The sequence below is a fragment of the Copadichromis virginalis genome, linkage group LG4 (genome assembly GCF_057382275.1).
Source record: "Copadichromis virginalis isolate Kocher_CV1m ecotype Utaka linkage group LG4, C_Virginalis_male_GT1.1, whole genome shotgun sequence".
In the NCBI taxonomy this organism is placed as follows: domain Eukaryota; kingdom Metazoa; phylum Chordata; class Actinopteri; order Cichliformes; family Cichlidae; genus Copadichromis; species Copadichromis virginalis.
Window position 1 is genome coordinate 18,944,292 of NC_140621.1, and position 72,089 is coordinate 19,016,380.

At 41.7% G+C, this 72,089-nt stretch overlaps 1 protein-coding gene across 2 annotated transcripts; it reads left to right on the forward strand.

Annotated features, from left to right (window-relative positions):
* The first annotated feature begins 18,364 nt into the window (after nucleotides 1-18,364).
* On the forward strand, nucleotides 18,365-57,512 carry LOC146711225 (Na(+)/H(+) exchange regulatory cofactor NHE-RF2). Of its 2 annotated transcripts, none has more exons than XM_085453979.1 (6): nucleotides 18,365-19,133; nucleotides 20,162-20,458; nucleotides 45,584-45,805; nucleotides 51,811-51,964; nucleotides 53,443-53,567; nucleotides 53,668-57,512. In XM_085453979.1, exons 1-6 carry the CDS (start codon nucleotides 18,687-18,689, stop codon nucleotides 53,830-53,832), a joined length of 1,410 nt encoding a protein of 469 aa, XP_085310105.1. In that variant the 5' UTR covers nucleotides 18,365-18,686; the 3' UTR covers nucleotides 53,833-57,512. The 2 variants fall into 2 exon arrangements, with proteins under 2 accessions (XP_085310105.1, XP_085310106.1); XM_085453980.1 differs by having other exon boundaries at nucleotides 18,367-19,133; nucleotides 53,443-53,561.
* Nucleotides 57,513-72,089: the final 14,577 nt, after the last annotated feature.

Here is a 72,089-nt window from a genome sequence, read left to right on the forward strand (position 1 = left end):
GGAAAGACACCATGCTCTTCTGATTTTCAAACGAACCTTCTGAGCCATTTTAACATTAGAGTCTATGGAAGAGTTGGAAGGAGGAGGCTGTGCATTGGTGACATTTATGAAAGAACCGTAACACCTAGGACAATAGTAAACACATTGGATGAAAGAGGACAGCCATGGCTACGTTTTGAGGGTAAAATCATACATGTAGAGCAAACGCTGCGGACACAGCAGCAGTTTTAAAAAAGATTTTAAGATTAATTTTTTTGCTCCTCTCACTCTAGCAGTTGAGCTGCCTCACTCTAGCCCCAACATTCCGTCCCATACACACCCATTATAAACTCTGAAACGGGTGAAAAAACATCATGAAACTTAAACTGGAACTGAAGAAAAAGTATAATAGATATTGAAAAGATAAATACAAGTTGAATAGTTGAATGTCTTGTCTTCGTTTTAAAGTTTGAATGGTGGCTCTATGTCAACGTATGTGGAAGTAGTAAGACTTTAAAAATGAGTAAGTTGAATGAGAATTTGAAGGGTCTCCCCATTGAAATACATGGGAAATTTTTGTTGAATAAAGTTGAATAAAATTAAAAATATAAATGTTAAAAATGAGAAAAATACAAGCAATCATGTCCAAAAGAATAGGAATCTAATGGTGTTTGAATGGTTTTTCTAAGTTGAACGGTTTTGAAGGAGTAGGCTTTCAAAAAACGTACGGAATAGATAAAATATAATAATAAAGATTAGAAGAACAATACTGTGAATGCTTTTCAAGCATTCACACTAACTAGAAAGTGCATTTTCTGAAGAAACTGCAGTGTGAATGCTTGAATCTGAATGTATGCACTGAAATGAATAAAATGCTGAATTTAATTTAAAATTTTTGAATTAGATAAAAAGAAGAAAATTTAATCTGAAAACAAAAGTGCTAAAAGCTGATGTTCACACAGAAGTTGGAAAAAAGCTGAAAATGTTTTAATTGTAAATTAGAAAAACCTAAGAAATGAGAAAAGAACATTTAGAGTCAGAAAACATCTGAAAGAATATTAAAAGGTCATATTCTTTGAATCACTGAATGACTCAAATGTGATCCCTCCACTTGGACCCACACAGTTTAAAAAGTTTACATCTCTGAGCTTTGAAAGACAAGATGTTGGAAAAAGAACAACGATGGCGACGTTTTGAGGGTAAAATGATGGCTTTAACACTGTGGACACAGCAGCAGTTGAAAGAGAAGTGTTTAAGATGAATCTTGGCAGAGTGAGAGAGAGAGCTCGTTAAGCAGGCAGGTGTGAGCCTGGTTGCTATAGTGACCGCACCCAATGGCTCCATACACACGGACACAGACATGCACCTCACTTTTGCTGCTTAAAATGAACAGAAAAGTCAGGCCGAAACAAATCGTTCCCAAATGAAAAGTAAAAGTCGTATTGACAAAATTCTTTCACTGTGAGCGACAGCAATGTCTAGTCTACCAAATTCTCAGTTTTCATGTCTGTGGAGTTTATTATATGGACGTGGTGACAGTGGAAAGACACCATGCTCTTCTGATTTTCAAACGAACCTTCTGAGCCATTTTAACATTAGAGTCTATGGAAGAGTTGGAGGGAGGAGGCTGTGCATTGGTGACATTTATGAAAGAACCATAACACCTAGTACAATAGTAAACACATTGGATGAAAGAGGACAGCCATGGCTACGTTTTGAGGGTAAAATCATACCTGTAGAGCAAACGCTGCGGACACAGCAGCAGTTTTAAAAAAGATTTTAAGATTATTTTTTTTGCTCCTCTCACTCTAGCAGTTGAGCTGCCTCACTCTAGCCCCGACATTCCGTCCCATACACACCCATTATAAACTCTGAAACGGGTGAAAAAACATCATGAAACTTAAACTGGAACTGAAGAAAAAGTATAATAGATATTGAAAAGATAAATACAAGTTGAATAGTTGAATGTCTTGTCTTCGTTTTAAAGTTTGAATGGTGGCTCTATGTGAACGTATGTTGAAGTAGTAAGAGTTTAAAAATGAGTAAGTTGAATGAGAATTTGAAGGGTCTCCCCATTGAAATACATGGGAAATTTTTGTTGAATAAAGTTGAATAAAATTAAAAATATAAATGTTAAAAATGAGAAAAATACAAGCAATCATGTCCAAAAGAATAGGAATCTAATGGTGTTTGAATGGTTTTTCTAAGTTGAACGGTTTTGAAGGAGTAGGCTTTCAAAAAACGTACGGAATAGATAATAATAAAATAGAATAATAATAAAGATTCGAATAACAATACTGTGAATGCTTTTCAAGCATTCACACTAATAAAGATTAGAAGAACAATACTGTGAATGCTTTTCAAGCATTCACACTAATAAAGATTAGAAGAACAATACTGTGAATGCTTTTCAAGCATTCACACTAATAAAGATTACAACAACAATACTGTGAATGCTTTTCAAGCATTCACACTAATTATCTGTCATGGTCCTGGGCCATGTTGGCCCAGTGTTCTTAGTTTCCTTGTATGTTTGTATTTTGTTCCTTGCTTAGGCCATGTTTTCTGAGTTGCCCTGTTGTGTTGTTCCCTAAGTGTTTTCCCTTCATGGCTTTTACCCCCTGTGTGCCCCTCTGTGTATCTGTGAGCCCTCGTCTCTCCTTATGTTTTATTCCATGCTTCCCCTGCCCATTATGTCTAAATTCTCCCCGTGCTCTCTCTTCCCCCTGTGTGCCCTCTATGTATTTATGAGCCCTCGTCTCCCTTTGTGGTTGTTTCATGTTTCCCCTGCCCGTTATGTCTGTGTTTTCCCCGTGCTCTCTCTCCTCCTGTCTGAACCTCTGTGCACTTCCTGTTTACCTTGTGACTCTCACGCCCGTACATGTCATGTTCAGTTCACCCCGCCCTGTCTCGTTATGATTATCAGTGTCACCTGTGTTCCCCGTGTGTTCCCCCTTTCCTCGTTAACCCTCTGTGTATTTCTGTCTGCGTCTCCCTCTGTTCAGCGTGACGTCGTCCCTCATGCTGTGTGTGATTCCCCCGTGTTTCCTGGTGAGCTTTATGTTAGTTTTTCCCAGTTTAGTTTTGTATCTCCTATTATCTTTGGTCAGCAATAAAGCTGCTTTTTGAGTTCATCCCCGTGTGTGTGAGTTTTGCATTTTGGGTCCTCCTCCTGCCTGCCACACAGCCGAGCCTTGACATTATCAGTGGAATTCAGCAGTCATGGTTGCTGAAAATGTGCCCATGTTGACAGGTGTACAGATGGTTCAAAACAAGGACACGTCCAAGCATTTAGTAGTAGTTTAATCTCAGCATACAAATGCTCAGTACGGCATGTGCTTTTGGCAGCACAGTTAAATGTTTTCCAGTCCATGAATTGCAAATATCAGTTTTGTGCTCTCTTTCAGTTTCTGGCATTGTCGATAAACCTTAAAATTATAATCAATACATATTTTACGCAGTTCTCTAGCCCAAAGCCAGTCCTGAGGCCAGAACATTTACAAACCAGGGTTTTGTGTTGCCTTATTAATTAAATTTCTAATCTGTTATTGTGTCTGCTTTTGTTTCCAGCTGAAGGATCTCAGCACCGCTGACAGTGAGCCTTTCAACACAAAACATGGGGTTGAATGGTCAATGATTGCTAAGCTTCCAGCTGTTCTTTGAGGGGTTTTTTATTATTATTATTACAATCGTAGCATTTTGTAGTCAAAAACAATGTGGTAAGAGTGAACATAGACCAAAATATTAAAGATGAAGGTGGCCAGAAGTGAGCCGAAACTCAATAAAAGAGATGTGAAAGATATTCCTCATAGGTTCGAAACTATAAATGACTACGTTTTCATCGTTACACTGTTTACATATCGCCTCTATAAAAGGGATCTGTTACAGCTATCTGTTCAGGTAGTTTCATTTCACGGAAAGAGGAGGTATAAATCCATAAACAAATTTTAATATACCTGGAATCATTAAAATTTCTTAGTAATCATAAGGTTTTAGATATTCTTTAGACGCATGTTGGTGTTTGAACAGCCGCAGTCCCAAACTGATGTAGTCCAAGTCCACGGTGTAAATCTTTCCCAAAAGATGTGTCGTTATGTTAAACAGAAAAAGCTCCCACAGAGTTTGGCAGACCTGGATGACTTGGGTGACCTATTTGCACTCTCAGTTCACTCTTGTTTTTCAAGAGAGGGTGCACAATCTTAGTGAGTGACCTCCCTCCAGACCAGTGTTGGTCAAGTTACTTGAAAAAAGTAATCAGTAACTAATTACTGATTACTTCCCCAAAAAAGTAATTCCGTTACTTTAATGATTACTTATTTTCAAAAGTAATTAATTACTTAGTTACTTAGTTACTTTTTTAAAACATGATTTACAACCTGAATAGGTGATAAAGTGATAGATCTTTCAGCCCAATTCTACTTTTTCTGCATAATCCATCATATAAAATGTAATCAAATGGAAAGGTCTCTTTTTTTTAAACTTGTTTAAAATCTTTTAACTTTATGCATCAAGCAAAAATTTAATTATATGCAACTCTCTCTGAAGAAATTAGTTTAACATTTAAAACTATTCCAGCACATAAAATAAAATATTCTTTTGTGTTTACACTCACTATTTCAAATAGATGCAAGTAAAAAACAGCAGAAAATAAATAAAATCAAAGACTCAGCGGTCCTGTTGCTCTATTTTCACCTGTAAAGCAGGAGTGGGGTAGGCGGAGGTGTGCTCTGGTGCAGGTGTGCCGCAGCGGTCAGTGGAAGAATCCGCGAGTTTCTCTGTGAATTTCCCATTACGTGGTAGCTTGCTTGGAAGTTTAGGGGGTTTCTTCCCACGCACAACGGACACTAATGTTTTTGTCACTTTTTATGGAATCAAAGTCAAAGTAAGGTCAGTACTTCCACGCTTTAAACGCTGCACGCTCATACTCTCTCCTGCACTCGATACAGTGGGGCAAAAAAGTATTTAGTCAGCCACCGATTGTGCAAGTTCCCCCACCTAAAATGATGACAGAGGTCAGTAATTTGCACCAGAGGTACACTTCAACTGTGAGAGACAGAATGTGAAAAAAAAAATCCATGAATCCACATGGTAGGATTTGTAAAGAATTTATTCGTAAATCAGGGTGGAAAATAAGTATTTGGTCACCTCAAACATGGAAAATCTCTGGCTCCCACAGACCTGTAACGTCTTCTGTAAGACGCTTTTCTGTCTGTCCCCACTCGTTACCTGTATGAATGGCACCTGTTTGAACTCATCATCTGTATAAAAGACACCTGTCCACAGCCTCAAACAGTCAGACTCCAAACTCCGCCATGGCCAAGACCAAAGAGCTTTCGAAGGACACCAGGAACAGGATTGTAGACCTGCACCAGACTGGGAAGAGTGAATCTACAATAGGCAAGCAGCTTGGTGTGAAAAAATCAACTGTGGGAGCAATCATCAGAAAATGGAAGACATACATGACCACTGATAATCTCCCTCGATCTGGGGCTCCACGCAAGATCTCATCCCGTGGGGTCAAAATGATCATGAGAACGGTGAGCAAAGATCCCAGAACCACACGGGGGGACCTGGTGAATGACCTGCAGAGAGCTGGGACCAAAGTAACAAAGGTCACCATCAGTAACACACTACAACGGCAGGGAATCAAATCCCGCAGTGCCAGACGTGTTCCGCTGCTGAAGCCAGTGCATGTCCAGGCCCGTCTGAAGTTTGCCAGAGAGCACATGGATGATACAGCAGAGGATTGGGAGAATGTCATGTGGTCAGATGAAACCAAAGTAGAACTTTTTGGTATAAACTCAACTCGTCGTGTTTGGAGGAAGAAGAATACCGAGTTGCATCCCAAGAACACCATACCTACTGTGAAGCATGGGGGTGGAAACATCATGCTATGGGGCTGTTTTTCTGCCAAGGGGACAGGACGACTGATCCGTGTTAAGGACTGAATGAATGGGGCCATGTATCGTGAGATTTTGAGCCAAAACCTCCTTCCATCAGTGAGAACTTTGAAGATGAAACGAGGCTGGGTCTTCCAACATGACAATGATCCAAAACATACCGCCCGGGCAACAAAGGAGTGGCTCCGTAAGAAGCATTTGAAAGTCCTGGAGTGGCCTAGCCAGTCTCCAGACCTCAACCCCATAGAAAATCTGTGGCGGGAGTTGAAAGTCCGTGTTGCTCGGCGACAGCCCCAAAACATCACTGCTCTCGAGAAGATCTGCATGGAGGAATGGGCCAAAATACCAGCTACTGTGTGTGCAAACCTGGTAAAGACCTATAGTAAACGTTTGACCTCTGTTATTGCCAACAAAGGTTATGTTACAAAGTATTGAGTTGTATTTTTGTTATTGACCAAATACTTATTTTCCACCCTGATTTACGAATAAATTCTTTACAAATCCTACCATGTGGATTCATGGATTTTTTTTTTTCACATTCTGTCTCTCACAGTTGAAGTGTACCTCTGGTGCAAATTACTGACCTCTGTCATCATTTTAGGTGGGGGAACTTGCACAATCGGTGGCTGACTAAATACTTTTTTGCCCCACTGTATATGATCCATTGTTGATCTGCACACAGCTGTTGCCACGAACGTCCCACTCGCTTACGTCACTGTCATGAGACATTCTCACAAAAAATCACGGTTTTAGTAACGCAGTAACGCAGCGTTCCTACGGTGAAGTAACGGTAATCTAATTACCGTTTTTGCAATAGTAATCCCTTACTTTACTCGTTACCTGAAGAAAGTAATCGGATTACAGTAACACGTTACAAGTAACGCGTTACTTACTGCCCATCTCTGCTCCCAACTGATCAGGGACCTGAATTACTGAGAATAATTAAAATAAAATAAAGAATAAAATCACTGACGGCCACAAGTGCTGCCCCTAAGCCCCCTAGTAGATGCACATACTGTCGTGCGAAGAAGTGTTTGCCCCCTTTCTGATCTCCTGTCGGAAAGGGGGCACCTGTTCTCAATAAGAAACCTAATAACTAGTTGGGCCATCGTTAGCAGCAAAAACTGCAATCAAGCAGCTAACTCTTTTAGAGCTCTGTGGAGGAATTTTGGTCCACTCATCTTTGTAGAATTGTTGTAATTCAGCCACATTAGAGGGTTTCCAACATGAACCACCTTTTTAAGGCCGTGCCACAGCATCGCGATCAGACTCAAGTCAGGACTTTGACTAGGCCACTCCAAACTCTTCATTTAGTTTTTCTTGGACTTGTTGGTGTTTTTTGGATCATTGTTGTATTGCAGAACCCAAGTGCGCTTCAGCTTGAGGTCACTAACGGATCCATTCTCCTTCAGGATGTTTTGGTAGACAGCAGAATTCATGATTTTCCAGGTCCTGAGGCAGCTAAACAGCCTCAGACCATCCCACTGCCACCACCATATTTGCTGTTCCTTTTCTGAAATGCTGTTTTACTTTTACGCCAGATATAACGAGACATACACCTTCCAAAAGTTCAGTTCTTCTCTTGTCAGCCTACAGACTGTTTTACCAAAAGTTATGTTCCTTTTGCTCAGCAGCGGTTTTCGTCTTGGAAATCTGTCACACAGGCCATTTTTCCCCAGTGTCTTTCTTTTGTTAGCGTCATGAACTCTGACCTTAACTGAGGGAAGTGAGGCCTGCAGTTCTTTGGATGTTGTTCTGGGCTCTGTTGTGACCTCCTGGATGAGTCATCACTGCACTCTTGGGGTAATTTTGGTCGGCCTGCCACTCCTGGGAAGGTTCACCACTGTTCCATGTTTTTGTCATTTGTGGATAATGGTTCTCACTGTGGTTCACTGGAGTCCCACAGCTTAAGAAATGGCTTTATAACCTTTTCCATACTGAGAGAGCTCATTTAATTTGTTTCTTATTTGTTCCTCAATTTCCTTGAATCACTGCATGACATCTGGCTTTTGACGATCTTTTAGTCTTCTCCACTTTGTCAGGCAGGTCGTAGTTAAGTAATTTGTTATAGAGAACAGGTGTGGCAGTAATTAGACCTGGGTGTGGCTAGAGAAACTGAACTTACCAACAAAGATGTGATACACCACAGTTCATTTATTTTTTTATTTTTTTATTTTATTTATTTATTTATTTATTTTTTGTGTCCCGTTTGGATCTTTAGCCATCAGAATTGTTGTCTTAAGGCCAAGAAAGATGCCAAGCGGATTTATTTTACCAAGTGGATCATCATGGCCTTGCCATATTGGTCCATTTGATTGACCTTTATTATAATTATGAATTTATTTTATTTTCAGTTGCTACAAACGGGACAGACATGACTGGGGGATAGGACAGGGAGAAAGAATGAAAGAAAGAGAGGGAGAGAAAGAAAACCAAAGGGGAGAAGAGACGGTGAGAAGCAGGGGAAGAAAGAAAGAAAAACAGACAAACAAACAAAACACCTGGGTCACCTGTATGGAGAAAAAAAACAGAAGAGAAAGCAAACAACAAAGAGCAACATAATAAAAAAAACGGCACCATCACAATAAACTAGCTAGCAGTAGCTATCAGTAGATACTAAGTAATAAACGATATTGTGCAGCACGCAAGATAGACAGCGCACAATGTGCTTTGAGGCAGCAGCCAAGAAAGCTGTAGTCCACGTCTGTGAATACCCGTGTGTACACCTGTGTGCATACCTGTGTGGATCAGCATGCTTGCATTCCAAAGGTTTCTCCATGTAACGATCTGCTAGGGAGTGTGGGGAGCCACAGCCCTGTCCTCTATGGTATGAAGCAGGTATGGAGGAGATCAAAACTCCAGACATCCAGAGGCCCCCAGAACACAAGAGACCAAGGAAGACCAACAGAGGGGCAGCCGCGCCACTGTTCCAGTAAGAGCTGAGGAGAGAGTCCCAGATGAGGGTTCACTCAGCAGCCGCAGAGCAGAAGCCAGGGGGAGTTGCAGTGACGCGCCGGCAGCCAGCTGTGCCTGAGTGACCGAGCCCCAGGCCGAGAGGCCGGGGGCACCCCACCTCCGAAGTGGCCCGAGCGAGCCCCAGGCTCCAGGCCCCGATAAGCGGCCGCCAAGGAGTGAGCCGGTGTGTACCCGGACGCCCACCCCCACACACAAAGAACCACCAACACACCGACACCTGAGGGAGTCCGCCACTGGCAGGGGAAGTGGTGGTGGGTGGAGATAGGCCTCCAAACCTTGGAGGGCCTGAGATGTCCCCAGAGAGGTGGCGTCTGATACCCAACCTGACATATAGACACAGACATACAGGCACACACAGACACAAACATCCATTCCCATCCTCATGCTCTCATATGCACTTACTCCACACTCAACCAACGTGGAGACAGACATAAAGAGACGCTGTACACACGATCACACTCCCCAAGCGTACTCTACGAACCGGGTCTAGGTACCCTTGCCCCTGGAGGGGGGAACTGCACCCAGACCCAGGTGGTGTTACCCTTTTCCCTGTGGTGGGGAGAGGCAGACCGCCCCGACTCCGCAGCAGCAGGGAGGCCCCACACTCCAGACCGCAGTCGGACGACCAACTCCTCCTAGCCCCCCCGCTCCAGCAGGCCGCAGAGAACGGGGGTGAGAGAAGACTCCAAACCTCCCTCCACCCGCTCATTGTAGTGTTGATGCATGTGTGTTCTAAGGTGCATTTAAAACCCAGGAGGGCATGGAGCTACCTGCCAGAGAGCAGCAGGTAAGCGCATAGTCCCTCCTGCTAGCCCTCAATGTCTACGTGTATTTAAAATTGAATACACCACAGTTCATTTATATTATATATCAGATTTGTTATTGGCATTGATATACACCATTGTATATCAATTTGAAATCCTAGGTGACTTCCTGCTTGAGTTATTGCATTCAAAAGATTTTCAGAAAATTTGACCTCTGAGGTCACTGAGATTCAAACACATGTGGGGTTTTAGCAGATATACCTATGATATGGATTTCAAAATCTTACGTCACCTTGTTCTCGGGTTTTCACATTCACAAACTTGGGTGTCCATGCTGCCCGCCCGTCCCCCCACCTGCCCATCCAGCGGATGAGTTGGGTCTTCGTAATGTTATTGCATGGACATGTATGACTGCCTTTGGAACTGGGTCATTAGTGTCATTTGTGTTTATTGATGATGTGACTGCAGACAGAAGTAGTAGGATGAACAGTCGTGTTTACTCGTCTATACTCTGTCACATTCTGCCAAAAGCTGCAAAACTGATCAGACAGGGCTTAACAATGGAAACGGTTAATGGCCCAAAATATACTGCAAAAGAGTTTCTCGGGGCTAATAAATCAGATATTCTTCAGCAGCCAAGTCAGTGACCTGATCTCAACCCAAAAACATTTCAGTAATTATAAATGCAAAAGTGAATGAGGTTGTTATAAAGCCCAACGAGGTACCTCAAGGAGAAAATCAGCATTTTAGTGATGGGCTCTAAATGGACTGGGTAGCTTCAGCCTATCCCAGCTTTCACAGATTGAGAGACGGGGTACACCCGTGGACAGGTTAACAGTTCATCACAGGGATAACATACTCAAATCAGCAGCCAGTCACCAATTAATCTAAAAGCCATGCCTTCAGACTTTTTTCCCCCACACATGCAAAGAGAGATCATGCAAATTTCATGATCTTGCAAACCACTGCACCACAGAACACCTTTGTTATCCATAGTCTGTTTTACATTTAAAATATGAACTCATTATGGCAATGATCTAAGGATTTTAAAGTAACACATCTAATAAAAAAAATTGCTTGACCACTTCATAACCTCCTCTAAGATATACATATGAGTGTCTAACTCTTTTCTGCTCCACAGCCTCCACACTTGACACTTCTTTAAGAAACTTTTTACCTCACTGCTTAGCCCTTATTCTGCTGTGTTTTTACTGACAACTTGCTTTGTGGTAACTTGTGAGGGTGAACACACACAAAAAGTTTTGCAGTCATGCAGCTTTTGTTCTAGCTCCTTCAATGTCATATGCTAAACAGTATTGTTATTAAACAGAAAACAGTGCACAGTACACTAGAAGTGTTTTTTGCTCTCTGCTGATTCTAAGAAAAATCAGCCACGAACGACTAAGCACAAGTAAATGTGATCTTTCATACACACATAACTTCAACTATACTCAGAAACAGACAAATCCCAGAGGTCCTTCCAAACTTTGACAGGAATTACAGGAATGGTTTGTTCCGCTATTATTTTGCACCGCTAAAAGACACTGCAATACAGCAGAAATCACATGGGGTTCTCACTAAGTGAACACACCTGCAGGTCCACTGGTCGGGTTTTTGTGGGGGTATTTCATTTCGCCCAGTCAGAACCGAGTGAGGTGCACCATTAATTTCCATTAACAGCACGATTCTGGGGAAGACTCTGGCCTTGCGAGAAAGCACATCCTTCCGTGTAAAGCAAAAAACCCAGGATAGTTTGTTAACCAGCATGACGCATGTCTACTTTCTTTTCATGACATTTAGTGCCTTTTTTACAATGTTGGGTTTTAACAATGCAAAGTATGTGCATAAAAAGCAGTCATGAAATAAAAGCTAAAGATTAACACCGTAACATCTGAACGCACATAGATTAAAAAGAAAAACTCAAAAAGCAGCTTTGTGGAACTCGCAGCTATTGCGGTCATTTAGCAAATTCTGAGAAGCACATGAGACCAGCAAACTGGAAATCCAGTGATAAAGTTGAGGAAACTGTTGCCCCTGAGGCTTAAGGATGATACCTGAGAGTGAAACAGCTCATGGGAACAACACTGAGATTTTCCCACATTTCAAGTTACAGCAGACATTTTTGTCAGGAAAGCGAGCAGACTGTGATACGAGGTTTGTCACTATAACAGTGTGAACAAACCACGGCACTCAGTATAACTTTTTCAATCTAACTTTTGATTCAAAATATGAATTATTAATATATATTTTTTAAAAAGCTGATAGGTAAGCTCGTCTCCCTGCAGCCCTATTCACGTCATGCACTCAGCACTGTACCAGCGAACAAGCTGCAAGTTAATTATTGTGAAGGTCGTTAAAATTATTGATGGCTGGAGGGCAAAGCTGTAAAGGTACTGCAGGGGCCCTTCCGAGAACCTGTTTGCAATTAACTGACGCAGGACATATCACAGATCAAAATACATGCGCAATTATTGCTCCTAAATATGAACATTTAGCAAGTGCATAAAGTTTTTAACATGTTTGCAGAAGTTATGAACAGAGGTCCAAGTTGCAAGTGTTTTGTTGTTGAAAAGAACCATGCCTCGTGAGACAATATTAGCAACACCATTTTATTTGAGGCCAAAAACAGCCCAAAATACATAAGTAAATAAAAGATGCTGACTTCAAGCAGGTTTATTACATGTAAATTTTCCATGTTTTGTTGCATAAGTACAATGTAGAACATTAAATTTAATAGAATCTGGTTGAATGAAATGAACTTGATTGGTATAATTTCAGTTTATAGCAAGCATGCTTTCTGTAAGGATTAATAATAATATTAAATAAACATTTGATTTATATGAATATGTTTCATTTTACTCTAAATTATTGCTTCATGATTTTGAGTGTTTTTGGCAAACTACAGAAAATCTGCAGCTATGTTAACTCAGGTTTTACTTGGAAAATTTGAGATAAATGCTAACACGGAGCATATTACAAAGTTTTTCCCTGTGTGCTTTAGCAGTGCAACACATGACATTTATGTTGAGCGATGCTATTTAAATCAAAGCTTACTTCCTTTACTTACCTTAATGCTAACATGTTGATATTTAGCAAGTGTGTTAAATAACAAGTAAAGGTGTTTCAGTTGTGTTTTATCTAACGGTAATTTTTGTGCAATGGAGACAAAAGACAAAACACACAGCTGCTAACCACAAAATTCAACATGCCAATGGCTACCAGCTCGGTCGGCTGTCCAATTACTTTTCACTGTGTATAAAAATGTAATTCCTGAACAGTTAATGCAATAGTTTACTAAACCCTGCACTTTAGTCCCATCTTTGATTTAAGATCCCCTTGTTGGTCTGCAGAGGCAATTTTACAACAACTATGTCATCATGCAAACACTTTTGGATCTGGCTGAAACTTACAATATCTATCATACAAAGATATATAAAGGGAGTGCAAAATCTGAAGTATTTATATATATATATAAATACTGCGCGATCCCCAGTACCCCTAGGGGTCCTAGTAGACACACATATGGTATCCATTTCAAAATCCTACATCGCCTGCCTGGCGGGGTGACGTCATTAACCTGTCAGCCTTTTAACAGCTTAGGGGTAAAAATAATAATAATACAGCATGAAATATGATTTCAGACTTTGATGCATTTAAATGAATGCTTTAACAAAGGCATGCATTTTGGCTGAAAAACACCCAAAATCTCTCACACATCATTTGCAGCACTGTCTGTCAAGTCAGTCTTAACCACACCTAAAAGAAATCAGTGTATTGTTTTTGGAATTTGAATTGAAAGTCAGGAAACTTAACATTCTTTCCATGTGATTTGCACACATAGCGGAGAGAGGAGCACAGAGGGGATCAGCAAGAAGAAGAGGAGGAGGAGGAGGAGTGAGCTGCCCTGTGTGGTTAATTAAAGCTGAGAGCTGTGCCCTTCTCCACCCCACAGTGTTTTCTTTTCCTCCCTCTGCCAGGAGGGGGAAGGTAGGATGTCTCTGTCCATTTCAATAATGTATGACAGATGGATCCGAGAAAATAAACTCAAGATGCATGGATGCAGATTATTGAGTGTGCCATAATACACTGAAACCCAGATGTGATTGCTGTCTATCCGCACCTCTCGCCGCCTCAATTTCAAGTTTAAAGTCATATATAAGAGGCCTCCTGAACAAAAGAGCAGTCGGTGGAGTGTCACAGATGACCCAGAGGACTGGGACCGAGATGATGATGACTTTAAGATTAGAAAATGGCATATGTCATACTTATTAATGCAGCATTTCCTGGAGCAGTGCCATTTTCTTCACACCGGTTTATGTCTCAAAAAACCCCATTTGATATTTCAGAGACTCTCTGCAAAACCGACAGCGGAAGGAGCCTCGCAGCAGGAAGGGCTCCAGTGTGTCAGTAGCAATTAAACCAGGTCACACGGGTGTGACGGAGATCCAGGTCGCGCCTGTGTTTTCTAAGTTGTTTATATCAATTAGAAAAAGCATGATTTGAGGAGATGAGGGGGTAAAACTTGGGCACTAAATTAGGCACTTGAGACTACTTCGGTTGTGATTGCGTCATCGGAATAAAATACCTGAAGCTTGTCCTGCTGTGGACACTGTGTGTGTGTATGTGTTGCGTGCTTGTTGACTCATGGAGCCATTTAGGTGAGGCAGTGACAGCTGTGACACAGACTAAAAATGGACATTTTCCCCCAAGAATTCTCCCCCCGATGGCACCAGCTGTCTTCTTTAATATAAACAGGCAGCAGAAGACCTCGCTGGTGCTGGTAAAACACATCTTACAGTGTGTGTGTGTGGATGCTGACAATCCCCAGCTGTTTTTCTTTCTATGCGCAGACATTCACTAAAACCTTCTTTTCTCCTCCGGGAGGTGTCAGTCACTGAATCCAACCCACCCTCACCATCATCTCTCCACCTCACCTCCACCATCCGCCAGTATAAGAAGAAGAAGCGGTGATGTGATGATGACATGGAAACTGGAACAGAAAGAGAGCTAGAGAACGTGCAAAAGTTCATGTAGGAGGAGGGTGATTGTGTTGAGCGCTACATTACAATTTCATATCTCCCCTCTCGGTCCCTGTCAGCAGAAGAATGCAACATGAAACGCAGCTCTTGCAGCACAATCAGGGCCTGACAGGCAGAATAAATCTTCATCATTATGCAAGCTCATGAGCGCATGTGTTTTTTTGTTCTTTGCGGTGAAAGGTTTGAGTTTTAGCCCTTGGGGGGGGGCTATTTTTATGAAAATCAGCAACACGTTTTGGCCATTAATGCACAACTTTTTAATCACTCCAAATGATTAATCGCTATCAAAATTGTTCCCAGTCATTTTTTTCAGTCCGCTAATCCTTGGAGCTCCACTGCTGATGGTTCATCTAAGGACTATTTTATCCCCCAAAATAAAATTAAAAGTGAGAAATCAGCAGCAGGGTTTGTCACATTTTGAGAGAGATTTATATGTTCCTCGGGAAATGTTAACACCCATCTAAAAATAAAGTGAACCTCGGAGCAGGAACGATAACGACCCACTTTCTGCTGCTGTGTTGTCTCCGCTGAAAATTAAATTCCCTAAAGTGCCCCACCGTGAAAAGGATGATCCTTCCATGGCTGATTGACAGGAAACTAGTGTATTAAATGGAACAGTCATCAAGATTAGACAGTCCATCAGCGGGTAGGCGTACAGCTAAAATAACAGTGAGCCAGCCTGGACTCCAGGCCTGACAAACAGTGATTTCCTCGAGTTCCCAGAGGAGCTGAGAGAGGAAATGATGCTCCGACTCAGTGGAATCATCGCTGTGAAGTGAAGGATGTGCAGATGAGCAACAGCAGTTGTGCCACGGCAATACAAAGAGTAATAAACTGAGATTGACCATCTGTTTTTCATTACTCAAGGCCGCGGGCTCAGACTGGATCCAGCTGGATGAGTATTAGTCCATTAAAGGTGAAAGTTAATCACCTGCGTACTTTCTGATGAGAAAAAAAGTAAATAAACGGGATAAACTCTTTAGTTCTGGAAATCAGTCTAACCTGCTGGTGTTCATGTCAGCATCAGGTTAGAAATCACACTAAAGAAACATTTCCTGCTGAAATAAATACTTGTTATAGGCTAAAATTATTTTTTTTAAAAAGGTTCACAGTGAGTATTTTGTTTGCTCAGTATTTATCACAGACTGCTTTATTTATCCGTGTGATTCGTTTCAGTAACATACCGCCTTTTTTATATTTGTCTGCTTTTGTGTTTTTAAGCCTTTGAAAACATGCATTTATTTTTTAAAGGGTGACCGGAAGTGTAACTATGGTGTTGTTTCTACTTTGACAAGTGCTAAACGATTACTGAAATGTGAGTGTTTAGCGCCCTCGTTTTGTCATAGTATGAACTACAGCACCTGGTTAGTGGGAAGGTCGTTGGTATCAGTAACGGTTATGAGATTTTTATGTCACTGCATTCTGTTTTTATTTACATTTTCCCACCATCCCAACTATTTTGCAACTGGGGTTGTATATATACATTATTTATTAAAATCATTCATCCTAAAAATACAGATCTTCTTCTACTTCAGAATCAGAATATTTTATTGATCCCTAGGGGAAATTATTTAATACTTCTATCAGCTTTCAGTCTTTTTGTCATGCCACCATCTCTAAGGGGCTAGGCGCTGTCTCTGTGAAAGAGCCAAGAGCTTTAATTTCCACTTCCTCCATGCAAAGGTTGGCTACAATACGTGACACTGGGGAGCCCATGGTACAAGCTTTTGCCTGTAGAAGTGCTTGTTGTATTTAAAATATGTGGTGATAAGGCAGAGGTCTAACCATGTGCAAATCTGATGCTGTAGTTGTTTTCTGACTGCCTCAGTTGCATGTATACAAATGAAGAGTGAGACCACATCAAAGGACACGATGGTTTCATGTAGATCCAGGGTAGGTTTCTGGACCTCGTTCGTGAAGTCAGTGGAGTTTTTGATATGACAGGGTGTGTTCCCCACACACGTCGCCATTCAATTACAGTATTTACATTTACCAATCACTTTATTAGATACACTTTGTTAGTACTATGTTGTGCCAATTTTCCTTTTGTAGCTGCTTTAATTCTTCATTGCGTAGACTGACACAGTGCAGGAAACATTCTTTAGAGATTTTGATCCATATTCACATGATAGCACTGTAACATTGCTGCAGATGTGTCAGCTGCACATCCATGATGTGAACCTCCTGTTTCACCACATCCCGAGCTTGCTCTATTGGACTGAGACCCAACGACTCTGGTGGCCATGTGAGATCACCTGAGCTTCGTGACATAGCGTAATATTCTGCTGGAATCAGCCAACACAAGATGGGCACACTGTGGTAAAGGGATGGACATGGTTAGCGTCAATATTCAGGTTGGCTGTGGCATTTAAATGATGCTCAGTTAGTGCTAAGGGGCCCAATAGGGCCTACAAGGTAGGATGGATGGATGTTTTCATGTTGCTTATTCCAAATTCTGACACTACCCTCCAGAAATTGACACTCATTGGACCTGGCAAAATTTCATTGTCCAGTATTGTTGAGCTCATGCAAACTGTAGCCCAAGTTTTCTGTTCTTAACTGACAGGAGTGACAGTCAGTGTGGTCTTCTGCTTCTGTAGCCCATCTGTATCAAGGTACAAAGTGCTGTCTTCTGCATACCTTTGTTGTAACAAGTGCTATTTTATTTACTTAACTGTTTTACTTGCCTTCTTCAGAGAACTGCTGCTCACTGGATATTTTCTCTGTCTTTTTTTATTTTTTACTTAAATGACCTTTCTTCTTTTCTTGTATCCTTTTTGTTTTGCTTTTGTTCCAGCGTTCACTGGGTTGCTTTATTGTGAAGGTTTCAACAGGAAGTACAGTTGCGCCCTCCAACGCAACATAAATTCAATCAACGGCTGTAATTATGAATGTGTTAAGTTCATTTTTTTAGCAAAGATCTCAAACAGCAATACCATTGGCGTTTTTGATGGTCTGCATCAGGGGTGGCAAACATAAGGCCCGAGGTCAATTGTAGACTTTCAACTGTCTTTTTATAATTTTTATAGCGTTTCCTTCCAATAAAGATCTCCTCCGTGACTATTATACATCTCCACTGTTAAATTAATTAACAAATAAATAAATAGAAATTTATCTGTGTAATAACAAGAGCTGTTTTGTTTTACAGCTACAGGATAGTCTGGCCAATGAGTCACCAGTAATTTGTCTGTAAAGTCCAAAGAGTCGTGCTGACAGATGTATTTGATTTATAACATCAGAATCTCTTTAACATGTAGAAAAACTGAGGCATTCTGTTGAAATTCCACTTTATTATGTTTTATATTAAGTTAATGAATGTGCAGTTAGAGTCGTTAGACAAGACTCTCAATGTACAATGAGTTTGACATCCCTGGTCTGCATTAATGAGGATACTTAATTAAGGATAGTATAAGGATACTGTATTTGAAACGGCCTACTTACTAAAAGCTTTGGGCTCATCAGTTAGATTTTAGTGGGTATTTTAGTAGCACAGTTATGACATTTATTTGAATAATAATATGTTATGAAACGGCTCCGAAACTTTAGATGAACTGTTGTCTGGACCCATTATAATTAGGCTACCAGTTGGATGTATTGAGAGTGAGAATCCAAATAGCTGGGTGTTTTCATTATTTTTAGGACACCGTTCAAAACCATTTCCTGCCACCCAGGGGCAATGTTGTATCATTTTTAGTCCTCCTTCCCTGCCCAAAACAGTGAGAGCAGGTAAGCGGTCTGGGAAGAGGTGGTGCTATTGCGCACGCGGCTCTAACCCAGAGCAAACTGTACTCAGCGTATGCTCTCCGAACTGTTGTTATGGAGAAATTTCCAGTGAGAGGAGAGGACCCGGCAGTCTATTCGACGTCTGCAGTAACAGTAATGGTGCGCTGTCGGGGGCTCTGAAGTCTGTGCGCGCCCGTCGGGTTTTTGTTGGAGTCTTTGAGCCGTGCGCTTCAGCTTGGATACAAGACACAGGATCTGCTGCTGTTGCTTCGTTACCTGAAGTTTTACACTTTGCTGCTTCTTGCATGCACTATTTTTTTCTTTTTCTTCTTGTTCTGAAGCGCATCTGTGGCTGTTCCACTTTGTGTTTTTGTACTGGGAGAGCGCGCGTGTCAGCCAGATATGTTTTCTCCAAGAAGTTTAGCAGCCCTGCAGTCGCTCTCCTAAACTCCAATATTTCCATTTATTGTTATTATTATTGTTGTTGCTGTTGTTGCTATATTTTACTTGAACTCTTCAGAAGCTTTAAACTGACAAAGGGGGAAATGGCCAAAGTGGGGAAACCGCGGCTTTGTGTCATGACAAAAGGGGAGAACGGGTATGGATTTCACTTGCATGGCGAGAAAGGAAAGAGCGGCCAGTTCATCCGCAAAGTGGAGGCTGGCTCCCCCGCAGAAGCGTCAGGGCTGCGTGCCGGTGACAGGCTGGTCGCAGTGAACGGAGTAAACGTGGAGAAGGAGACGCACCATCAGGCAAGTAGATGTGTTTATTATTTAACTTGTGTCTTAGCTGGCTGAGCAGGGGCTACATCAACAGGTGACACTGGCTGATGCAGACATCCTGACACGGTGGCGCATAGCCTCCTCCTCCACTCGGCGTCACAGACCAGAGGTCTGCAGGTTATTGAATTACAAAACATTTTGTTTGGAAACAAGGGGCGCGCTGAGCAAGAACTTTACGCAGGCTGTATTCCTTCCCTTGCAGTTTTTTTTTCCTAGTGAAATTCAACAAATCAGCAATTCTCTAGTCAGTAGCCTGAGCTTAAATATAAACCGGTCCCTGTAAATAAGATCTTAACAAACTGTGTGCTCCTCTATTTGCAAGGCCTGGCTGGTGGTCAGATAGAGTCAGCAGGCTCAGATAATTATTTTCACAAGTTTGCATGCACACGGGGGAAGATCAGCACCAGCCTCCTCTCTGTGTGCTGTATATTAGGTTTGTTGCAGCTTGAAAGACGAAAACAAACCCTCTGACTATTGTGTTTGAAGTTCAGGGAACAAATCTGCCACCCAGGTGTTTCTAAGGAGCCTCATATTCCTGCTCATATGACAATGATCTATAACAACGACAATGATAATTGTCAGTTTTGAAAACATCGCTTCCCACTATATTCCCACTACAGATGTATGGGAATAAATGGTTAGAAAAACTGATGGATCAGTTGATACAGTTGCTTTGTCAAACAGTAAGAACCAAATAAATACAAAGTTATGTTAAGAAATTCAGTTAAAGGAACACACATACCCCAAAAACCTAGAGCCATCGCCTTTTTCAAAACGTTGCTTATACAGCATTTTTCCTAAAATAAAGATGCAAATCACAGGCCTGCATGTTAAAAGGTGTATACAGCCTAATATAATGGTCAGTAATTATATATTAAACAAGTCCTTGATGGATGGATTGGGACTAATCCTTCATAGGAGTAGCATTTAATTATCTGCTGCCAAACTGTAGAGAATTTAATGTATTCAAACCAAACGTTCGATGTTCCATTCCTCAGGTGGTACAGAGGATTAAGGCCATGGACAACAAGACCAGGTTGCTGGTGGTTGACTCTGAGACCTATGAAAGCCTACGCAGCCTGCGCCTCACAGCAACAGAGGATATGGCCGTCCTTAGAATTGGAAATCCTTCCTCCTCTTCCTCTCCACCTGTGTCTCCTTCTCCAGCACCATCGTCAACACCATCTTCCCCCTCCAAGAAGCGGGAGAACGGCTCTCTGTCTAAGCAGCCCGTCACAGTGAGCGACCAGGTGCAGAAGCCCACTAGGAGGTCACCGTCTAAGGCTGCAAAGAAGGTAAGGACGTGCTGGATCATCACAATGGTCACACTACACGCTTACTAAAGCACTAATATGTGTGTTTCCAGGCTTGTTAAGGAGATATCTGTCTAACAACAAAAGAATTTAAAACTTACAGAAAGAGTGTGTTTTCTTTTTTTCAGTGTGAACCAGCTCCCCAGTAAACCCACAAATAACTGTCATCATAGAAAATTCTTAGAGATTTGTCTGCTTGAACACACCCGAGAGTTAAAAATACGCACTTTGCATTAGAACAGATGGAAGGTAGTGACTGAGTCATCACTTTGAACAGACTCTCCTCAGCATGCTTTCACCCTAGACTTGTTTTCTTGTCGCTTTGCCAGTTTTTGATCAGATACGTAGATAACATTCAGGTTCCACAGTCTGCGTTGTTACGTGTGAATGCAATGAATGCGGGTGAAGCATTCCAGATGTTGTGTTAGAGGTCAAAGAGGATGTGAAAGGTCAGAGGTTAGGAATCTGGCACCAGGCAACGTAGTAACTCTGCAAAAAGAAAATCCACAGAAATCTTGAAAATAAAAAAGTTGCAATACATGAAAAATAATGACCTGCCTATATTTTGAAAGGTTGTAGATCGAGTGTTTTTACAGGACAGTTACAGGATCGCTGTCACAGTTGGTTGCCTAACCTGTAGTAAGCATTCGATACTTTTTATTTTCTCTTTTTTTTTGGATTCACTGCTTATTATTACTCCCCTTTGTCCTGAAAAACAGGAAGCGTTTCCGCCCGCTCTGTCTCTCCTGGAACGCTCTGAGATCTGATCGGATTTGGTTTCAAATGGTCTTTATTGGGGGGAGGCCGAGGCTCAACTTCTATTCTCTGCATTTACACAACATGTGTTTTCACTTAGGCTTGCCTTGCCAATATGTGAGCAGCACTCAGGCAGTCCTTCTACCAGAGCAGTGACAGGCCCAATCAGTTAAATCTTGGATGCGTGTGTTTGCGTGTGTGTGTCTTTTGTCCAGCTCTGGCTTTGACCTGTGGGGAGAAATCCTAGTACTCGGTTCAGGAATTGCTCAGCGGTCTCTCGTTTCTCTTTTCTGTCTTAATGAGTCTAATGAAAGAATTGAAGAAAAGCTCAGCAAGATGAGCCAAAAAAAGGCATCTGTGGTTCCGAATAAAAAACGAAGGAAACCTGTTGATGTATCAACAGTTCACATTTGCTCAGGCACCGTGACAGATAATCAGCTTCTTTCTATTTTTACTGGCGCAATGAAGAGTTCCTCTGTGGCCTGACTGATTCCTGTGAGCCTCCAAAGAATCGGACTTCTCAAAGGAAGCTGTTCCCTCACACATATGCAGACTATTGGCACAGCCTGCTGATGCAGCACGTCCCCTTGTTTGGTGTTTACAACAATGAAAGTGGAGGGGAAAAACACACAGACCACCGAAGAAACACAGAATAACCGAGACAAGAATAAACTATAAAAATACATAGTAAAATACTCCTCCCAATTCTTTGTTTTTGATTCTTGTAAAAGTTTCTTTTTGCTCATCAAAGCAGGAGAGCCAGACCTGAGCTAAGCAAATTTCCTCATAGGTTTCACTTTTTTAAGAGAAGGTAGGAGAGGGAACTAGAGACAGAGCAGATAGAAGGAACCACACCCAGTGCTAACCTTGAGCTTTGGAAGAAGAAGTTTCAGGAAGTGCTCTCTCCTCTTTGCAGTGCAAAGGAGTCACACAATGAGGGAGAAAGATGGGTTGTGCATGTACCAGTATAGCAGTGAGGGTGGTTGTGCATGTACACAGTGTGTTTCCAGGGTCTAGCCTCCTGCTGGGGATGTTTTTTTTTAATTGGATACCTGACCCCCAAGCTGTTTTATGTTACTGGTGTTTTTAATTTGCACTTTCAGTTCACTTTGTGCAGATTATGTTTGTATATTCAGTGAAAATCACAAATTTCAAGCTATAGCCGGTTTTGCACACGTACATTGTTCATTTTCGAGCTATTACCTGGTGAAGCTGGGTACGTACCAGATTTCAGGAATAATACCATGCTAGCTTCCCAATGAAAATTCAGTGTAATGTCCAAATGAGCACATGTAAGAAAAGAGTGCCCATGCGCTGCCCCTCACCAACAAACACACCTTCTAGTTTTCAGAACTCTGCCACAGACAGTTTCCTCCTGCTGTACGATGGGAGAAAGGGCAGATGAGGCGACGTCAGAGCTGCATTGTGACCTAAAATAGATAGACTTACCTCTGAATCCACGAAAAAAACACCTTTAAAATAACATATTAACATAAAAGGACTTGAGAAAGATCCTATGTTTTCTTCAATACGAAAATTATCCAAAAAGAACAGGAATTCACTTCATGCCTGTTCAATGGTGCCAGTTTTCCTAAACGTAGACAAGTATGGCTCAAAATGGGTTTCAAAGTTGGAACCTACTGCTAACTAACTCAGTGAGAGCACTGTACTTTTTATTTACAGCAACAAAAATCACAAAATTATTGTTAGGGGATGGGAGGGGAGGTGTAGGAGGTCCCAGTGTGTCAGCTGCAAAGGGAAAATCTGGGCCATGATCAGTTCAGTTTCAAACTATGTCCGTCAAATGCCAAACTTTTATTACAGCTTGTGTTTTTTTTAATATCCCCTTGTCTGCTGAACGAATAGAAGCTTCGACAGCCACAGATCATGCAGGTCTAATAGCCTAAAATCGCTACATGCATAAGAAACATGACATAAACTTTTTTCTGCAACTGTAATTACTTTCACATTTCCCCAATAAATATCCCCATGAGAGGGATTTGTGTGTTTGTGGATGTGTTCCCCAGGTTACATGACACTGTCTGTATTTTCCCTCTGTTTTATGGCCGCTCATCCCCCAGGTTGCTTTTTTCCTTTGCATTCCTCTCATGTTTACTTCTCTCTTGATTTGTGGTACAGCAGAAGGAGTCGAGAGGGCGACGGCTGAGCGATGGATGGACTGGCTGTGTGTGTGCATGCATTCTAAATCAATATCCTCTATATATATATATATATATATATATATATATATATATATATATATATATATATATATATATATATATATATATATATATATATATGACCAAAAACAAAAAAAAATGAAGAAGCAGACAATTTTTTTGTGTTCATCAAATCTCTCCTAACATAAGTAGATCATGACACCTTTGCCTGGTAACGGCTGTTTTGTTGCCCTTTTCAGCATTAGAGAGAAGTGTCACTATCACTGAGCACCGTTCTCAGCTTTCAGCTACTTTTGCCCACTTAAAGTGAGTAACTGAATTACAGAACCACATTAAAGGCATTTTGTTTTTCTACCTCTTTGATTGAAGATCAGAAGAAAGTAGCTTATTTTTGGTCTCTGAAACAATATTCGTTTCCATCTCTCCTAAAACCTTTGGCCTGTTGACACAATAGCAGCCACTAGACTGTGTAGAAAGCCTCTAGCAGAAACAGTGATCCTACTGCCTGTGCCTGCTCCTGGGAGAGCAGAATAAAGGCTTCAAGGACAGCAGCATCAGCAGTTTAGGTTAAGCTGCGTCGTCTTACCTCAGCACACACCTGAGGTGTCTGTGCTCCGTCCACGAGCTCCTCTTTCCCTCCTTTGCAGACACACACATGCGGTGAGGTGTGTTATGTGTGTGTCATTAACACTAAACCTTAAAGATGAAGCATTGGGTTTCACTTTCTCTCCAGAACCTGTTTTGAAACAAGCACACACACAGACATGCATGCTCACGTACACATTTACCTAGAACAGCCAGTGAAGGATATCACTTCCCAGTTCATTAGTTACACCTTGCTAGTACTGGGTTGGACTTTTGCCTTCAGTGCTGCCTTTAATTCTTCATGGCACAGATTCAACAAGGTGCTGGAAACCTTCCTCTGAGATTTTGGTCCATATTCAGATGAGAGCGTCACACAGTTGCTGCAGAGTTGTACATCGGCTGTACATCCATGACAGGAATCTCTAGCTCCATCATATCAAAGGTGCTCTATTGGACTGAGATCTGGTGACAGTGAAATCATTGTCGTGTTCAAGAAACCAGGTTTAGATGGTCTGAGCTTTGTAACATAGTGCATTTTGGAAGCAGCTAACAGAAGATGACTACACTGTGATCATAAAGAGTTGGTCATGTTATTCATCCCTAAATGCACTGAAATGTGGTTGACTGTTTAGATAATTACATTATTAAAAAGCAGCTAGATAAATGTATCTAATAAAGTGGCCAGGGACTGTATGGTTGCAGCAGCACCCTGCTACAAAGAAAAGTGACAGCAGACAAGACTTGAATGAGGAGCTGTGGTTGGAGGTGGGTTGCAAAAGAGCTTGCAGAGAAAGCAGCATGTATACATAGAGTAGAGCTAGCTGGTGTTTGTTGGCACTGAGATTAGGAATTAACCCGTGGTGTACTGGGATTGCATACTAAGTTGTTTGTTTGTTTTTTAAGTGTAATATAGAAAGTTTGGGGGGAGAGGACTGCTTGCATTACCTCATCTGTGGAAACTGCTGCATTTCAGAGTGGATATTGTTTCTGTTGTTCACCTTTCCCTGGCTGGAATTTTCCTCTTTTGTTCATGGTGAAGCCTCCGACACACATAAATATATTTCAGCCTTTTGTTGGTCTTTCCAGTCCCGCTGGACTCCGGGGTGGTTTGACACCAGGCTTGTTAGGAAACACAGAGAAAGTCATTGCTATGGTGACGGTCACAGTGACACCACTTAGCGTGCAGGAAACATACACACGGCTAAATTTGGCACAAAAAGTCTATATGTGGAAAACAAAGAAAAGGAGGAGAGAAGTTTTACAGCTTTCCCGGTACATGATGCAACATCTGAGCTGTAACTTTAATAGTTCTGTTTCCAGGTGATTTGATACTTAACAACATGTCCCATTCAGATACTGATCAGTATGAAACAGTGCAACAGCAGATGACTGATCCTGCTTCTAGCCCACTGAGAAGCTTGTTTTTAAATAAAAATGTAAAAGATTTGCAGACGTCTTGTAGAGATCACCTGTTCCCTGTGGAGATGCATCTGTCAAAACAGTTACAGAGAGGAGGGGCGTGGTATGTGAGGGTATTCTGCATCTGATCGTGAAACATTTGCATGATCAAGTTTGGCATATTAACGATTTGATGATGATGATGATGATGATGATGATGATGATGGTGCAAGGACAAACATGCACATGTGCATATTTGTTCAACAGGCAGTTGCATCGCCCTAAATTCTGACTTCCATCAAACCATTATGACCATTGTAAAGACTCTATATTATAGTGAGAAAACCACAACAACAACTTAGACTAAAAATCCTCTTAAACGAACTTAAACAGACCCATGTATCCAGGCTTGGGACCGGTCGCTAGAAATACACTAAACCGTTTTAGAAAATGCAGATTGTTGTAGTCGTTTGAGTGAAAACCATTTTGTGAGATAATTATGGACAGACATCACGATGTTTAAAAGTCAGGGCTTGAGGTCAGAGGGGTGAGGAGTGTAAAAGAAATCTGCCATCAGTGTTCTCTGTATGGATAAAACAGACGAAAACAGTAGAGGTGCTTTTAGCAGTAATGTACATCTCTGTGTATTTAACCTTAAACAGATCCGCAAAGGCAAGAAAAACATCTGCTTTTCCTCTGTCTCTCTGCAGATGTTGTAAACCGTCACGACAAGGCAGGCTTGTCTCTTTCCTTGTTTGACATGTTGTATTTTAAATGCCCCTTTTGCTTCTTGGTCTCTGCCTCCTAAAAATGATTATTTCTGGCCATTAGTTTAACAACAGAAAATGAGACCACGGCTCAGCTCTGACTCAGTGGGAGTCACATGTCCTGTTCTCTGGTTCAGCCTCTCATTTTGCCCGGGATAATAGGAAAAAGATGTTTCCTGTCAGCTCCAATGTAACAGCACAGAGCACAGGATTTGTCTGGGGGTCCTGCAGTCGCCACTTCAGCCCGTGTCATAACCTGCAGGATTGCCCTCCTCTAAGGTGTACTGTGAGGGGCAAACAGATGAGAAGTTGTTGCTCTGACAAGGCGAGCCATTTGGGGGTGTCTGTTACTGCAAAGGGCTGCACAGAGGCAGCAGTTTGTGTGAGGTACTCTGCAGAGTTTTCTTTTATGGCGTTTTTTTGTTTAATCTCCCTTAAACTGACGTCTTCTAAACAGATGTTTCATGCTTATGAAGAGTTTGAAACTAATTTACTTTTTACTGTAAGTTGGCGAGAGTGAGTGACTCTTACCAACATCTGGAGCTAGTGTACAAGACCCTCCACCCCCTGCTTTGAATACCAATGTTGTTACATCAAGGGTCCTGATTCTGTGTGTGTGAGAGAGAGAGTAAACTTAATTCCTGGAGTGGGATCACGTAGGATGTGGAAGGGTCACTAGTGGGGAACGATGGTATGTGTAGGCTATGTATTTTGGGGAATTGCAACACAGAAATTGAAGGTGGGTAATGCCAGAGAGACATGAACAACTGAGAGTACTGTGTTAAATGTGTGTGGGTGGGTATGTGAGAGTGAGCACAGCTGTGTGCTTCTTGTATTATCTCTCCCTATGCAGAGCTGATAATGTATTCAAATTGTTTCCCAGTTAAACCAGTGGATGTTGACCTGAACACTTCGCCAGATGGACAGTTTAAGCGATGTAGAGTTACCTAAAATGAATTAGATACAAAAATGTCTGGTTATGCATTTTATATAGTAGATGCTCTTTTCTGAATTTGTCACCTAGAAAACCTTAAAAGGTGTTTTGACACTGCTCTTTATTGTTAAGAACGCTTTGAATCAAAAGAAGATCGCAGTTATGTACATTTGGCAGTAAGACTGCTCTGGGCACTCCCTGCTTCTGCATACACAAAAGTAGAAAGCATATGCATGTGGTTCTCTGGTACAGAACAGCGCGGCCATAGCGGACAGCAGACTTGACACTGATTAACTTAAAGCAGGAAAAGCCTGGAAACGGCGACCTGGACTGGAGATGGGTTGCATAGTGGCTTGCAGCAACTGTAGAGAGGCTGAAGTAACTTAAATTTATATGGGGTTTTCCAGTTGGATACATAAATAATGTTCAGCTGAGGCTGACTAGAACTGAGATCAGCTGTATAAACTAATCCAGCAGGACATGCAGGTTGAATTTTACGGACTTTTCTCTTTTTTGGCATTTTATGTCTAAATCTGATGTTATTGGTGCAGTGCTGGTGTAGTGAAGTCCTACTATTTTGAGCACCATATTGCTAAACAAAGAGTAGTATTTCATAACATCTAGATTACTGAAATAGACTTTTTACTTGTCCATTTACTTGTTAGGTCCCCCTGTGACCTTTTAATACCATATGCACATACCAGTACCTTTAGATCCTTGGGCAGGGGGATTTTGTCTGGCTAAAAACTAAAGGGGGCAGAGCTTTTGGTCTCTGGCCTTCATGGCTCATAAAGTTAGTAATATATATCTTATGTGTTTTTTTTTTCTTTTTTTCATTGGTTTCAGTTTATTTTAGAACAATATTGAAACCACTTCATGGCCTGATTTCAGCACTATATTAAGGTCACTGATGGTGAGCTCTTGATGCGGTATGTGGCTAACTGAACTTCAGATCCTGCAGCAAATCTCTGCTTGTTGTCCCTTTTCTACAAGCTTAAATCTGTCCAACATCTGTTTTTCCTATTCAGCAACTTCCTTGAAGTCTCCACTAAAACAAAATATTGTTTATATAAAGTATCTGCATTAACTGATTCCCATGTGTTTTTTAATATATTGTGCCTTTTCTCTGTGGAGCACTTTGTAGCTCTTTTTAATGACTTAACAAATTACCAAAGCCATACGTGGATGGATTATGAAAGAACTGAACTCTTGCTATCTAAAAATCATATCTGTGGCAATTAAGATGCTTGACCCAAATCCTCAGCTTTATTTATAGATTGTACTACTTTTGTGTAGCCCTTACTGGCCTGAATGTTAAAAACAGACCTGTGATCCGATGCCATCTTTGAATCATCGGGGACTAGCATCCAAAAGCTTTTCCTGAAACCATTAACTCTGATATTTAATTTGCGATTTTGAGTTCTCTCACAGATAAATCTTTTCTGTTTGGGTAATGAACACTCTGTTCTGCTTCTCTGTCTCAGTTTTCTTAATGTCATCTTTTAAATGTCAGTTGTTGGATGTTGGAATGTACAGTAGGTCGGCCGCAGCCAGGGTGAGGATCGAACAGTGCACTGCCCACGCAAAGTGCTGGCAAAAAATATGAGAGAAAGAGACAGAAACATTGTAACATACAGAGAACTCAAAAAGCAAGAAGCAAGAAATTATTCTGTTGAGTGAGAAGTCCTTGAAAGTAGTAAAGAGAGCTTTTTGTTTGATGCAGACTTGCTGTCACATCTCTGCTGCTTCCCTGAAACACTCCTCTTTATATCTGCTACACTCACAGCTGCAGGCCAGCATCTATTCCCATACATCGATCCTCACAGAGGTCACACACACACACTTTGAAAAACACATCTGACGTCCCACTGGCCTTGCTCTGTTTTACTCAGCTTACACATCTCAGACCTGTTTAATTGAAGCCATCTTTTGCTCTGTCTGTGGGAGTCAAGTAATGGGAGAGAGGTTTTGCTTCCTTATGGATCAACTGGGAATTCTAAGGATGCTTGAGTAGTGACAAACAAGAGGAGGAGGCTTGACCTCACCTGCATGTGAGGTGAGGTCAAGCCTATGTTAATATCAGAATATCACAGGAGAAATTGAGATTCATCAGACCAAGCAATGTTTTTTCCAATCGTCTATTGTCCCCTTTTGGTGAGCCCATGTGAACTGTATCCTCTGTTTCCTGTTCTTAGCTGACAGGAGTGGCATCCGGTGTGGTCTTCTGCTACTCTACCCCATCTGCTTCAATTTGTTGTGTGTTCTCTGTAAACCCTAGAGATGGTTGTGGAGAAAAATCCCAGTAGGTCAGCAGTTTCTGAAACACCCAGATTAGCCCGTGCCATACCAACAACCACGCCATGTTCAAAGTCTGTGTTGAGGCATCCAGCACGGATCATGCTTGTATCTCCATGATATGACTGTTGTAATACATGCACATATATAGGTCGGTAACTTGTAGAACTTCTTTCTATTTTTGGATGACTGATAATTATCCAAAACCTGGTCGAATGTCTTGTGTTGTTTAAAAATAAAATACACATAAAATGTTAAATTAAATCACGAATTCAATTTCAAAGAATTTTTGTTACTTTTTTGCTTGAAAATGACTTAAACTGATAAACGTTCTATTTTGTAATCAATAGATAAACTACTTGTTTAAGCTCTGCTCATTCAAACGGTTTCTTGGACACTGTGAAAAACACACGCAAAACCACAACCGTCACCTCTGAGAGTTGAGGGATATCTGCCACGCACTGATAACAGGGGTGTGGACGCACTCATCCAAACGTTACATCACTCACGGCCGTCCCATCACACAGCAAAAACACAAAATGGAGAGAATTTTTTACATGAATTTGAAGGTGGGAAAACAACCAGAGGGTAGAGAAAATAACTGCCCCAACCTTTAAAACATCGCTGCCTCTTTCTAACACATACATCATCACATTACCACCAAATGCGTCAACATTGGCCCATAATTTGAAATGGCATTTAAATGTATGTAGAAGCAAGCTTTTTGTTTTTCTGCCAGTTTCTTCATGCTGGATGTGATACTTGAGCAGAAAGCTGGCATAAGTTATCATGGCATGGAGGGTGAAATGCAAAGCAAACAGGAGATTAAGGAAGAATGAGGTGAAGAAAGATAGTGAGAGATAGCGAAACTCTGTAAGGGGGGCTTAAACCACCTGTTGTGCTTTCTGGCTTTGCATAGTTTCACTAACCTCATGCATGACTGTGAAAATGAAACAACGACAGATCACTGTTAGGATTCAGGACGCTGAAATCACTGAGGCAAAGAGTCTGCTCTCTGGAAAATCCTTTTGGACAGTCAGTGTGTTTGATGTTTTTCCTTCTGTAGTGAAATCGGGCAGTGAGAATCCCATCAGCTACATACAGCGGCTCTCATGGATGATTTGCTCCGAAGGTCACATTTGTTTCCAATGAAATCACAACATCAGGAAACACAGCCGGCCCATCACATACAGTGCTGTGCAAAAGTCTTGAGCCACCACTCAGTTTGTTATCATTTCCTCAGGAAATGGGAAAAAGGTGCAGTGATTTATTGAAACATGTGCAAACGTACTTGGAAATACAACATTTAGGGCAAAAATGGAGTCTGTACAATTCTAACAAGCTTGAAAGTCAATATATGGTGTGAATACCTTTATTCAGCACAGTCTTTGTGCATTTTAGATTTGGATTCATGGCTCCATCAGACCTGTTGCCACTAATTTTCAGTCCAGCTCTTGTGTAATTTGACATACTTCAGCTTTCTCTCCCTGTTTCCCTTCCTTAAAAATGGTTTCTTGAGAGCCAACCTTCCACTGAGACAGTTTCTGATGAGGCTTTAGTGAACAGCAGATGGATCAGCTGACGGCTGAGATTTTTTCCTATTTTTAAAGAACATGACTTCCAGATACTGTTCATCTGCTGTAGGTAGCTCTGTAAACATTCCACTTGTTCTTTTCCCCAGTTTCTTTAAGCACACACTGCATGCCGTGCGGAGATATGCAGCAAATAAAATGCTATTTTATGCCCGTCAAAAGAGAAATTTACATCAATTTGATCTGATTTAGATCAGCATTACAAAAGAATAATATGCAACAGTCTGATATAATATATAATATAATAATGTTATTATTTCAGTAGCTTTCTAAAACTCTGTAAGGTTGTCAGAGAACTGTATTTCTTGTCAAATGTTTTGGTAGTTTGCCTTTTTTCCAGCCTGCAATGACATTTCAGAGGGTTGTTTAATTGCCTCTGCATCAAAGCTATTTCTGTGCTTATTAAGAAGAGTCAAGCTGAGTGCCTTCATATCCATCATGCTCTCGTCTGGGCTTGGTGACAGCAAAGGCCCCCAGCTACAAAATTACTGCACAATATGTTAGCACTCACAGGAGTTTTGCACCTAATTACAGCTTCAGTCTGACAGTTGAACTGCAGGCATCTTCAGCAGGTGTTAAATGACAACAGATATCAGCATCCATGCTTGCTTAATCACCTATTTAAGTCAGCATGACAAAAAAAATCACAGGAAGCTCATATGTAAGTGTTTTTTTCTGCATTGCGGTGTAATTCCAGGCTAATAAATGCTTTTCTATTCATCTGTTGTACTCATAGCTTGAATTCTAGGGAGTGAATACATTTTTTATGGAAAAAGTAATAAATCACTGCAGTACATATTTAAAGATCGTTAAATGAAAGCACTACTGTAACCTCTCAAGCCCTACAGATACTTAGAAGGAGCTGTTACCAGTGGAAACCAGACACAATCACAGAGTCTCAGTCAGATGGAAGTCGTGTGTGGGTGCATGCGAGTTCATGAATTTCAAATGGTCATTTAGAGCCTGAATTCATTTGTGCTAATGACTTACATTTGACATGAAATTCTGACTGTGCAGCCATGTGACAGCAGGCATGTGGAGTCATCAGCTGTGGCTTTTTAAAATTATAACTCGTGATTTTGTTTAGCATGTATGCTGTTGTTGTCCCTGAAATGAAGTTCTGTTTTTTAAATAGTTGTTGCTTTCTTGCTGAGGAGCTCGAGACCACTCTCATGCTAGTAAATGTGGAACCAGCAGCCAGCCAGCATAGCTTAGCATTGTTAGAACAGCAATAGCTTTAGCATCGCTCTGGGTTCTCGGCTAGCTTAGAGTTAGCATGTTATCTAAATTAGCATGCTGTCTGTGCAGGTGAATGCAAAGAGCTGAAGTTGTTTTAGCGGCATAATGCAGTTGTTTATGTTCTGGATGCAGTTTCCACTTTAGCATCACGCTGTCATCCTTTTGTGCAATAAAAATAAAAGTTATGTCCATATCCACTCTGCAGACCGGCCACTATCGTCCTCCTGCAACACGGGAGCTGAAATCAACTGAATATGTAGTGCAAGTGCAAGCAGAACTAATAGGTGAAATCAATAGTAAAACAGACTGACAATTTCAAGGAACTGGACTGCTGGGAACCAGTTCTCTACTGGAACTTCAAGGTTCTTGGTTCCCATCTCTACTTGCCTACCATCACCACTAATTAGCATGTTAACTTTTCTTTGTCTTTCTTGGCCAGCAGACAAACAACGAGGGGAAACTATTAATTTCTCAAAGCCAAGAAATAACGCAGAGCATAACCTCCAGAGAAATAGCAAACAAAGTTTTTTCCTGATTATTGGACACGGTGACAATAAATAATATAAAGTGTGTCCTTTTCCTAGCTTTAATTTGGTGGTATGCAGACTTACTGGCTTTCCTCATATCTGCTGTTCTGATAAGAGAGTGTTATTAATCTTCCCACTGTATTCTCAGGATGGTTTAAACAATTAGTGTTAAAAAATATGAACCTTTAACAGTTAGTATTCATCTCCCCAAAATCCCTCCAAAGAGTCCAAGCAGTCACCGATGATAAAGCCTGTGGAAAACTTCATCTATGACTGATGCAGTTTTTCCAGGTTACAATTTTCCAGTCTAATCACGCTGCTCGGGAGTCAGGAGTTATGTTCTCAGGAAACACTTAAAGAGCAGGTGCTGCACGTATTACTCACCTACACACACACACACACACACACACACACACACACACATGCAGTGAAGCTGAGCAAAGGATTTTGTAAACAGATCTAAGCAGCTCTGTCCTGGTAAAGCAGCACTGGACACACAAACCAAACACTTCCGCTGCTGTTACACAATAACAACACCAAAATCAGCAGGAAAACCCATCAGCTATTTAAATCTCTGGCCAGTCTTCACTCTTTCTCTTTTCTCTCTGTCTCTAGCGCTGCCTTTCTCCCTGCCCTCGATGTCCTGTGCATCATCTCTTTGACCAGTGCTCTCTTCTGTTGCTTATTTTTCTAACCCACTTTCCTCCAGTTTCATTTTTACAAGCCACAAACCCTGCCTCTGCTTCCCTTCAGTTGGCCTTCAATTCTCTTTTCTCTCATTCCCCTCCTCACTCCTGTCTTTCTCACCCACTGTAAACTGGCCTGAGTTGCTCTTTCCCTCTCTGCTTGAGCAACACTTGAAGCAGCTGCACGTAGGGCACACACACATATATATATACACACACACACAATTTGAAGGCAGAGTCGTTGTGGTCTGCAAGTCGGAGACACAGCAATTTTCTTAATTTGGTAAAGTCCCATTAAACTATCCTCAGATGGGTTTCTGAAGATTTCAAGTCTTTCCTTTACACTCTCAGATGTGAAGCCGTGTTTTCACATTATACATATATATATATATATATATATATTTATTTATTAGGGGTGCAACGATACTCATATCGATATTGAACCGTTCGATACAGTGCTTTCGGTTCGGTACGCATATGTATCGAACAATACAACATTTGTAATTTATTTTATCAATTTTCCTTCTGACGATGCTGTCTGTGTTGAGCGCTCAGTGAATCTGTGTTCGACTACTCCGCCTAGGCTGCACTGTCGAGCGCAGATCCACTGAGCGCTCAACACAGACAGCATAGTCAGAAGGAAGAGCGCAGGGCAAGCTAGCGAGACAGAAGTTAAGCTCTCCTTGCAACATGGACCTCCCCCACCCTCATTCAGATCTGGCGTTTGGAATTATTTTGGTTTTCATGTGACGTATGACCCTGAAGGTAAGCGAGTCATGCACTAAAGTAAAACAGTATGTTGGATGTGCCATGCAATGCTCAATTACATTGGTGTGAACTAGTGTGTTAGCGCAGTTAGCTCGTTAACGTGTTGGCCGTCTAGCCCCATGCACGGAGCGATCGGCGGTAGCTCATTAACGGAGATTTGCCGTGTTGTGGCGTTAAGGTCATTTCAACGAGATTAACCTGAAAGCACTAGTGGGAACACAACGAATATGACTGCACATTTACACCGACATCATCCTAGTGCAAAGACAAGTGGAAGCAGACAAAAAAACGCAAGCATGCTACTAACTTTAGCCGAGTCATTTAGACAGCTGTTAGCACATGATTCTCCTTATGCTGCTGAGAATATAGCCCAGAAGAAGCGGATAGTATAGCTTTTATTTTGGAAAGAGCCATTTCTCTGTAATAAACTCTCTTTTCCAAAGATGAGTGATTCCTCAATCAGATACAGGGCTTGCAATATCGCTAGCCTGACGTCCCGGGGCTAGCGATTTTTTTCAGTCGGGCTATAAAATCTATCTCTGCCCTGCCCGTCGGGCTATTGTAGGAAAAATATATGTCAATGCTTTTGCATTCTTTCAGAAATGTAGCTGGGTAATTATGTCATTGGCATCGGTGAGCCACTGTCAATATGTGACATATTGAAGTCGCGTTTGAATTTGCGCTTGTTTTTTTGCTTTCACTTTGCAATCGTGCGAACTGTGTATAGAGAGCGACAGCACTGATCTGTGAGTGATGATAATTTGTGCACCAATTCCTCTGACATCGTCTTATTAATCGTTAGCTTACTATGCAAACATGACAAGTGAAATCTCCCGCAGCAAGCTTAAACATGTGAGAGGTTGATCGCGCAGAGAATCGCTGAGCTTATGTGAGTGAGCGTGTAAAAGCATTTCAGTTCTGCTGAGCCAAATAAGACAGGTCGGGGTGAAGAAGTGACAGCCAAAGAAAAGCTTACCACAAAACGGAGAAGTTATGACAAATCAGACTATAAGGCAAAAAGAAAGTGCAGCTTTATGGTTTCATGGACAAAAGAATTTCTGTGGCTGCAATATGACGAGCTAAATAACCAGGGCTGCACATAAGTGGTCCGCAGGTGCGCATTCGCTGTCAAAATAAAAAACACGCACAAGGGTTAGGGTTAAATTTAAAAACTGTACTTTTGAGTTAAAATATATATTTATAATTTTAATAAATGACAAATTAAAAATGCATGAACATTTTTTTGTATCGAAAAAATATCGAACCGTGACACCAAAGTATCGAACCAAACCGAACCGTGAATTTTGTGTATCGTTGCACCCCTTTTATATATATATATATATATATATATATATATATATATTCAGGCATAGGCCTGAACCCCCTCAGTGAGATCATTAACAAGGCTGGCTACGGATACCGACTACGGAACGGAGCAGTTGTCAGCCACCTCCTGTACATGGATGACATCAAGCTGTATGCCAAGAGTGAACGAGACATCGATTCACTGATCCACACTACCAGGCTATACAGCAATGACATTGGAATGTCGTTCGGACTGGAGAAGTGTAGTCGGATGGTAACAAAGAGAGGGAAGGGCGATCGTGGCTCAAGAGTTGGGAGTTCGCCTTGTAATCGGAAGGTTGCCGGTTCGAGCCCCGGCTTGGACAGTCTCGGTCGTTGTGTCCTTGGGCAAGACACTTCACCCGTTGCCTACTGGTGGTGGTCAGAGGGCCCGGTGGCGCCAGTGTCCGGCAGCCTCGCCTCTGTCAGTGCGCCCCAGGGTGGCTGTGGCTACAATGTAGCTTGCCATCACCAGTGTGTGAATGTGTGGATGACTGGATATGTAAAGCGCTTTGGGGTCCTTAGGGACTAGTAAAGCGCTATATAAATACAGGCCATTTACAGGCCATTTACTATGCCGGCCACTTGGTTATGGCGTTCTATGTATGCCTTGCTTGCTAGCATCTTGCACCCTGCTGTTATGTGCTGGATTGTCTCTGGGGCATCTTTACACAGCCTGCACCTGGGGTCTTGCCTGGTGTGATAGACCCCAGCCTCTATGGATCTTGTGCTCAGAGCTTGTTCTTGTGCTGCCATGATTAGTGCCTCTGTGCTGTCTTTCAGTCCAGCTTTGTCCAGCCACTGGTAGGATTTCTGGATATCAGCCACCTCCTCTATCTGCCGGTGGTACATACCGTGCAGGGGCCTGTCCTTCCATGACAGGCACATATATATATATATATATATATATATATATATATATATATATATATATATATATATATATATATATATATATATATATATATATATATATATATTCGATTCTATACCTGTGTGTCCACAATAGTTAGTCTTGTATCTAGTCCTGTGAGGTTACTTAACATGTTACTGAGGCGCCCTGATTGAAGGAATTGCCTCCACTAGTTCCTCTGCCGTCTCTATGTCCCTGTTTGTCAACCATGGCATCAGTCCCATGTGTTTGCATGTAATGTCGTGGAACATTATTTTAAGTTAGATTTGGGTCAACTCTGGCTTCAGTGTCCACTCGAGGGGATTTCACTCAGCGATGATGTCATTTATTTATTAACCCATGTAACTAAGTGTGTAAATCATGATTCGGTTTAATGAAGAAGACCTCAGCAACACATGTATTGTCAACAAGACTGTAACACGTGGTATAAAACAGGCAGGTTTTGGTGTTGGCCACAAAGGTCAGAGTGAAAGCCAAGCCTGAGCTAAATGGCTGTCCACTAACCTCTTTCCCGCTAACGCAATTCATTAAAGAAAACTTTATCTGCCCCAGCAGGGCCTCTTTTTCTCACCGCAGGCATATTATGCCATGTCACGGTACAACAATGCAATTAATTACTTCTGCAGTTAAACAGAACAGGGTTATCAGGAACTCTGGGGCTTTTCCTACTTGTCAAGTAAATATGTCTGCAGGCCTATTAAAACAAGGACAGGATCAAGATGAACAATAAATAGTTAAATGCTCAGTGGCACACAAAGATCATTGTGGCTATTATCGAGTAAAGTGAACAAACAAAGGCAGGCATTTCTTTCCACGGCTCCAACGGGTGTCAAATTCATTGCATGATTGATGTCTCCAAAACACCCCTGATAAAAATCTTTCCATGCTAAAAAAAAAAAAAAAAGTGAGGATCCTCCCCAGATGACGAAGGACAAGCATGCATGGAAACAAGAGCAGCAGCTCCTTCCTTGTGCTGTGCACATTGCTGCTTATACTAGAGTATTTTTTGATGTAATCTCATAGATACTTATGTATGAAAACATGCAAACTTTTTCTTTTTTTTAAGTGGTCAGCTGCTACATGATTACAGCAGAGGTGCTTTCTTGTGTTTTGAACACTTATGGTATTTTCTGCATTGCATGCCCAGCTGGAAAACAGACTGTCGACTCCAGTGAAAATGTTTCCAAGCTGAGGAGTAACAACAACAAACTGGGATACAGTTTTTTAGGTCATGAAAGAACTCTGGTCGGGTTATGGAAAGTCATAAAATAAATTACACCAAGGCCACGGAAAAGAAAAAATAAGCTGCACATTTAGTTTAGTTCCAGATTGTATTTTTTGTCCGAATGTCAATTTTTTCCATAAACTTGTTCTAAAGTTAAGTTTTATTTGAACCATTACTGACATTTGATAGATGCACAAGTGCAGTCATTAAAAAATTAAACGTTTTCACGGGATTCTGTGCAGTTCTGTAAAACCTTGTAGAACCACTTTCAGCAGCCGTAACTTGAAGTCATTGTTTTGTGTATTACTTTTATCATTCTCTCACATCATTGTGGAGGAATTTTGGCCCACTCTTTAATTCAGTGTTGCTTCAGTTCACTGAGGTTTGCAGGTATTGTTTATTCACAGTTCTCTTTAGATCCTGCAACCGAATATCAGTCAGGTTGAGGTCTGATCTTTGACTAGGCCATGCAACACCTTGATTCTTTTCTTTTTCAGCCATTCTGCTGTAGATCTGCTGCTGTACTTGGGATCATTGTCCTGGTGCATGTCCAAAGATTGGCCCAGTTTTAGTTGGCTGATTTCACTCTACAGTGCTTTGGCACACAGAGGAGTTCATGGTTTAATCAGTGACTCAAAGGTTCCCAGGTTGTCTGGCTGCAAAACAAGCCCAAATCATCACACCTCCACCACCAGGTTGACAGTTGGCATTAGGTGTTTGTGCTGATATGCTGTGTTTGGTTTTCACCAAACATGGCGGTGTGCATTACAGCCAAACATCTCCACTTTGGTATGCTCTGTCTGAACGACATTGTTTCAGAGTTGTGGTTTGTTCAGATGCAGCTTTGCAAAGCTAAGCCATGCTGCCATGTTTTTTTTAAGCAAGAAGAAGCATTTGCCTGCCAGCCTTCCCAAACAAGTTGTACTTGTTCAGTCTTTTTCTATCTTTTTGAACTGTCATAAACTTTAACATGTAGCATACTAGTCGAGGTCAGTAGAGTCTTAGGCTACGTTCACACTGCAGGCGAAAGCGCATCAAATCCGACTTTTTTGACCCTATGTGACCCATATCCGATCATGGTATGACAGTGTGAACGGCACAAATCCGATATTTTCAAATCCGATCTGGGTCACTTTCGTATGTGGTACCGATACATATCTGATGTTGTAGAAAGCGACTGCTGTTTGAATGTTCATGTTGCATTAAATCAGTCTTTTACGTCACTGACACAAGACAGACGCCAGAGAAGACATCGCGAATGCTTCCTGGCCATCCCGTGAAACTGTTGGGAAGACAACGTTGGAGAAATTTGAACATTTTATTTGTACTGTAAAATCTGCAGATTCTGACAGAAATCTGCAACTATCCTTTGAAGCACCGCTCCTCTCTAAAAGAAGCAATAAGGATCATAAGTAGGCCATATGTAAATAACTTTATAACTTAAAGCAAAATTGGGAAACGTAAAGCCTTAGATACAGCTTCTTTTTTTGCAGTTTCCTTCAGCATTGCACAGTTTCACCTTGGGGTGAATTTGTTGGGATGTCCACGCCTAAGAAGATTGTGCCATCATATTAACACACCTCTGAATCTTCCAGACCTGCAAACTGCAAAGCCTGTGCTTTAAAAGAGGTGCTCGCATTTGCTGATGATCAGTTAATCAAGTTCATTTGATTAGCAGCATCTGGCAGTGCAGTTAGTTTCTAACAGGTTTGCACAGATTCATGTGGAAATTTTCTTTTCCAAATGCAATTGTAATGTCTTTGGTCAGTAGACACCCTATTTATCAACAATAGTGGGTGTGCTTGTTTTACAAACATGATAAGCTGAATATCGTTATTATTTAATTTCATGACACTTGTCATATTTTAGAGCTTCCCACATCTGTTTTAGAAATACAAATTCAGCATGAAAGACTGCATTCTTTTGTCTCACGGTTCAAAGGGCTGACTGACTCATAAAGAGGCTATTAAGTTTACAATAATCTCTACGGAAGCCACTTGATGCACACACACAGGGGATCTAAAGTTTCTTTGTAGGAAATCTAGGGCAGGTATAGCAGTGCACACACGTAGGCATGACCCAAACACACACCCTGGCTGTGAAAGGGTTAACAACCGGTCATGATCCATCCATCGCAGCAGGCCGCTGCTCAATTATTCAACAAGCTGCGATCTAGTTTCATCACCTGCCAATGCCACTTTCAGTAGTCACTGCAAGGAGGAAAATATGGAGAAGCATCTGTGCACATAAACCAGTTAAACATGTAAACTGGTGTGTCTTCTTTCTTAGTCTGCCAAACTTCATACTGCTCCCATTAAAGTGCACACTGTTTTGGAGATCAGTGATAACGTTTTGCGATATAACCTGTGTTGTGAAGACCAATATAAGTGATAATGGTTTAACCTTAAAATCGTAGCATTGTTCAGGCTGGCCATAAAGTCAAGCTCATGCACAATCCAGACAGATTAGTTGCTTTCATTGCAAGCCCACATGAGCTGATAGTTCATCTGATATCCTTCCGTGCATCCCTCTGGCAAATCGCATATCTTGCGTGATATTTAAGCTGCTTTAAGCTGCACAGTTACTTGTGAACCTGCAAGCTGTTTTGCAACCCACCTCCACCCCAGCTTCACCTTTCCGGCTGTATCAGTGACAGTGTCTGTTATCACTGATGCATCCTCTGTTCTGTGTTGGGTCTTGCAGCTGTTCTCACCATCTACAGCTTTCCACATATACATATGAAATGGTGAGAAGACCCCAGAACACAGCTTAGTGCTGCCTTTTTTTGGCTAATTTTGTCTTGACTTCAGTCATTTTCTGGGGAGAAAAAAAATATCTACTTTCAGGTAGAGAAATAGAGCTTTATTTGTGAAGACTGCTAACATAGGGGCCTCAATCTAACCCAAGGTTTTAAAAAAACAAATCCTCCTTATGTAAAAATTACAATTAACTGCAAGGAGCTGAGGCCAGGCAGGCAGCAAGAATCCAGGAAGTTACAGTTACTCAGCGTTTCTCTCTGATTTCTCAGACCTTCCACTGATTTAGTGCTCTGACGTTGGACTCGTCTCTGCACTTGTCCTGCTAGACCTCAGTGCTGTGTTCAGTACTGTCGACCGCAATAGTTTATTACAGAGATTCATGTCATAAGAATTAAAGCAACTGCACTGCAATGGTTTGAATCATGTCTATAAATACTAAATACTAATACTAAATACTATCTAACGAGCTCTAATTTGTTCATGTAAATGAGGAGTCCTTACACACACAGGTTAATTATGGAGTTCCACAAGGTTCTGTGCTAGGACCAGTTCACTCTACATTATTATGCTTCCCCCAGGCAGTATCATCAGTATCAGGCAATGCATACATTTTTATTGCTATGCAAATGATACACAACTATGTCTGTCAAGGAAGCCAGAAGACACACACCAAATAGTTAAACTGCAGGCGTCTCAAAGACACAAAGTGGCAGTTTTCTAGCCTGAGGAAACATGGGCTGGAAGTCATGGGAGAGCCATGAATCAAACTCAGCCCTGCCAAGTCATGGACAACCATCGTATGTTACATAACTTGCACATGCATTAAGTATAACCTGCAATAAAATGACCAGATTTTAGGTTAAAGTGTTTTTAATTAGACTTGACAAGTGTTTTTGTATATGCAGTTTATATGTCACTATCCATTTTGAGCTACTAAGACGGCTCCCAAGTGACACAATTTGTCTCGAAGGACAAACTGAGCTACCGATGGCTAATGAATCTGTTCACCAGTAAATAAATCTATTGTACAAAATATGGAACTAAATGGGCAAAAGCTGCTAATGGAAAAAATATGCATAAGAAAATAAAGTGAACCAGCTCTGGCATGTCATCTCATACATTAAACAAAAGAAAGTTCAGCCCTCAAACATTTAGTGCAATCAAAATAATCCCAATTACAGAGTTAAAGAAATGACTTGGGTATTCACCCACACATGCATCTACTGAGACCAGCAAAATGTCATTGTGGCTGGAAACTAATGCAATCCTTTGGAGGGCACTCGTCCCTTTGACAGCAAATCGTCTCAGGAAGTCACAGTCAGGATGCTCGGGTCAGTATGCGTTTGCATGTCATGTTTAATGTACAGCAGTAAGAGTGGAATATTCCATATTCCTTATAGAAAAGCAGCCTGGTCATTTTCCATGAACTTGTAGTTACATGGTCTCTCTGCTTTTTTCCAGCATTTCCTATCGCTTCTCCTCCTCTGTTTTGAAAAACAAAATGTCCAATGCTGATAACTTTCCTGATGACAAGCTAGTTTGCTGACAAAAATAAGAACATTACATCTCATTTTTCTCTCTCTCATCAAAATATTTTCTCCAAAAACCATCAAGTTTTCAGCACCCACAGTTCAAACAAACACAGTGGCTACATTTCATTTGTTTGCCTGCGATTTTGGCAAGGTTGTGTGGTAACTTAAAGCCCTCCGAGCCTTTTGGCTGTCACCCTTCGAATCTTTCAAATCAGCGCCTCCGTCCTTTACAATTTCCTCTTGCCCAAATTAATCTTCCTCGATGTGGAGCGGAGTACACACACATACACGTGAGTGAGGCGTGCAGCTAACCTGTGCTCTTAGTTTTATGCAGAAGAAACCCACAGCGCCAAAATAAAGTGTCCTGAATGCACACTATGCTGAGGACACGGAGTTCAAGAGATGGCACAGACCCCAGGGGGTGATTAGTGGGGTGCAGACAGGCACTGGGAGGCGGTTGGAGGTTAGATTGGCAGGCGCTTACGTCTCCCCCGACCTAATAACTCCCAGCTGTGCTCCTCTCAGTGTTTATGTTAGAGGAGTTCCACTGCAGACCTCGCCATCGTGTCTTACTGGAAACTTCTGTCATCATGATTTCTCTTAGCACTCTGTGTTTATGTGTTAGCTCTGCATATTCTTAAGTTGCCTGTCTCTCTTTTTTCTTGAACTTTATTTCCCAGCCCTCTCACTGCATCTAATTTTCTATCCCTCCCACACATGCACGCTCACTCATTCACTTCTCTCTCAGCCTTCCTCCTCTCCTCCGTTCTGTCATTTTCTTGTTAATTCCCTTTGCCTACATCCCAGGATAGTAATGCATTCGATATTGCAAATATTTTTTCTCTCCCTTGGACAGTCCGCCCCAGCTGCCCAACCCAGGCACTTCCTCTCCAGCCAGGAAACAGAGGACTGTGAATTATTCCATTGTTTGTCAGTTCTTACTCCCTTCTCTTCTCTCTCTCCCTCCATCTAATGGCAAGCTGCCCAGATCACTGCTGCCCTAAAGAATTCTGCGCCTGAACTGAAATTATATGTTGCCATCTTTGTTATTTTTGAGGTCTTTCTTGGTGAGAACTGCTGTGGAGATTCATGTTCTCGGGAGCCGTTTGCGTTAATGTCCAGGAAGTTGAATGGAAATGAGTGACGAGTTAGAAAATAGGGAAAAAAAAGAAAAGAAGAAGCTGTCATCAACCATCATCTCCTGTTAACACACCATACTACCTTTGTCTCTTTTCTCTCTCACCCTGCCCACATGCTCCATATGTATTTATAGCCGGCGCAAGCTGGACCGTGATCTTAGTTTTTGCATATGCAGCGAAAGCAAAAGGCTTCTCAAGTTGCGTAATGTGGCTGGAGCTACATCATGTGAACACAGCGTGTGTACATTATGTGGACTCCAGCTCAGCCTGTCTGTTATCTCAACGCTAATATCAGCAGGGGTTATGGAGCTGGCCATCCCTCTCGCAGCACATTTCTCTCCTGGGTGTGTAGGAGGGTAAATCAGCATGATCACACTGTAGAACTCAAGGCACAATTATACAGGTTCTATAAATGTCTTCACCCAGGCTATTAGTCAGAGATATGCTGCAAATGGACATTTTCAGTCCAGATTGAAATCTTATAATAAAATCAGACATCCTATTAAATGAGTGAATGGTGGTACATGAAAAGGAGGTTATTGTTATCCAACAAAAAAATCAGCCGGAACTATTCAAAACGTAATGCGGTGAGTATGATTAAATTACCACTGAATTTAAGCATCACTTTTTATGTATAAAATATTCACACAGTGGAGAGGGAAGTTGGTGGAGCGTGTTTAGTTACCGGCTTCTGAAAATCATCACATGGTCTGCAGAAAGGAGCGTGTTACTTTGATGGATTACATCTTTTTTTACATTTACATATGAACCACTGTACATATATCCCTACATAAATACCACTGCTGTGATGTAACTTCTCTGCAGACCAAACATCAGCTGCGATTGATCTCATCTCTCTCTCTGATGCTCACATGTTTTATTGTTCACACTTTTTATTGTTTTCTGACATCATGAACTGATAGCTGTTGGCAATTTATATTTTTTCACTTTTATTTCTATTCCTATGGTATATACACTCACCAGCCATTTTTTCAGGTACACCTGTTCAACTGTGTGTTAACACAAATGCATAATAATTAGCCAATCACATGGCAGCAATTCAGTGGCCTGCTAAAGTTAAGAATGGGGAAGAAAGGTAATTTGCAGTAAGTAACTTGCTGATAACTGGGATTTTACCACACAAAACAGACCATTTACAGACAATGGTTGCATCAGGGAGCCCTGGGAAAAAATGCCGTGTTGATGTCAGAGGTCAGAGGATTATGGCCAGACTGCTTCAAGGCAACAGAAACAACCACGCTTTGCAGAAGAGCATCTTTGAATGAATAGCAGGTCATTCTGTAAAACTAAGTACAGCAGCAGAAGTCCACACCAGAAGCTAAGAACAGGAAAGTTCACACAGACTCACCAAAACTGGACAATAGAGGATTGAAAAAATGTTACCTGGTCTGATAAGTTTCAATTTCCTTTGTGACACTCTGACAGTAGGGCCAGTTTGGCCTGAATAACATGAAAACATGGATTTATTCTCACGCTGGTGATGGTGGTGTAATAGCGTTGTGGATATTTTCTTGGCCCACTTTGGGACCCCTTAGTACCAACTGTCCATTTGTTAAACACCACAGCCTATATGAGCATTATAGCTGACCGTGTCCATCCATTTATGACCACAGTGTACACATCTTTTGACGGCTGCTTCCAGCAGGATAACACTCCATGTAACAAAGCTCGAATCACCTCAAATTGGTTCGATAGTTGCTTCACAGAAAGAAAGCCATAGCTGATGTTGTATTTCCTGCATGAAGAAAGCTGCGTTACGATACAGCAGACCGTTGCTGGTTGTAACCACTGTCTGATCCTTTAGCTGTGTCATTGAAGTTTGAAAGTTAACAAACTAGTTTGCCAGCTTATTACCAACTGCTGCCTCCGTGACTGTAGCTGTGATTATGACTCTAACTGTAGCTATGGATGTGGTTTGGCTGTTAGGAATATGGCTGTGAGTCATTAGCTTAAAATGTGTGTGTGTGGCTGACTATGTCAAGTGAATTGTGCTGGTTGAGTACAGTATTAAGTTCCTACAGTTGTTGCTAACACATCTGTAATAGAAGGGCCACAAAGAATGGCGTACAGTTACAAATATTCAGAATCAGAAAGGGGTTTATTGCCAAATGTTGAGCAGGTTTACAACATTAGGAAATTGCTGCGGTGCTTCAGTGCAAACATAGTGTCATAAATAGCACTTAAATAGACATGAAAAAATAAAAGTGGGGATAAGAATTCATGCACACTATTTGATTGTACCAGCACTACTGCAATAGCCATGTCCTCAGGCAACACAACTTGTCAAAGCATGGCCTTTTAAAATGAGTGATGTGTCAAGTGTCAAGTCACCAGTTCTTTTTCTAGTCTCTGTTGAGGGTTTCCCTTAACTGACAGTGTAGATTAATTGTATTGTGTGTTATGCAAAGCAGGCGAACAAACATCTTTTTCCCATTCACTTGCAGGAGGCCCAGGCTGAAGCTCAAACCCAGCCCGAGTCCCAGTCGAGGCCCCAGGTCAACCCATCCGAGCTCGCTCCACGTCTCTGCCACCTGGTGCGGTCAGAGATGGGCTACGGCTTCAACCTTCACAGTGATCGGTCGCGGCCCGGACAGTACATCCGCTCCCTGGACCCCGGGTCACCTGCAGACCGTGCCGGGCTCCAGCCTCAAGACAGACTCATAGAGGTGTGGAGTCTTTGTATCTGTAATATTACTCAGAAATGTAAAGTGCAACATATTACTTGTAACTGTTCTTGAAAGCAATGCAGTAATGTTACTTAATTACTCACTATATGAAGTAATCTGTTACATTACTCTATAAATGACCTGAAATGCAATGTTGTATAGTTAGTAGTTACCAGTTCCACAGACCACGCAAGTAACTATTCTAAACAAGATGCACACACAGTCTTTCTTTCAGTTTTGAATGCATGACCATAAAAACCAGAAACACAAAGCAAATCTTTTCTTTGTGTTGGTGGTTTTGCCGCCCCTCCCTTTAGACTTCAAAGCGATCGTCATGGTGATTCTACTGTAGATGTACAGGTAGAAATGGAGGCTGCAGCTCCGACTGACGCCCGTTGAAGTTCAGGGCCTGGTTTGCTGGTTTGGAGTTGCCATACGTTCAGCTTTAACATCACTCTGGGTTCTATCTGTGTTAGTAGCATCATCCAGTTTGTCTGTCCTGGACTCACTTTGCATTTCAACATCTTGTCCTTTCGTGCAATAAAAATAAAGTTAATCTTCATTCCTCAAAAGCTGTAGACCTCTCCACCATTTACCTCCTCCAAGCCCAACATGCAGATGACTGAAGAACCAAGTAACACAAGAAAAACACACAAGTATTATTGTAATGTAATTACTTAATTTACTACAACAACGTGTTACTGAAAAGTGTAATGTGATTACAGTAATTTGTGACTTGGGAACGCACTACACACGGCACTGAATATTATATACAATTCAGTGCAATCCAGAAAAATCACATTGTCCAGTAAATTTTTCCTCTTTAAAGGTAGGAAAGTCCAGTTTTTACAGGTGTATGTGTTTGTGATGTAAAATTAAGTTATTCAGACATGAACAGTATGATGACAACATCCCTGACCATGTGAGATTTTGAAATTGGTTAACTGGATATAGCCTAAGTTGAAGGTTGTGCACAGTCCCCAAACAGATACTTTTAGGACATTGATAGACTTGCATGCTGAATGAGTGAAGTTAGTAAAGTTTAGCAGGTCAAAGAAGTGTCCTTAAGCAATCTAAGGTGCAAAATTTCCAGAACAACATATTAAGTAATTATTGTGTGAGAGGTTTTTTGGCGTGGGCACAGCAGACCAGAAAAACAAGTGAGGATATTTTAAAGCACGTAGACGCGCACTGATGAGTTGATTACTGGTGATGCATACTGCATTCCCGTCACGGAAGATTATAAGAACCCCAAAAGGCCTCTTTCGTAAGAAAATCATACCAAAACACTTCGCATGACTTTCTTCGTAGCTGTTCCCTCATCACTAGAAGCTGATGGGTGACTTTACATTATGTTTGCATTTGAAAAAATCCATTTGATTTAGAGTATTTGTACACAAGACATTCGCCACCTTATTGGAAACATTCAAAATTCAGCAATAAACCATTTTAAATGGTATAAAATGGAGATTTTTCATTAGTTGTTATTTTTAAACAAAGGCTTCAGGATTTGAGAGCAGTCTCACACATGTGATCAAATACAGATGTGACCCTGGCTGTAATTAAAACGGCGGGCGTTACACGTTTGTGTTTCTAAGGATAACAGGACCTGCAGCCTGAACTCGAGCTTTACTGTGTCAAACTGGTGAGGCAGAGCAGGGTGGTCTCAGGGGAGAGGAGGATCTGCTATAAATCACTTTGAGCTGAGACACGAAACAATACGGAGCGTATACGTGCTCCCTCAATAACATGTAGAAAGAGACTGAGTGAGGTGGATAGCAAAGAAAGAATGCAGCAGAAAATGAAGATGCATGTGCAAAAAAGAAAAACAACATAATTATTTCAGATTTCCACCGGAGTGAGGAAACTGGTTAGAAAGTTCACGGATGTTTGGTGAACTTTCCCCTAGATTAACCAAAATCCACGCTACTGAAACATCATCATCATTATAAGTCGTTCTTCATCGGAGTGTACACACTCACACAGCATTCACCCTCGATTCTCATGACCTTTGACCTCTCCGGCTCTATATCAGGGTTGAGACTAGAGTGCAGCACATTACATCAAACAGGACTCCAACAGGCTCTGATAGAAAAGTTAAACGAAGCTAAAATCTAGCGAAACATACTGATGCTTTTGTAGCTCCTGGTTTCAGTTGATAGCTCGCAGATATACTTCCTCCTAAGTAAATAAGGTGGTGTATTACGATGGGTAGAAGAGTTAGATGAAGAGAGCCCCATCAGCCAGTTAGCAGTTATGACACATATTTAATTTGAATGTACTGGCAATCCTAAGCATAAAAATCACAATATGCCATTAGAGCAGATTCGGTGGTGCAGTTTTTTAGCACTGTCGCCTCATAGTAAGAAAGTTCTTGGTCAGCTGGGACCTTTGTTTATGGAGTTTGTATGTTCTTCCAGTGCCTGCGTGGGTTTCCTCCAAATGCTCTGACTTCCTCCCACAACCCAAAGACATCCATGTTGGGTTCATTAGTGATTCTAAATTGGGTGTAGGCGTCAGCGTGAATGGGGGGGTCTGCTATTCTGCGTTAACCTTACCACAGACTGACAACCCATGTCTCTCTCAATCGAGCCCTTCCACAACCTTAGTTGGAGTTTAAGGAAATGCATGGATATTCCGGAATGCTTAAAGTGAGTTTTGCCCTTTTTCTCCAGTCTTTATGCAAACCTAAACGAGCAGAGCAGAGTTGCTGTTCACCAAAGTTAGCAAGAGGCGAGTTTGTGCTGGCAACGTGCTTATCATTAGAAAATAAAGTGCGCTGATGCTTCACTGGAAAATTAGATGGCTGGAGAGAGAGTGTGGGAACATCCTGTAGCAGGTCAACGAAGGCACTGACTGTCCTCCACCTCCCTTCTCCATGGAGACAGAAACCGAGGGACACTCACAGACATGAACATTCATATACAGATGAAGTTGAATGGTACTCAACCTTACTAATTTAAAGCGCTTGAGTGAAATTATGAATACGTATGCATATGCAGAGTAAAGAGCAGGGGTAATTGGTATAGAAATAACACGCCCAGTATTGTGTGCTTATTTAGAGCAGAGAAAAAGTTATTTTTAATTTCCTGTCAAATTCAGTGTATGAGTTGTTTGTGGATCAGCAAATCTGAGTCTTTGTGAAGTTAGTTGGCTGCTGAGTGAGTTAGTGTGGGAGAGCACCCTGATAATTACAGCCGTCTCTGACCATGCGTCAAGATGCGCTTGTGTTATCTGTCAGCAGCTTGTTAGAGACCATGACAGATCTCTCTTTCTCCATCTCCCGGCGTCTTTTTCTCTCACTACGCCCCATTACACAGGACGCGTGTTAAGACTATGATGAGAGCTCAGCTTTCTGCCCATGTCTGGCAGAAGCCCTGACACCAGTGAACGCCTCATCAGTCTCTGTGCCAACTGCCTCACTCAGTTTTTTGCTGCATATAGATCGGTGCAGCCTCATGGACCTCCTAGTTTGCCTATAGTTACTCATTTAAAATGGAAATGCAGCTATGTGTGCCTTCTTGACTCCCACACCATGTGCAAGTTTGATGTGAAGATCACTGGTGGAATCTTACGCTCTAATTCCTGGTAGAAGATTTCTATTGGTGTAACATCACTACAAACTTGTGTCCATGGAACCTGTTAAATTCCCTGATGAAGGCATTGGAGTTTTCTATGTTGAAAATAAAAGTAAAGGTATTTTAAATGTGATTCAAGTTGCTGTAAGGAACGCTTACACTACTATCCTAACAGAGCACTTTGCACTTTGCTCCTAGTCAGATCCTTCAGCTTTCAGGCCCTTTCCTGTAGAAGCAGCTCCCAGTTTGGTTTCAGAAGGCAGACCAGTAAGGCTTAAAAACTTCCTTTTAGATCAAACTTAGTTTCAGTTATGTTCCACTAAGGCTTAGACTTCACTCTTCGTATGTTTCTTCTCTTTCCCCTTATCCTCCCTCTCTGAGTCTGGAACTGCTGGAGGTTTCTTCCTGTTCAAAGGGAGTTTTTTCTTTCCACTGTCACCAAGTGCTTCTTCAAAGGAGGTCGTCTGATTGTGGAGGTTTTCTTTTCGTTCTAATATTGTAGATGTAAAACACCTTGAGGCAAGTGTTTTTCTATGGTTTGCAGCTATATAAACAAAACTGAGTTGAACGGAACAATTGAAATGATTGTTTAGCTGGTAAACTTTAAAAATTGTTGTTCTATGTAAATTACATTAACATCTGTTACAAGCATGACTTAATCTGAGGCAAAATACTTGCAAACATTCATCTAAATCACATTTCATGCTTTGTTTGTTTGTCCGGCATCCCCTCCTGGGACTCTGCGTGGACAGAAGTGTTAAAAGTCACTCACAGTATCACATGCGTCATATTCTCAGATGTGTGGATGCATTTAAAATTGTTTGTTTCGATCAGTCCAAGGTTAGACCCACATGTGCAAATAGCATGAAAAACGTGAACTGCAGGTGGCAGGACCTCAGAAACGCACAGTCAGAGTATCAAGAGGTCCCACAAGGGTTTGTCCCATGAGAAATAAGCTTCTGCACGTTTCTACAGCCTGTATTAATGAGCTCAGTGGGCAAAGAACAGAGTGTATTGTCTTGTGTGGGATGGACTTTTAATGAAGTCTGTGAAACATGACACAACACCTGTTGTTTGGCCAAATACAAAGATGTTTGTTCTCTCGGATTCAAACTGTCTGTCTGTCCCTCTGGCTGACATAAGTCCTGCATTTGTGATTTTTTGATGTAGAGAGGTTCACATTTTTCCATCTGTTGATCCTGCTCTCTCTACATTTCATTTCCATCTACTCTCTTTGCCCTTCCCTTCATTTTCTGTTTCCTGGTCTGTCATATTGTACCTTTTTGTCTACAGTTTTATTTTTTAAAGCTCAAATTTTCCATCCTCCTCTATCATAAGCAGTGAAATTTTACACAAATTTCCCTTCAGTACACTGACACCTGAAACTTGCACTATAGCCAGAGCCAAGGAGAGCCATCAATAATTGATTGTGTACCGACACTAACTCGGCATGCCGCGACTGCTGCCTTTTGAGAAGCCACGGTCTACTCAAAGTTTTCAAAACACAGCATCTAGATAAGATGAGGCAACAACAGACTGTTGTGTTATGCAAGTGAAGTGTAGAAAGCAAGGGCGACGTCACACAAGAGTAGATGTGGATGTGTGCTTTCCACGCTGTTACGTCACGCTGCATCCATGGCCACACGTACGTACAGATGTAAAGAAAAAAGCTTTGCTTAATCGCTGTTGCAGAAATTCAAGAGGTAGTAGAATTGTTGCATTTTTCAGGCCCCCTGAAAAATAAACTCTGTGCAATTAGTTTGTGGCTGCATGGCTCCCCCTGCTGTTTGAATGAGGTAGCACAGACTTCTATACTGTACTGTCCCTTAAAAACTGACATTTCAGCAGAAGTCAAAATACCCTAAATGTCATTCCTTTAGGCTAAAATTTTATGACTATTCCTAAAGTGACCCAAAATGACCCTGGGTCGAATCAAGGAAAATCATGTTTTGAGGGAGTCTTGAATCATCAAACTATACATGCCATGTCTGTGTGTATTTTTTTTTATGGGACAGTGATGACAAAGTTGAATAAGGACCTCAACACTGTAATGAGGGCTGTCCGTGTTCCCATCCCATTTGCCCAGATTGCCCAAAAGACACTTCATGGGAGTGTAGATAACTTCATGTTGCTGGTTATAGTTACAGTTACTCGTGTAGCTGGGACTGTGACTGAGCATTAGCTGTTTACAAAACAGGTCTTCATAATAGCATGAATAGTAACTTACTCAAGGGTCAGAAGGTTAGCAGGTGTTCAGTCCAAAATAGAGAGTACTATTCACTGTATAGCTAACTATTAAGAAATTCAGTTTAAAGCTGTCATAAGCCTGGATGGAAAAGTTAAAAAGAATAACATGTAAAAGCATGATTCTTTTAAACAAAAGCAACCTTTCTTTTGTGTGTGTGTGTGTGTGTGTGTGTTTTCCAGGTTAATGGCGTTAACATCGAGGGCATGCGGCATGCAGAGGTGGTGGCCTTCATCAAGAAAGGGGGAGATGAAACCTGGCTGTTGGTGGTGGATCCAGAAACAGACGAGCACTTCAAGAGGAGGGGATTGATCCCCACAGTCAGCCATGTAAAAGGTGGGATTGTGCTACATCGGGCTATTTGATGGGCTTGAATTTCCAAGAAGCCCTGTTGAGGAAGCACATGGCAGATATTTTATTGCATTATTTTGGTGAACATTTTTTCAAAAAAGATGTTTATAGTTTTTATAAACTAGATAGAGCTTTCTTCTTTGTTAGAAGACAGTCACAAAGATAGCCTGTTTAAACAAAAAAGCTTTAACTACTTATTAAAAGACTCTACGGAGTCAACTTGTAGTAATAGATTGTTCCACGGTTTTGGTGCCACAGGCTGAAAGGCTTTGTCATCCCCTCTCATCTATTTAGTCATGTACAGGGAAAACTAACAAATTCAGAGCCTGTGAATGAAGACATCAAGCAGCAGTGCAATTTGTAGGTAGATGACATAAATAATCTGGAGCCTGGCCATTTAGTGCTCTGTTTGTAAATATAAGAATTTTAAAATCTCTTGGGAGCCAATGTAAAGAGGATAAAATGGGAGTAATGTGAGCTTACTAGAACCTTTTAACAGGATGGCCACAGTATTTTATATCGCTTGGAGAGGTGAAAGAGATGATTTGTCCAAGAATGTAAACATGGCATTACAGTAATCTAAACACAATGGCACAGATGGATGAATATTTTTCTCCCGTTCACCTGAGGAGACCATATGTTGCAATTTAGAAATGTTCTTTAAATGAAAAAGGCAATAAAGATAAAGATTTTTCATCCAAGTTAAAGCCCAGGGAAGAATTGTTGAGCCTGGCATATTTTATGATCTTGGTCTTGGTCTTGGTGATATTTAAAACAAAGCAATTGGTAGAGAGCTAATGACTAATCTGTGTTAAACAGTGGACTAGGGGAACCTCACCTGTCCAGCTGGTGAGGTTTTAAAGGGATATAAAGCTGAATGTCATCGATGTAAAAACATTTGATAAGAAAAATCAATAAAAGATTGAAGGATGCCAGCTAAAGTATTTAGGATTTAGAAAGAAAAATACTAATTACCCCATGACTAAACCTTGTGGAGTCCCACAGTTTAGGGAGGCAATGTTAGAGGTGCACTTGCCAACCCTAACAGAGAAAGACCTATCAGATAAGTAAGAGGAAACCCAATCTAACGCAGAGCCAGCGATACCAGCTAAAACCTTAAGCCTATAAAGTAAAATGTTACAGTTAATGGTATTAAAAACTGCACTGAAGTAAAATCCATAAGACGCCATAAAAAGATCATTATACACCTTTAAAAGAGTGGTGGCAGTGGAGCGCTGCTTTTTACAGCCAGACTAATTTGGCTTTAATTTGTTCAGGTCATCTGCTTAGCACTGACTAAAAAGTCTAGCATACACAAACAAATAATTTGGGGTATCTTCCTATGTAAAGTTATTTTTTTTTGAACAATTATTATCAAATAATGACAAAAGTAAAGACAAGCACTATGTCAAATAAGCCGTGGGCTTGGAAAACACTTCCTTCATATGTGAATGTTTTCGCAGACTATGACGGTCCATCCATATCCAATGGCTCCCCCAGTCCTCAGATCAATGGCAGCTCTACCACTCAGTCCATCCGGTCCACGCATTCTGACCTCAGCAGCCAGGGCAACAGCACGCAGGTGGATGTGAGCATTCGTGCACAGTGACATGTTTGGGCTTTGTACCTCCACATAAAAGCCTCTACCCTAATCCTTTGTTTGCATCTGTCTGTCTCATCATTTCTAGCTGGCAGATGATGAAGGTGGCCAGCTGTCTGACCCCTTTGCCGAGATGGGCCTGAGTCTCAGTGCTACGGCGGCAGAAGAAAAGAGGAAGGTCCGTGGTAAAGAAAAGAGGAAGGCCCCGCAGATGGACTGGACGAAGAAGCATGAGCTCTTCAGCAATTTCTGAGACATTCTGCTCTAAGGACACGACAAAGGACAGAGATTTATGCAGATCCCTGAATGGGAGACTTATCCTCTTGATATACAGATTCTCTTCTTCTTAGACAAAGAACCAAGATAACCCTTCAAACAGAAGATATTTTCATCCTGGGATTTAATGTGACAGAACTGTTCGAAGGATTTTACTTCTTAAGTGACTTAATAGTTCCTTTTCGTTCAAGTCCAGCATAAAGGAAGTGCTATATGACTTTGTGACTGCAAAAAATATGCTCAGAAGGGAACTTTGTCCTTACATGTACTGCTGTCCTTGGGGAAAGTGCAGTCAAATATTCACAAATTTGCCTTTGTCTTTACTTGATTATCCCATTCTCCCTACTCCTAGAGACTCTTTTTGACAGCTATTTTTATATTTAAAAAGTATAAGCGACTATGATTAAACAGTATCCCATTATCGTGGACTGCGTTTGAGAGACTTTTGAGGACACTGTGACATGAATGATTGTGGATAATGTGGGGATTTTGTCCCACAGAAGTCATAAGAAGCCCAAAGTTTGACAGAAGATCACTGTGAAAGAGTTGAGACCCTCCACCTTCAGCCCATTGATCCCATGTTTGATTGTAACCACTGATAAAGAAAATGATAGTTGAGCATAGTGTATCCTACGTGTATTCGTACCTTTACTTTGAGTCGATTACTTTGATTTACGAATCCCCTACTTGTTATTTAACCATTAGTCGTAATAAGTGTATCACCACTAACCTCTATTTACAAAGTGCTCCAGTGCACACATGCATAACAAAGGGAGGCACCACTATTATTAATTGTGTTATTGAAGGAAATAATAGGCATGAAAAGTGAGGGAGTTTCTCAGGGGAAATAGTGTGAGGGATGAGTTTTGTTGTTGTTATTGAAGGCTCGATGTGTACAGCAGGGGGCGAACTTACACCATGAATAGATACCCCCTTTTGACACTAAACGGAATAGATGTTTATCCAGACTTCATTCATCATCTTAAAATGTCCCAGAAACATTAAATAATTCAAATGAAGTGGAGAAAATAAACTTTAGATAATTTGAAGATGTATTTGTATTAGACAGCATTATTCAGATTTAATGTGAAGTGGCCTACACTTTATGAGCTAGTTATGTTTTGTTGGACTTTGATTCAAAGGTAAGTTGTTAAATATGAAGGTATGAAGCTCAGCATCATTTTATAAGTAGCTTTGGAAGGGAAATGTAATTGCTGGCCACGTGCTAATAATCAGTCAGTATTAACTATAGTATTGTCTTGTAAATGTGAAGTTTATCAAGTTGATTTGTGCTCAAGGAAGGTCAATATTTTGTGACAGTGCTGGGAGAAACCCCTGAGCCACCTTTCATTTTTTTCTACATTTTGCTAGGAAAATAGGAAATGTATGCAGTGATTTAACAAAACATGCAAATATACTTGTAAATACAGTATGTAAGGCAAAAATTCTGATGAGATTGTAAGTCAGTATTTTGTATGACCACCTTTATTTTTCAACATAGCCTGAATTCTTTTAATCCGGTCTTTAAGTCTGACGTCACTGGGCTCAAACTTCGCTGCAGGTCCCAAAGTCAAATGATCACTATGGCATCACTGAGAGTTGAAAAACTGTCTAAAGTCTTTCATCTGTAATAAAATGATCAGCGTTCTGCTCTACCAGGTGTAACATTGAGTTTATCATCCAAGCATCCATGAAAACGGAATTTATGAAATTTAACGGAGTAGAAATTAGCAGGAAGTTAGCTCGCTAGCTTCCATCTAAATACAATATAGCATGTCCTGACTGCGGGACTTTGGAAACAAATTCAAACGTACGGCTCTGTTATCACTTCCAACATAAATGAAGACAGAAAACTAAACAGCAGTGACGTTTGTAGGGTTACTGAAGTTTGGCTAGCTGGTATATAATGATGTGCTACGTGACCGCTAGCGACACAGCTATGTGAGCACACACTAACGTTTGTCCACTCGATAAAAGTTAACGTGAGTGTTCTCGGTGGTCAGGAACAAATGTAATCACATGGCAGGATGCTGTAAACGGACCAAACTTCAGCCAGGAGAACAACTGAGATAATCCATCCACAATACAAAGTTAGTCATTCATATACTGCTGCATGGGCTGGGCTGTAGTTACATCGTAAGGTTTTAAAAACTGAGCTTAGATAAATAATTAGCGGTAATAAAAGCCGAGGGATCCCAACAGTGATCACTGACTGTTTTAGGAGCTTTTTGAGATTAAATAGAAGAAAATACAAAACATTAAACATGTTAACAACACAAAAGCCATATTAAACGCAGACTACTTTAGGCCCGGAAGTAGGATTCGTGACGTCATCACTTAACGACTGGATAGCTTTCTTGTCATTTCTTTCTTCTTTTCTTTTTTTTCTCGATAGGTTGAAAGTAACAAAGTGTCTAAAGATATCATTTTAAACTGGTTCTTTGCTAAGTTGTCTGTCATGTCTACATACAAGATTGGTTTATCCCTTGAGTTAGATGCCTTTTTTAAGCTTGAATGAGTCATAGGTCAGTTTTAAGTGCTTAACAAAAAAAAGAAGGTACAAAGACTGGACTGAAAATGATTGAAAAAGCAGCCAATTTCAAAAGAAGAGAGAAAAATTACAAGAAAATTGGGTCTATGAAAACAAAATGTGAAAAAATGAAGGGTGGCTCAAGTCTGTTGCGCAACTCTGTACATTTTCCTGCTTCCGGCCAGATATAAAGCAACTGTGTCCGGAAGGAACAAATTCACCTAGAAAGCCCACTAATTAACTTGTGTGGTCTATTTTAATGATATGTTTTCTTTTTAATGAGCTTTTGAGACAAACTGGACAAAAGATGAGAGCCAAAACGTTTTTGTTTTTATCTCTTTAACTGCACATCACTAGGCTAGCTGTTAATGTATTTGTGCTAAGCTAAGTTAGCCAGCTACTCCCTATAGCTTTCTATTTTACTTACAAACAACAGAATGGCATCTATCCTCTCACAATACAAAAACTAAAAGTATGCGTATTTACCATAACATTGAACTATTTAATGTTCAGCTTTTCAATATAAGAGGATCCATGCAAGTACACTCGTAGAGATTGCATATGAAGCTAAATATCTGTATGTATGTATTCTGTAAGTGACAGCCCTGCTTGACCACTGCAAGAAGACAGTAGTTGGAGTCATGGTATCTCTCACCTACAGCTTGAGCAGTTTGTGTGGTGTATTGTAGGTTGTAGGGAGTGTCAGAGAAGCACACATTGAGGTCAGAGATGCTCTGGAGGATCTAGTGGAAGAGACTGTGGGAGCCATGGAGCTTACCGAGGATTATTACACATACAGGGACAGCTGTCATACACATGCTCACACACGTTGGGTGCACAATGTGTGTGGAGAGGAGTTATACATGCCATAATCCAACCAATATTGATATAATGTATGACAGCAAGTGGATTTCTGTTCTCATTCACGACCACAGTCTTTCCACACAGTGTCGTGATTCATCTTCAGTGTCTGTCTGTGTGCGCTGTAGGGCTCGCTCTGTATGTTCTGACAATCAGCAAAGCAGTCTCTTGTTATTGCGGCTCATGTTTGTACAGTAAAAGAATACGGTATATGTGGCAGGTTGCATTTTATTTTTCAATAAAGTGTGACAATGGTGTTTCCATCACTCTCTCTAAGATGGATTTGAGCTTTGTTTTGACCTACGTTGTATCACTGAAACATTTCTTCTCTCTATTGGTGTTTTTTTTTATAGTCACAGTATCTCTCATTTGCTCCTCATTCCTCTCTTTCCCCCTGAACCCACTCGACCCTCTGTGGCCCAGGATTATGTGGGCATACAGTTTCAGTTTCAGCGTGTTGTCAGAATTCTCCTCCACCCAGCTGCTTTGAGCTCTTTGGGCTGACAAAGGTGAAACCGAGGTCAAAAGTGCGCTTGCGTGCACATGTGAGCGTGCATGGCGAATTTGAGGCTTTTGTGTGCACCGCTATCGTCTGCCTTGAACAGAACGACCTTTGGCTGTAATTTTTTTCGCTCTTTCTTCACTCATTCCCCACAAAGTCTTCTTCTATGACTATTTCGCCACGTAAGCAAAGCACAGGTTCATGATAAGCTACTTTTTGTATTAGTGAGAAATAGCCTTTTTTAGGGTATTGCAACAGTTCAGAACCTGGAGGTCTGGACCCCCAAAATAAATCTGGAGGGACACGAGAATATTAATTGTATATGAAATAACAAAACTAATATAAATCACATTTGGCTTTTCTCTCATCTTGGCTTTATATGTAAAAAGTTTGGTAATACTTGCAACACTCAAACTTCAACATAAACAGTCACAGCCACTGCATTAGGTACACCTTGGTAGTACGGAGTTGGATCCCCCTTTGCCTTCAGAAGTCTCTTAATTCTTCTTAGCATAGATTCAACAAGATGCTGGAAACATTTCTCAGAGATTTTGGTTCATATTAACATGGTAGCATCACAAAGTAGCAGCAGATTTGCCAGCTACTAATCTACTAATGTAGATCCGACCATTCCACCACATCCCAGCGATGCTCAATTGAGATCTGGTGACTGTGGAGACCATTTGAGTGCAGTGAACTCATTATCGTGTTCATGAAACCAATTAGAGACTTGAGCTTTATAACACGGAGCATTAGCTCACAGGAAGGAGCCACCAGAAGATGTAAACTGTGGTCCTAAAGGGATGGACATGGCAGCATGGCATTTAAAAGATGATCGATTGGTACTGAGAGACTCAAAGTTTAGTAAGAAAATATCCCCCACACAATTATATCACCAGCAGCAGACTGAACCACTTTACAAGGCAGGATGGATTCATGCTTTGATGCTGTTTATGCCAAATTCTATAATCAAAGCAGAATTTGAGGCTCATCTGACCATCCAACATTTTTACAGACTTTCCAGACTTTCCTGTTCTTGGCCAACAAAAACAGCCCCTAGTTTGATCTTCTGCTGCTTTAGCCCATCTGTTGTGTGTTCAAAGATGCTCTTCTGCGTACATCAGTTGTGATGAGTGGCTATTTGAGTTACTGTTGCTTTCCTATCAGCTTGATATGAACAATGACATAATCAAGGCATTTTCATCCAGGGAACTGGATATTTTCTCTTTTTTATTTAGACCATTTAAACCCTAGAGATGCTTGTGTTGGGGAATCCCAGTAGATCGGCAGTTTCTGATCTACTTAGAAAGCCTGTCTGGCACCAATATTCAAAGTTACTTAAATCACCTATCTTCTTAATTCTGAAGCTCAATTTTAACCTCAGCAGTTCCTCCTGACTATGTATACACATATAAATGCATTGAGTTGCTGCCATATAATTAGATATTTACATTAACAAGCAGTTGAACAGTAATAAAGCGTCCAGTCACTGTATATTATTGTGGGTGTATGTAAATTCCCTTTATAATGAAAAAGAAAAAATAAATAAAGGGTAGTCCACTAGGGGGCACAACCAGGATTTAGGAATCCAGGAAGTAGGCCAAACCTTACTTGCTTCAGTCTGCTAGTACATCCAGTGCCCTACCTGATTTTTGTGAAAAGGCAGTGCTACACGTGGGCACATTATCAAACTCCCTGGAGGTTATGGCAAGGCCGAGCAGTGACGCCAGCACATCAAAGGACAGGCGCCGTTCAAAGCACTCTGCAATTTCAGAACAGTAAAAAAAAAGAAAGGAAAAAGAAGCAGGAGAACAGAAGCAGAGAATAGAGCCACAGGTGGGCACTTTCTGTTTAGCCGATGCAAGCATTTTTACCTACTACTGATGATAGATGATTGCCTGTCTTGCACCCTAGTTTTCTGTTCTCCTGCACTGTAATACCTCAGTGTAAACAGTTATTTTCACCTATTTGCAGCCTGTTCTTTTCCAGCCTTAGTTTATATTCTGTTCAGTGTGTGTGTGTGTGTGTGTGTGTGTGTGTGTGTGTGTGTCCTTTGATCCTGTTTGCATGCACCTTAGTGCCACCATCATCCCACCCAACTATGCCAACCATTTCACAGTGCCAGGGCTGCCCGGGATGCCTGCAAGGAGAGAGAGAAACCAGAGACTGACAGGGAGGTGCACAGAGAGAGAGAGAGATGGAAGGGAGGGGTGGAGGGTGCGTTCCCATGGCAACTGTGTTTTTGTTAGCGCTCGTGAGTCAGACAAGCAGTGAGTCACAGTCAGGAGGAAACACACACACACACACAGTCACATTCATACACTCCCACTCACTCAGAGAGAAGCCAAATAAGGACAGCTACATGCACAGAGAAGGAGACTGAGAAGGCAAAAAAAAAGAAAAGAAAAGAAAAAAGAGAGGGGAACGAGACGAATAAATTGCTCAAATCCAGAAATAATCAAGAGACAGAAAATAAAAAAATTGATAAAAAGCTACAAGCGGGTCCAGGTAAATGAAGAAAATACGAGGAGAACGAGGATAGAAGAGTGCACAAAAGTGGAGAGAAGCAAAAAAATAAATAACTAAAAGCCAAAGGGCATGAGCTGCAGGCACATAACCTCTCCCCAGAGCACCCTTCACATGGGCGGAGGCAGCGGAAACACACATACAGACACACCCAGTTTGTGCACACCTTGGCTTAACTTGCTAAACCACCCATTTATTGTCTCACGGCTACACACCGAGGAAGGCCACCTGGTTATGCACAACAAACTTTGCATAATCTGCAGGTCAATGTACACTTTTATTATTTTTTCCTAACAAACTGAAAAAAGCGACACGTTTAGCAAAGCTTTTGACTTCAGATCTCGTCGTGTAATGAAAATGAGTGATTAAACCCGTGTTTCATCATCTTCTGTCCTCTGCGACCAGTCGACGTTCCCACGGCCTGTTGCGATTTTTTATAGCCGTATGGTCCTTTGGGTGGTAAACGTGACTAAAAATTATTTACACAAAGAAGGTGTTTGTGTAGGCAGTAGCAGAGCGTGGCTCACCCCCGTATAAAATGTGTGTTTTGACTACTATTGACCCCTGCTGAGTAACAGAAAGTAGACCGCACACAAACGCACACAGATCTCTTTTTTTTTTCTTCTTTCTGCACTGATGTGTGCGCGTGTTTATAAGCTGTCATAAACGTTCACACACTGGAAGACCTAGTTGCTTCACAAAGCTGACTACCATCTTCCACTCACGGGCTTTTTTTGTCCTCTCAGTTCAGTTCCCCGACTTTTAATGGTGTGATATACTACTGGAGCTTTTGTGTAAATAGTGAATGAATGACTGCATTTAGTAGTATTTAAAAGGAACATGTGTGATCATTTAAACTCTTTAAAACAAACCGGGTGAAGGGAGGGAAAAAATGCAACTTTTCCCTTCTTTCTCTCTGCTCTAGTCTTTGACTGAAGTTCAGCTCGAAGCACTCTATCAGAGCTCGTGTTGATAACCTGTCATGTCAGCTTTATAACAGCAGAGATAAGGCACTAGATATTTCAACTGTCCTCCAACTGCCATGGGTTTGTTCATTTTTTCACAATGTACACAATATTGTCAAAAGTATTCACTCATCTGCCTTCACACGCATATGAGCTTGAGTGACATCCCATTCTTAATTCATAGGGCTTAATATGATTTCAGCCCTCTGGAGCTATAACAGCTTCAACTCTTCTGGGAAAGCTTTCAACAATTTAAGGAGTGTGTTTATGGGAATTTTTCACCATTCTTTCAGAAGCATATTTGTGAGTTCAGACACTGATGCTGGCTCATCGACTCGGCTCTACTTCAACCCAATGGTGTTCTTTTGGGTTGAGGTCAGGACTCCGTGCAGGCCAGTCAAGTTCTTCTACACCAGACTCACACCAATACACAAAGCTTTGTGTATTGGTGCGCAGTCATGTTGGAAGAAGAAGGGGCCATCCCCAAACTGTTCCCACAAAGTTGTGAGCATGAAATTGTCCAAAATGTCTTGGTATGCTGGAGCATTAAAGGTTCTTTTCACTGGAACTAAGGGGCTGAGCCCAACTCCTGAAAAATATCTCCACACCATAATCCTCCCTCAACGAAGCTTTACACTTTGCACAATGCACTCAGACAGCCACGGAAGTGACTGGAACACCTGACTTCAATGATTTTAATGTGGGGGAATATTTTGGGAAATATAGTGTGAGTACAAGAAGGTCAAAAAACAGCAAAGCCTAAACTATATTCTCACGTATGTTTAAAATTAATTTCCTGTGCTTCTATTGCAGGTGAGCAGCAGGTGGAGAACGTAAAATGTAAGTGCTGTACTTGTAGAAAGGGTGGGGGTCAGAGGTCACTGCTGAGTGGGCAGGGTATCTGGGAGCTAACGAGGGAGGGTAAAATGTGTTGTGGAGCTGTGAAAGGGCGCAGGAGAATGTGCACGCCTGTTAACGCACAAGTGATTAATGAGACGGAGGAAGCCAGTCGGCCCGTGTGTGTCACTCCAGATGATGTCAACGGTTGAGCAGAGGAACAGAAACAACCCCGTTGCTACAGACAGGCTTCCTCTCTCCTGCGCTGAAAAATTATGCGTTACACATACAGTACGCCACATTTCATCAGTTCCTCATACAGAGAAGGAACAGCACATCCATGAGGAAGGTTCACAGGTTTACTTTATTCTCTATAATTATTCCTGCCTTGAAGCAGTTTCGGCTTCCTCCTTTTTGCAGCCACAGTGGGCTTTCGTTATTTCTGTCTTGATTTTCTCAATCAAGTCTCTGTGGCGGCTTGTCCTGTTAACGGTTGATTAAAGTTCTGGTAGTCACACTCAAAGTAAGAGTCGCAGAAATTCCCCTGTGAGTTTTTGGGGCCCTGGTTTCTCTTCTGAGGCTGCTCAAAGGTCACCTCTTGGTTTCACAGGTTATCAGTCTATGTTTTTGTCAGCTAATATTGACACGATCGAGCTGACTTAATCAAACAAGAAATCATGAAATCATATAAAATGACTCATAGGATGTTATAACCCGATTATAGCATTTCGTTCTCACTCTGCTGATTTATTTGTGGTTCCTTAGTATTTTAAAGTAGTATGGGAGGAAGAGCCTTCAGTTTTCAGGGCCTTGTTCTGTGGAACCAGCGCCTAGTTTGGAGCCAGAAACCCTCTCTGCTTTTAAGATTGGGCTTAAAACTTTCCTTTTTGAATAAGCATATAGTTACAGCTGGATCGTGTGACACTGAATCCTCCCTTAGTTACGGTGCAATAGTCCTGGCTGCTGGGGGCTTCCCATGATTCAGTGTTTCTTCACTACTCACCTCTTTTAACTCTGTCTGTTTATGGACCACTCTGCATTTAATCATTAGTTATTATTAATCTCTGGCTCTCTTCCACAGCATGTCTTATGCCTTATCTCCCTCCCACTGTTCCCAAGTGCTTGCTCATAGGGTGGGTTTTTTTAAGTTTGGGTTTTTCTCTGTATTATTGTAGGGCCTTTAAAACGCCTTCAGGTGATCTGTTGGGATTTGGTGCAATATAAATTAAGCTGAATTGAATCGTTTTAGGACACGTCTAATACAGCAGTTTCAGTTTGTTTGGGATTTTTATTAATTTCTTCCTCTTTCTATGCTTTATGGTGTTTTAATCATAAATGAAACCAAAGCTATGATTGTGGCTGTGGCCAGCACTAATATTGTTTTCCATCTTCATGGCCCCACCGACAAATAGGTCATTCAACCATATCTGCATTTAATCTTTCCTTCTCCCTTCAACTTGTTTTGCTCTGTCGCTCACTCCCATGCTATGAGCTCACTTCAATAAAATTCACCTCTGTTTCTTCTTCTCTGTTTATGTGTCCTGAGAATTCAACTGTCGACTGAGTTTTGACACCAGAAGCTGAACCCAGAGGGGTTGGCTGGGTGCATGGATGGATGGATGTCTATCAGAAAGGGGGCCACACAGAAAAGTATGGGGAAGTAGAAAGAACAGGAGAAAGGGGCAAAAAGAAATCACAGCACACAAGAAAGTTAGGTAAGTTAATGAACTGGTGTTGAGTAAAGAGACGACAATGAGCAAGAGGGACAGCAGCAGTCGAAGGAGGGGGGGAGGGAGAGGGCCAAAAGAAAGGCAAGCACAGAAGGCAGGGGGTTGTAAAGGTGGTCTTGGCAGCGTATTTTTAGCACACTGAGTGGAAGAGGGCGGTATCTTCTCAAGGGGTTTTTCCAGAGGAGTATATTTAGAGGCAGGGTGTGTAAAAAGACAGAGGGAGAACAGGAGGGATGTGCACTGTACACTAAGGCCTGCCTGATGTAAGAGTCTGCAATAAGACCACACACATTCCCTTTGTACTCTCTGTGCCACTGCCCTTCTCATATCTGCCTCTTCACCGTATACGAAACACTTTACAGTACGCAAGCAGGCCACCGCCTCTGTAAGTCGCTTTCAGGCGTTCACTTATGTTTTTCACTCTTGAACCCGCACGTCCTGGAGTCCTCTCACAAGCTCCAAAACACACAGTAAACACACGCATTCTTGACCCAGTTTTTTAAAGCACGGGAGTAAGTTTCTCGACCTGCCTGCCTGTAGTCGGGCAGGTCGAGATATTTAAAACAGCCCAACAGCTTTTCAGCACATCAACTAACACCAAGGCATACCAGACACCGCAAATCAGACAGCAATTTTCCAAATACTGAGGTAGCTAATGTGGTATAAAGTTGAAGGGAGAGCGGGAGACAGCTGAAAAAGCAATGCTAATAATAATGAGAGAAATGAGAGAGACGGGAGAGAAAGAGAAGTGTGGTCTCTGTGTATAGCTCTGCTAAGGATAATAGCATGCATGCTGGCTGAGGCAGACAGAGGGAGAGAGAGGAGGGGAGGAGAGGAGAGCGAGCGCAGAGCCGCAGTGACGCCATTGTGGTTCCACAGCACTTCCTGTCTACCGCCACAGTGTTTGTGTGTCCTGTCTCCAGGGCAACTACCAATACATAAATACCAGAGAGGTAGTAGGGAGAGAGAGAGACAGAGAAAGAGAGAGCATAGGAAAGAGAAAATCAGGACAGACCAGTCAAAGTCAAGTGGATACATTCGGAGCCTCTTAACTGACTGTTTTGAGCTCAGCTTAGATGTGCTGGTGTGTTCATGGACTTTATGACCGAGTACTGGACCAGTTTCCAGCGAATTGGTCCAGCATGGATGAGGTGTAGAAAAGCTATGACCTCAAATGTCCCAGGACTGGATCAGGGTTGGATGGGGGAAAAAAAAAAAAAGAGGCCAGGAATGGGAGGAAAATGCATGATGGCGCTAATTCAGGGTGGAGATGATGATGATGATGATGATGAGAGCAAAAAAAAGAGTTGACAGGTTGATTAAGGAGGCCACCTATCAGCTGACAGGTTGCTGGTTCTCTAGCAACTACGCCAATACTGCTGCAGATCCAAGCAATATATCTATTTATACGCATTTCACAGTGTACCAGACTGTTTTATTGACGTGAAAGGAAAAATGTTAAAAACAGTCTTTGAAGTGCATGCTCCCTTAACCTCTGCAAGGGGAAAGCGCTCCGCTGTGTACTCCTCTTCGACTCCAAAAATCACATACTCCTTGTTTAACTCAGATACAGATGTTTGTGCACTTACATGCAGTACCGCAGATGTAAAAATCCAGCATGGAGCTGCAAAACAACTATCATTTTTATTACCTGCATAAGCCAGAAGTAGCCAATCAACAGCCAGCTGTGTTGTTGTTGTGCTGACATGCACACAGTAAAGGTAATAATTGCTTTAACTGTAAAGTGGGAGGCACATCTACTCATTATTGTAGTGAAAGGTACAGGTGGGTGTACCTACAGACACCAGTTTTCCACACTCAGCTTTGTGAAAGTTATTCATACACCGCGGGGTTCATGCTAGCCGTATTTGCAATGGGAATATAGCAACATAGCAAATGTAAGCATCAAGACAAGTGATTTGGTACAGCTTTGGAAGGTAAAGAAACCTTTTTTTTCAATGAGTAGGTTTAGTCTTACTTCACAGTACCCGCTTCTCCTTCTCCTTCTTCTGCTTGTTAACTTAATTGCTAATGGTAGCACACTACCATGCTCTCAAGTGATAATTTGCAGATGTTTGGCACGTCTAATATTTGTGTTTATGCTGTTTGAGAGCATGTTAGCAGGCTAAAATCTGAGCTCCATGAGAGAGAGAGAGAGCTTGCCGTCATTGCTCTTCTAGCAAGCCCTACTACTAGCAATGTTGGCACTGTTTTAAAGAAAGCTGCTGTGGAAAACTGTGCCAGCAGCTAGCTCGCATTACCAGTCAGCTTTATCGCCACAACTTTTCTTCAAGCTGGGCAGAGTTAGAGAAGAAGAAGAGGTAGACTGAGGATTGAACGACATACAGGAGAAAGGACAAAGCTATGATTACTAATCACGTAACAGAAAACACTTGAGGCAATTAGGTTTTACAGATGCGCTCATTTTTATTGGAGTAAAATTTTCTTGAAAATCTTAATGCAACGTTGCAGTGTTATTTGTTCTGCAGTAACAAAAACAAGGGTAGAGCGACTGATTTAAAAGGCCTGGGGGGCTTTGGCACCAATAAGGCAGGCTGAATGACATTTAGACTTGGGTACGCTAATCATTAAAATCAGTCATCAGATTGCAATGTTTGTTGCAACAAGCAATATCTGGAAGAGGCTAATCACTATGGTAAAGTATATCAATATGATCTTCTTATAATCTCTGTACAGAGGGCAGAAAGTCGTTTGCCTTATACTTGATGACAGCATTGTTTAGGCAGATTTAAAAAGGACTCAACAAAAGTATTATTTCATGTAGTGAAGGGAGGATGGATTGTTTCAAATCCTTGGGCTGGCTCTTGACATGCAAAGGCAATAAAGTCAAGGTCGTGATGCCCTTGGGGAAAGCATTTGCAGGGCCCAGTTTCCAAGAACAGAAGAATAGTTTTAAAACTTAAACAAATCTGTGAATGCGTATCTCTTTCTGCAGAACCTGCTGCCGTTCACAGGAATGTGCCCTTAGCCAATGTGTCTGGTTAAATAAGGGTAACGCTGATACCTCTCAGATCAGCTGGCACGGCAAGCGGCTTTTTCTCCCAAGTCTCCTGAATATCTGTCTCTCTCCAAAACCATTTTCCGCTGCCTGTTGCATAATTGGATCTAACTCACCATGACAACCAAATGGATGTTGATTTTTTTTCTTTTTCCCAGACCCCGCGGCCCAGATTAGAGTCGCTTCCTGTCGTCTGACTCACCGGTGAAGATGATCGCTCAGCTGAACGTCCGCTGTGACCCATCAACACAAGTACACACTGTTCATCCGCAATAAAAAAAAAGTGATTTTTATAGAGGCTTACTGAATGCGCCAAAAAATATGAAAAACACACAAGCCGTCCAAGAACACACACAGAAATACATGTTTTGAGTCCCATGTTACATGTTACATGTCCCATGTTGAGTCCCCTGAGCTGGGACACCAAAGCAAACCAAAGTGTGGAGAATATTTTTCAATGAACTACTATTCAGTGACTACTATAACTAAAAATGACACAGCTCAACCATGACTCCACAGAAGTGCCCACAACCCTCACAGGATTTCTCCAGGCCACAGTGAAGTTAGGTTTTTTTTTTTTGCAACATGTAATCTCCAACTGTACAAAAAACAGAAATGGGAATTCACACCACCTCGGCCACAGTTATCTTTCGAAAATGGACTGATATATGTTGAAATATAGACATATGCAAACATGTACAAATGTTGGATTCCATTTCCCAGAACCATAAAGTACAGAGTATGGCCTTGGAGTGGAGAAGACGCATCGTTTTCCAAATACCACAATCCTCACCGTCAGCAGGAAAAGCTCGAGAACGTTACGCACCAGAGTGTTCTCATTAATGTGTGCAAAAGCTTTGAGAGAGCATCGGTTTCATATCTTTCCTCTGTTCTGTTCATATTTTAGACAGACTGAAAGAAGTGCTACCAGCCTGAACTTAAGAGTGGCACATCTCTGTTTCAATTCTGTGTTATCTCAGTCATTACAGTATTTGGTTTGCGTGTGGCAGCGCTCATTGCCGTGCCTGTGAAGCAAAGCAAAAGAGGAGTGTGCACGGCACGCATAGTGGTTTAGACCACAAAATAAAGATGAAACTCATCGCTTAAAAGAGCACGTTAACAATATTCATCTCTCAGTTCACCACCTCAGAGAGGTAGATTTTTTGGGTTTTTTTGCTTGCTTGACGCAAGCAGGTCATCATTTTATAAGAAGAGTAGGAAAGGAGAAGAAAAAGATAGAGCTCCATCATCATCATCAACACAAGTTTACACATACCCGTATGTAATCTTTGATAGCTATCAATCAAAAGTTAAGGCCCTCATTAAAACCTTTTGGCTCTTGTGCAAAGCTGTAAATCCCCTTACAAAGACAACATAGAAACTGAGGTCCGCAAACAAAACATTATCCCATCCGAAGAGAAACGATGTGTCGCAGGCGGTCACGTGTCTTACTGGCACAGTCATTTCGCTAAGCTTGAGTGTATGCGTTGCCTAGAGACGCGTATGTGTGTGTGGAATGTGTGACGTCTGATCTCGCACAGGGGCGTGGCTCTCTGTACAGGACTTTGCTACTCTCACGCACACACACCCAAAGGCTTCAGGGGAAGTTGTAAAGCTTCTAATAGCCCCTCTCAGAAGCTCATGTTACTGCCCCAGTGTTGCCTGGAGGGTTGGTTGGGTGGGGTGGGGGTCCTACGCTTGACAGGTGGAGATGAAAATCAAACGCTTCCAAAGACCCGAAAGTTACAAAGACAATGATTTTAAACAGATTGTAAGCCAGCATGAGTGATTTAAGTCGTTTTTCAATGCTTTATTGATTATCTGACGTGGCGTAATTGATCCAAAGATCTCTCTCAGTTTGATCTTTATGTACCAAATGGAGCGTGTAGGGGAGGGAAAAATATCAGCCATGTTTTGCCATTTGCTAAGATTGCTGTGATCCTCCATAAAATCTGTTTAGTGCCTCAGGGTTAATAGTTTTATGACCTCAACAGACACTTTTTCAGCTTTGACGTCTCTGATCTGAAATCCACAACATGCACGGCTTTGATCTGACTTTTAAACACTCAGTTTAAAGACTTTTTAACAAGTGTGTCTAACCTCATTAATGTCACGTTTAACTTTCTTTTATTTCTTTATATTTAATTTCTTTTTTTCGGTTAATATGGTTAATATCTGCTTATATGGGGATGAGTATAGACATGCACTCTTTTTTCCTAAATTGACATAAATGGGCAAAAGTAGCAAACTCGTCTCAGTGTACATTTAGCTTCTTCCTGTCTGCTACTGACACAAACAGCCCTTGCTCATTTATTAGCAGCTGTGCAGCCAATTATCTCCCTGCCCCCTTTCCTGTGTTCTACCAGCAGCTTCGGCCATGCACAGGGGAGGAGAGGTAGGGAGGCAAAGGGGGGAGGAGAGGAGAGAGAGAGAGAGAAGGGGAGTGTTCCTCTCCTCTGACATCGTCATAAAGGAATCCCCTCTGCTAGGCTGAGCCCGCCTACTTGCTTACTCTCACCCCGTCTGGCTCCCAGACACACTCGCGTTCACACACACTCCTGTCTGCACGGCCAAAGCAGGAACGGACTGACAAGGAAAAAAGGACAAAGAGTGGGAGACGCGGAGACATTGCGAGAGAGACGGGAGATGGGATGGGGACTGTGAAGGTCAACTTTTAGAGTGTGACATTGAAGAGCGTGAAGAACAAGAGGGAGAGGAAAAGGAGTAAAAACTGTTGTCTCAGGTAGGTACAGCAGTGGGTTTGCCTCTTCTCAGGACATGATTATTACTTTTATGACTTTATGATCCATGAACACTGTGTACCTTCCTCTGACTTTTTTTTTTTTTTTTAAACCTCTGGTCTTCCACAGAGGGGCAATTCAGCAGTTCCTGCAACCTGTTGATCAGGACGGGACGTTCACACAGAGTCGGAGTAAAAGTCTGCCTGCTGTTCAAATGTACTGTGTTGTTGGCACTGGAATATTGCCCCGTTATGAGGTCTGCCACTGTGGACCGGCTCCATTACAAAGGTCAGATGAATACAGTGCCATTGAATGGGATGGTTTCATTCCTCGCTGCCTAACTCGCTTGTTAATTTAAAGGTTATGTACCACCCCCCCGTTTGAGTGATTTCAGGCATAATTGTTTCGCCTCCACCTGTTTCCATACAGCTTTCTGCTTATACAGTATGTTTGTCATCTGTCTGCCCATGTGTGTCATCTGCCTGTCGTCATGTCTGTCAGTCTGTGTGCCTCTCCTTGGGGTGTTGCTGGCAGCACGGAGCGCTAAGTGAGGTCATAAAAAGCCTGAGAGGCGTAATGGCAGTGTTGAAGCAAGGCCGGAGCCGCTCAAACATTCCTCTCATTGTTCAGGGGCCCCGTAAGTCTGCGAGCTCCCAAACCTCCATGAAAGGAAGGGAATCCAGTGGCTACTGTAGCTAACCCACTTTGAGCTGCATTTCAGGGCTGGCTCTCTGTCTTCCTGTTTGCCGTCCTGTCTGGTGTGTGTGTGTGTGTGTGTGTGTCGGGGGTGTTGGTATAGACCAAACTGAGTAGCGGAAGGCAAAAATGGAACTGAAGGAGGTAAAAGTGAGGTTGACCTAAAGAAGAAGGATAAGATAAAGTGGTATTAATTTAGCCCCGACAGTGGCGTCTATCACTTTGCTCCGTATGTGTCTGGCTGTGACTTCAGATAACCTCCATGCCAAATGACATGGGAAAGAGAAGGCACGGGTCAAATGTGTTGTTATTTTGCCTTCTGCTTTGAGAAGGTGGAAAAATGGGGTGATGGATGGATGGTGAGAAAGGATGGGAGGAGCAGAAGAATGTGGGGATCTAACCCTCAAGCCTTGGCTTTGGTGGGGTGGTTTGAGTGGGTGGGTGTGCCCGGCAGCAATCTGTAGGAATGGGCCCAGGCTCAGGAAACCGTGGCGTAGTGGAATAAAAGTGTGTGTGTGTGTGTGTGTGTGTGTGCAGCTTCAGCATCCACTTGTGCATGTGTGGTTCAGTGGCAGCAGGGCAGCTGTACTCTAAGTACAGGGCTGGTGGTGGTGGTAAGGGTGTTTGGCAATGAATCAGGCTGAGGATAGGATTACACGCACTGGGCTACAGGGAGTGGACCACGGGCTTGGGCTGGGCTCTTCACTGCTGAGGCTAGCTTTACAGCCCAAAGAGACTTTGAGCTTTTCCCTTTAAAAAAAAAAAAGAGTTGGAAATACTTATTTTTTACTTCTCAGACTAATGTCCCACATGTGGCGCGTTCCATTGATTCCAGGCCAGCCAATGAACGGTCGCCTTTAATTTGGGAAAACTGCAACATAGAAGGCCCATAGTAGAGGCCTGGGCTCTTGTTTGAATGTCACTAAATGTCACAGCCTCAGCAATGATTACACCCTCGCACGTAACATGAAACAAATACAATCACATGCGCACACATACCCAGACAGACCCTGTCTGGTAGAAAGCAAGTTAAGGTGTGGTGCTGCGTTGTGTTTTAGTTGGCGGGCTTTGCCGTTTCGACTGCAGTTTTGTTGATCCTGTGGCTGATTTTCTGGCGGATTAAAAATGCAGCCTTGAATCTGGTTACTTTTTTTTCTTTTGATGTGTCAGCTGCTCGCTCCTCATCATTTAACCGTTTTTAGGCTTTTCCACCTTTTCTTCCCAGGAGTGAGTTTAATAGGCGCAACAGAGAAGATAGCAATTATGGAAAGCAGACGTGGCAAATTTACACCGTAAGAAGGGAATTAACATGTTACTGTAACAATTGTGACTTCATGTCTTGAACTTATAGCATTTACAGAGAAAGATGAAGCTGTGGCTGGAAACAGCTTCATCTGGCCCCTGTGAAAATCAGTGGAAACATAAATGACTTGTGCTCGGCTTTGAGAAACAATTCTTAATGACATGCACGAGCCTGGGAATCGTACTGCTCACTGTTTGTTCTGTTAAGCGGTCCACAGCCTGGAGGTGCGAATGATGTCAGCTTGGTATTTTTACTATTCACAGTTTATGAGAAAGAGTGAAAACCAGCTTACGCGAACCACACGTTTGCCACTGACATCACTGTGTTTGCTCAGTGATAGTGAACATATTGCGTGTGTGTGTGGAGAGTTTGGTAGATTGCGCTTGGCCTGCGGAGCGTGTGTGCATTTCTGTGCAATGTGCACACAAGGACACGGGCAGAGAGAAGATATGTGTTGAAACAACAAGGGTTTGAGATCCAGCTGTCCCAGCAGAGGCTTTTCCACTTAACTGTGTGCCCTTGTG

Coding starts and splice junctions, on each gene's coding strand:
- LOC146711225 (XM_085453979.1), top strand. CDS start 18,687: ATGCACTATTTTTTTCTTTTTCTTCTTGTTCTGAAGCGCATCTGTGGC. Junction 19,134..20,161: donor AGAAGGAGACGCACCATCAG/GCAAGTAGATGT, acceptor TCCATTCCTCAG/GTGGTACAGAGGATTAAGGC. Junction 53,568..53,667: donor GCAACAGCACGCAGGTGGAT/GTGAGCATTCGT, acceptor CATCATTTCTAG/CTGGCAGATGATGAAGGTGG.